Source organism: Squalius cephalus (genome assembly GCF_949319135.1).
Source record: "Squalius cephalus genome assembly, chromosome: 14".
Taxonomy (NCBI): Eukaryota; Metazoa; Chordata; class Actinopteri; order Cypriniformes; family Leuciscidae; genus Squalius; species Squalius cephalus.
In genome coordinates, this window is record NC_137135.1 from 5,175,694 (window position 1) to 5,247,782 (window position 72,089).

Below are 72,089 nucleotides of genomic sequence, written 5' to 3' on the forward strand. Positions count from 1 at the left end.
TGCTTCTCAGCCTCATAGAATGGAGACTGCTGAAAGTCTCTCCATGACATTTCTGCACTCATTCCCTGAGCCTGATAAAGGGAAAACACTTTAGCAGGACAGTAAATGTATTTGCCTGCCACTCCAGGGAAACCAGTGTGAATATGAGGACTGTTGGGTGCTTGTTTCAGTGGCAGGTGGCAGAATCTGCACAGACGACCAGTAGGACGCTCCACCACTGACTTCCTCTTGCTTCTCTCCTCAATCACCCTCTTAGTTTCTGCCCCTCTCTGCCTAGAGGCCTCCAGTTCCCGCTGACAAAAAGGAGTCTCTGCAAAGTCTTCTGGGGTTGGTCAGGCCCTCTGCTGAATATGTGTCAAATACTTTCTTGGTAGTAGCAGTAGAAGTATTTAACATCACCACCTTGATAAAAGAAGTGTATTGAGGTGCCATCACCCATGTATCGAGACTTAGGCTGACCACAGGCTAAACAGGATCTAGTGTGCTTTTTTTGCAGCATATGCTGTTGTTGCTGCTGCTGAACTGCTTGCTGCTTCTCTATGATGTCCTTCACCATCTTCTCAAGCGCTGCCTGGTCCAGAGAGACAGCCTCAGGAACACTCTTTGCGGGTGGATTGACTGGGGCAGGTGGCAGTACTGTCACTGGGACACTGATGGTTTCACTGCCTGAGTGCAGACGCTGCCATAACTGCTGTGTCTCCAGGAGCTTTTCTGGGCTGGTGTTAAGTGAAGCATTAGTGTTCTTGTTTTTAGCAAGGTGTTTTATGTACCTGCTTATGTGCTGCTTTGTGGTTGAGTGCAGAAGGCTGTTGGGGTCAGTGCAGGCACTCTGCACCATATTCAGCATCCACCTTTGTAAGAAGGTCCTTGCTCCCGTGGTGCTTGGCCAGCAAACCATCAATGACATTTCTCATTGGATCTGTCCATCTGTTATGGTCCAACACAAAGACTCGACCCCCTGTCTTAATGGGTCCAGTCCGAGCGGCACAGGGAGAAGCTGCTATGGGCAGTGGTTGTGCGCTTGGCAGTTCTAAAAGAGATTCACAAAATTATTAAATGAAGTATTTCTGTTTTGTGTGCATAGATTAGACAGACAGATTACACACATTGATGATGTATGAATAATACATTACCTGCATCTAAAAGAAAACTCCTCAGATGTGTGTTCCTTCACTGTCGCAGCACTCGGAGTAGAAAAACAGTGAAAAATCACAGTCTGGATCAGCAGCAAGAAGGGTCTCAGCAGAAGAGGAGTCCTCTAAGCATTTCTGAAATTGAGCAAAATGAGTGTAATATGCGAGCGAGAATTATAAAGTACTTCACAACAGAACGGGCATTCAACTTCTCTTTGAGGTGTTGACTTGTCCTGCAGTGAAGGGTTGTCTTTAATTCTTCTTGCCTCTTCTGATGGGTCCCGGCGTAAATGGCCTGATGTTCCTTTCCTGAAAGACACTTTGACTTTCCCGGGAAAAAACACTGTTTTCTTCATGATGCTTTTCTGAAATCATAATGTATTTATTAGCGTCTCAGCATAAGCATGAAAATACTTAACAAAGTGAAAAAGACTAAAGCATCAGTGATATATATAAAACATTTATTTTAAATTGCCATAATATTCCATAATATTACTGTTTCTTAAATGAATGAATGCAGCCTTAAAGCACAAGAGACTTAAAAAAAAGTAGTGTTTAATAAATTTGCGTTATTTAATATTCATTATTTAAATTGCTTAATATATGTATAATACATATTTAATATAAAAATATATATGTATAAATGTATATATAAAAAGTTTTAACAAGTTTAACAAATTAAAAATGTTAAATTATACCATTAAATTGCACACACACACACACACACACACACACACACACACACACACACACATATATATATATATATATATATATATATATATATATATATATATATATATATATATATATAGTAATTTAAATGTAATATATATGTGTGTGTGTGTGATATTAATTACATTATAGGAGGACCAAACCTGCAGAAATTAAAGATGAATGAATACATATGTAAATGAATAAAAAGATAAATAAATGTGATAATAATAGGAAAATAAATAAAGGAGGAATAAACGACTTGATAAAATAAAAATTATTTATTTTTAATAAAATTCATTTTTGTATTTTTATTTATTTATTTATTTTCTGCTTTTATACATTTGTACATAAAAAATATTTATTTGTTAATTCATTTTTATATTTGGTAAGCAAGACCAACCCACCTAATTATCATGCACGGCAAAGACATGTAAGAATAAATATAAAAAGTAAATCAAATTGAAATAAATAAAGGTTAAAATAAATAAATCTGGAAATAAATACATATTGGAATAAATAAATATAAATATGAATGAATACATAAATAAATATAAAAAGAAAAAGTTAAAAAGATAAAATTAAAAAGAATAAAAAAAACCCATTAAAATATAAAAGCAAAAAATAATAAATTAGGGGGGAAATAATGCGTTTATTCCTTTATTTATTTTCCTATTATCACATTTATTTATCTATGTATTCATTCATTTTTAATGTCTGCAGGTTTGATCCTCCATTACATCTTACTGCACTGTTAACATATTTTAAACATTGTATTCAAGTAACCTACATAGTAAGATATCAATGATGAAACATTCACCTTAACAAACAAAGATACTCTTATTAAATAACAGCTGTATTTATAACGAGAAGTTTGGTTTACTGTTTCTTAACATCACAAACCATTCAATACAATTAACAATAGGATTACATGATAATACATGCAATTTAAATGATAAAATATATGAATAATAATGTATATGCGGTCACCTGAGGTAAAATCTGTCTGCAGGTAGTTTAGACAGTAACAAAACAAAACAAGTTTGCTGACAAGTCCGGTAAACAAATCACTCGAATGCGAATGATTGATAGATGACAGACACTACGCTTTTTAAATTCCCCGCCACGGAAAAAGCGAAACAGCGCCAGGAAGTCTATGTGTGGCCAAAAGTATATTGCATCCGTAGTGTTAAGCACTACCATAGAGAATGAATGGGAAAAGTTAAGGGAAGTTAAGCTTACCCATATTCGGCTCCCAGACCGGGGTTCGTTCCCCGCTCTCGCGGCAGTTAAAGTTTATGCTGTTCGCTTCTCCGAGCTCGCGGCCAGTTTTTCTTACATACAGAAAACAAGCCCGCTCTCTCCCTCGTTGGGCCGCGCAGATTGCGCCGTTCAAGGGATGACAAAGCGGACGGTCACGAGCAGCGTTCAGCGTGCGCGCCTCACTCACCGGCGAAAAGAGAAGAGAGTGTGTTAGTCTCGCTACGGCCGGACAACCGCCAATCCTCAAACATTTCTCAGTCCCCTCTTAAGTTCAGGCGACTGGAAATATTACTATTGCAGTAAACGAGCCTGTTTTAAACACACGCACGCCTGCAAACAAACGCCGACGCGACACATGAGGTCGCTTTTTATATGCTCGCGCTAACTGAAAGCTTATGTGTTTTCCCCTGTGGCTCAGTGGCAGAATCATATGCTTTCATGCGACAGACCCGCGTTCGATCCCAGCTCTCGGGGAAGACAAAAATGTATGCTGCTTGCTTCTCCGAGCTCGCGGCCAGTCTTTCTTACTTACAGAAAGCGAACCCGCCTCTCGCACCACACCTTCTCATGGTGCTCGAGTATTTTTGAGCGTCTAAACACGAGAGAAGAAAAGACGGTTAAATCCCGCAGCCCTGCGGCCGGACCACCGTCGAAGCTTAACGCTCTGTCAGTCCCCGTTGCCACGGCTACTGCAGCTGTTTACCCCGCAGTCAACGAGCCGGTATCTAACCGCTCGCCTGCGCGCATCCGCCGTTCTCACGGCAACCCAGAAAAATTTCAAAAGAGCATAATGTCTGGTTGCACGGCTGACGCCGTATGTGTTTCTAGTACAGTGAATGTGCTCACCCCTGTACACAAGCACTATACATCCCGTGTCTCTCACAGAGCCCACTCTCATGAAGCAGGCAAAAGCCGCTTTAGTGTTAAAAGTAGGTCACGTGTCCACTTCTCCGTGCCCACACCTACTCACTGCCCGCTCTGTCACACGGCCTCGCACGACCGGTCATGTTTTAAATGTAAGTCCTGTGCCCGCCCTCGAGCGCTCACACATACTAACTAACATTTTCGCCCCGACGCCGACATCGCGCGTCGCGCCTCACACTATATGTTCCCCGTCCAAAGCCACCGGGACACTGTGTGTAAAACGGCCAGCTATCGCTACGTGCGATCCGCCGTATCTAACCACCAAGAGCGCCCGCCCCTGAATGTAAGTCCTGTGCCCGCCCTCGAGCGCTCACACATACTAACGAACATTTTCGCCCCCGACGCCGCCATCGCGCGTCGCGCCTCACACTTTATGTTCCCCGTCTAAGCCACCGAGACACTGTGTGTAAAACGGCCAGCTATCGTTGCGTGCGATCCGCCGTATCTAAGCACCAAGAGTGCGCGCGCCGCGCCCGCCCCTCCGTTTCGAGCTCTCGAGCCCGCGATGCGCGGCGATCGGAGCCTGGAGGCCATTCTGCCCCTGGCTGCACACGCAAAAGTGTGGGAAGCTATTCCAGGCGCATCAGAACGGGTGCTAAGCACAGTAAAACAGGGCTATACTCTGCAGTTCGCTCGCCGCCCTCCGCGCTTTCAAGCGCGTATCGAGACCAGAGTGAATGGGGAAGTAGCACATCTACTTCGAGCAGAAATAGCTACACTTCTGTGCAAAAGGGCTATAGAACCGGTTTCCCCTTCCATGAGCGAGTCGGGCTTTTACAGCCGTTATTTCCTCTTTCCCAAGAAGGACGGAGCTCTCAGACCAATTTTGGATCTGAGACGTTTGAACAAGGCTCTTATGAGAAGACCGTTCAAAATGCTCACAACCAGACAAATTCTCGCGCAAATTCGCCCGAGGGACTGGTTTATATCTCTCGATCTAAAAGACGCGTGCTTTTCAGATCCAGATAATACCCCGTCACAGGCCATTCTTGAGATTCGCCTTCGACGGTCAGGTATATCAGTACACGGCCCGCCTGTCGACACAGCGCGCGCGCTGCATTCGACGCCTGGCCGCGTCCCTCCGGCCGGGCAGCACCGTACCTCTCAAAACATTTCAGAGGTTACTGGGTTGTATGGCCTCAGCCGCAGCAGTGCTTCGGCTGGGTCTTTTACGAATGTGCCCGCTACAACGCTGGCTGAATGCCCGAGTGCCTCACAGAGCATGGGCTTCCGGCGGTATCCGCATCAGAGTGACTCAGAGCTGCGTTTCAGCTCTGAAGCCCTGGTTAGCGGCCGACTGGTACCAGCGGGGAGTGACAATGGGCTATCTCACACCGCAAAGTTATCCCGAAGGACGCTTCCACCTCAGGCTGGGGCGCTCTGTTCGAGGGCAAACCGTCTTTTGGCCTATGGTCAGACCGGGAAAAATGCCTCCACATAAACTGTTTGGAGATGATAGCGGTCGAGAACGCGCTCAGGCGCTTCCTCCCATTCATACGGGATCACCATGTGCTAGTCCGCTCGGACAACACGTCCGTGGTATCCTATGTGAACCGACAGGGCGGTGTCAGATCCAGGAATCTGTGCAGGCTGACAGAACGCCTTCTCGTGTGGGCTTACCGCTCGCTGAGAGCCGCGCACGTGCCGGGCCACCTGAATGTCGGTCCAGACAGACTGTCCAGGGACAACATTCCCCCGGGAGAATGGTCTCTGCACCCCCAGACAGTCCAGTTTCTCTGGCGCCTATTCGGCAGAGCGGAAATCGACCTCTTTGTGTCGAAAGACAATGCTCAATGCCCGAAGTTTTATTCGAAGAGCGAGGACGCGCTGTCCCAGACATGGCCCAGCCTCCCGCTGTATGCTTTTCCTCCGATCTCCCTGTTGCCACAGGTCATTTCGAGGATCAGAGAAACGCACCACTCAGTGCTGCTTATAGCCCCGCGATGGGAAAACCAAACTTGGTACCCAGAGCTAGTGAGGCTGTAGCACCCACCTCCATGGCCGATCCCGGTGAGAAAGGATCTCCTCTCCCAAGCCGGTGGATCGATCTGGCATCCCCATCCAGAGCGCTGGTCGCTGCATGCATGGGTGATCAACGGATACCCGTTGACCTGTCAGAAGGGGTCGTGAACACGATCACACAGTCGAGAGCCCCCTCCACGAGACGGCTCTACGCGTCTAAATGGTCGGTGTTTTCTAAATGGTGCGCTACTAAAAACTTGGATCCGCGCGCATGCGGGGTCCCGCGGGTGCTCTCCTTCTTACAAGAGCTGTTGGAAAAGGGCAGATCCCCTTCCACGCTCAAAGTATATGTGGCCGCTATTGCAGCGTTCGCTGAGACGACGCGCGGCCGGGCAATGGGAAGGAATGAGCTCATTATCCGCTTCCTCAGAGGAGCTAGACGGATGAATCCCCCGCGGCCCCCCTCGGTTCCCTCGTGGGATCTGTCCTTGGTCCTAGCGGCCCTAGAGGCTTTTCCCTTTGAACCGCTTGAATCCGCGGATCTAAAGTATCTGTCGCTTAAAACCGTTTTTCTGATAGCTCTGTCTTCAGTCAAACGAGTGGGTGATTTGCACGCGCTATCTGTTAGCCCTGCATGTCTTGAGTTCGGGCCGAATGACTCGAAAGTCATTCTCAGACCGAGACACGGTTACATCCCCAAAGCGATTGGAACCCCGTTTAGGGCACAAGTTATGTCCCTCTCGGCTCTGCCAGCATCCGACAGTGGGGACAGTGATAACCTCCTATGCCCTGTCCGGGCGCTGAGAGTTTACATCACGCGCTCCGCCGCTTTCAGGCGTTCAGAGCAGCTCTTTGTTTCCTTCGGCGGACGCACCAAGGGTCTTGCCGCCTCGAAACAGAGCTTGTCCAGGTGGATAGTGGACGCGATAGCAGCAGCTTATGCCTCCAGACACCTGCAGTGCCCTCTGGGCATCAGAGCCCACTCCACTAGAGGCATGGCCTCGTCGTGGGCCTGGTCCAGCGGAATTTCTAATCACGGTATTTGTATGGCGGCGGGCTGGGCCTCCCCATCAACATTCGTGAGGTTTTATATCCTGGAAGTTCCTGCCCTACAGGCAAAAATACTGTCAGCATAAGTGACATGTATGCTCTGCCCATTTCTCGTGTGCAGACTACGTTCATATGCTGGCGCTATTCTGGTACTATACTCAGGGTGAAGTGTTTGACTCAGACCGGCTGATCCGCTCTGTTTCCTATTTCCCGTTACGCGCTGTTGTCGGTGCTGGCCCGCGCTGCTGGCCGCCCGTATTATTCTCTGTCGCGCGGGAATTTTTCCCTTCATGTGAGACCGACTATGTCGTTTTTCTCCTACCCTTATGAGTGCTTATGTACTGTATGGGCTCGCTCTGCCGGCCCTACTGTTTGTACTGTTATATGTTTATAGACCGGCCGCGCCGCTCTATTTCATATGCTGCATGAAGTGCCTGTACTGCGCTGGCCCGTCTCTCCGACCGGCCACATTTCCCAGCAGAGTGTTTTCCCCGGTTTCCCTGGGATTCATGGGCTGGATGCTCGGCGCACACGGCGTTGACAAAGGGTTCCCGATGCGTAAGCTAACCTTACGCAATACGAGAGACCTCTCGTAAGAGAACGTACTCGGTTACTAATGTAACCTCGGTTCTCTCTAGAAGAGGGAACGAGTATTGCGTAACCTGCCGTGTCGCGCCACGAGCTTTTGCGCTTCAGACTGCGAAAACCAGAATTTTAGCCTATGAGCGCTGAATATATACACGCTGGCCACACCCATTCTGACGGTTAGAAGGGTGTGGAGGGCGCGAAGCGCCCTCATTGGTTGCCGCGTTCAGAGCGCTCACCGATAGGCTTAAGCAGTTGCCGCCGAGCAGCCAATGAGCACGCTTATACAGCCTGTCAAGGTCTGTCGGCTGCTGCACTGCGTTGACAATGTATACAAAATTAAGGATAATTTTTTGGCTTCAGATCTCGAAGAAAGAAGACTTTCCCGATGCGTAAGCTAACCTTACGCAATACTCGTTCCCTCTTCTAGAGAGAACCGAGGTTACATTAGTAACCGAGTACGTTTAGCAACATGATAAAAAACATTTTTTTTTTTTTTTTTTCTGTCCTTTTGCACCAAAGTTGTTGAAACCACCACAGTCTGCTATCTAGTTTTTGCAGCCGTGGCCCAAGAGGTCACAGTGCTCTTGTGGATAATAAGGAGGAACTTCCCCTTGCTTTCCTGATCAACCAAGTGAATAAACAGTGTGACATGTTTCCTGGTTAGTCAGACTCTGTTTCAGACTTAAACCTCTTTCTTTCTCACACTCTAGCTCACTGCAAGAGAGCTCTCCTACACGTTATTCTAGAATATTTCCTCAGAGATAATAGAAGTGATTATTAACTGTTATGTTCAATTTTCTTTATTATAATTTGAATTCTGATTATTTGCCCACCCAATCCGGTAAACATGATGGATCCATATGAGAGTTCAAATCCCCATTGATGGGCGGTAACTTGGAAATCACCAGGTTTTTGCTGGACAATAGCCATGTGACATGCAAGATGATTGAATGTAATAAATAACAGTTATATAATACAAAAAAAAAAAAAAAAAACTCCCCATGAAAACAGATCATTTTTTCCAACACAGCTCTTTAAGATTGTGTCAAACAGGAGAACTAATGCAATCTATCTCTCTTATGTATTGCAGTTTTTTCCCTACCATTTCCAGAAATCAAGCATGTTTTTCATTACATTCCAACAGATATTTCTCAAAAGAGTCTCAAAATGTCGAGATGTCAAAAAGCAAGAACACCACACCCTTCAGAGAGAGAGAGAGAGAGAGAGAGGGAGGGAGAGATAAATCATGTGTTAAGTGTCTTTTGCAACACCATAAACATCTTTCCTGAGTTCCAAAGAAACTTCTCACCTTTCTCAGCAATGAAAGATCAGAAATTTGTTTGAAAATACTGAGTGGACATTATAAAGATTAAGCAAAAGTAAAAGATTGTACTTTAAGCTAAGTCACAGTAAATCATATACATTCACTTTCTATTAATGTATCCAATAAGAAGAGTGTGTTTCGTCTCCAGTGTTGTCCGTCAAACCCACGATCGCAGTGATTTCCTCAGGGCCAAAGGAATTCCAGGCACTCCCATGAACCAGAGATGGGGGACTCGAGTCACATGTCTTGACTCGAGTCGCAAATTTAAGGACTTGAGACTTGCTTGACTAAATTAAGAAAATTACTTGACTTGACTTTAACTTGAGATCCAATGACTCGACACTTGACTTGACTTGAACTGTATGACTCGAGAAGGACTTTATATACATTTTTATAAAAATCATCGCAACATCAATTGATGAACAAAATGAAAGCAACCCAACCATTGACGCCAGTCATCAGATTCTGTGTGATTGCGTGAAGCTGCACAAGCCTGCAGGAAAAAAAGAAAAACATACAGTGCGGGGAGTGCACTAAATACAAAAAATCTCCCAGCATTGTTTCTATTTGGATATAAACACTTCGAAATTGACCATATTCATAAAAGAAGATTTGCTGTATGCATAATAACTGCCAAGGGATATCGGACATGACCATCACAACCTCGAACTTCATTCACCACCACCATCACCAAAGTAAGCTATGGCTTGTTTAACCTGTTAGTTATAGTTAATTTGACTAACGTTAAATCTAGAGAGAATAGTGGTCAAAACAGCATGCATCTTTGTACAAAATTATGTTTTCAAATGTAGCTTAAGGGCGGCTGTCAAAAGATTCAAATGACAATTAATGATGGCATATGCTTTATATAACGTGCATAAATTCAGACATTTGCCACAGTTTCTTTCAAATCATACACTGTAAAAACTAAAGGAGCCTCAAATATCCTGCCGGATACTCAAGGAACTTCAAAATGTAATTTAGGTGCCTCAAAGCTCTTTCTCCTATAGTAGGGTTACTGGAGGAGCATTGACAATCTTTGAGGTTCTTGCTGGAACTTATGGGATTCTTTAAGCACTTTGTATTTAGCTCAGAGGTTCTGGAGTCACCTTTTCATTACCATGAGACCTCGAAGTGCTTTGGGGGAAAATAGAGGAACTTAAATGTGATCTTTTAACATTTAAGTGGTTCCTGGAAGATCTCTTATGTTAAAGCCAGTATCTGGAGGAACCCAATGGTTCAGTGAGGCCAGAATAAGATTATTAGTATCCTATTATTATTATTATTATTACAGGCTATTAAGTTTGATTCAGTATACATACCCAGGTGAAAAAGACGTACTATTAAATGTATTAAAAATGTACTTGAGTGTGTGTTTAGTAGACCTACAATACAAATATACTTTAATGCATTTTTAATACATTTAACAGTAGCCTACGTCTTTTTCACTTGGGTAGCTTACATTTATTTAGTATAGGCCTATTTTATTAAGTAATTTAAACCTTAAACAACAACACTAAATAATAATAATATTAATAATATGAAGAAGAAGAACCAGGAGGAGAGTTTTATTCAGTCACGAAACTGCTGCTATTCCTCTGCTGTCGTCGCTTCAGTGATGCTCGCGCGCAACAAAGCTCAGCTGATCGACGTCATCGGTCGACTAGTTTATGACTAGTGAAAATTGTTATGACATTATGACTAGTGAAAATTATTGTGCATGACCTTGCTCTATTTTAGATATCCATAAATAAGTAATTTCCCCTCCCCGCCATGATCAAAGAAGAAGTGGGTTCATTTCCTTATTTCTATGAATGGAAGAAGAAAGAAGCAGTCATGGCGTTGGCTGTAATCGAAAAAAAAAAACACCAGAAAATGTTTTTTATATACAAAAAAATATATATATATTTTATATACAAAAAAATAGAAAATGTTGCAATGCTATGTTTATGATCATGATTAGGTTATTGTTGACGTAAGATTTATACGTGAAAGTGATTCACACTAATTCACTTTAATAAAGATGCTGACATGCATGCTATTCTTGCCATGAAAGTACAATAACATTAACTTCCTTAGATGAGAAAAAAAGTTCTTAGTTCAGATTAGTTCTTATTTTTATTTTTATTTTATTCAGTTTGAAACAGTATAACAGCATTAAAAAGATGATTACAAACTCTGGTTGCTCCGACATGGTGCTAATCAGTGCTAATTACAAGTTAACAGTTAACAGGTGCTATGTGATTTGATGATTTGAATAACATGCTCTGCTCCTGCCTAAAGTGTGATGCGGGCCTAATTTGCATACAGATATCTGCAACGTCATTTGGCCTAGTCAAAACTCTAATTCAAGATATCTGTAATTACATTTTGACTAGGCAGAATGAAAGTTACAGATATCTCAAATTTCAGATATCTCTAATCAAAATTAATTTCAAGATATCTATAACTTGATAATAGATATCTACAATTAAATTATGACTATCCCTAACTCCAGTTTGAGATATCTACAACGCCATTTTGACTAGTCATAACTCCAGTTACAGATACCTACAATGTCATTTCGCCTAGTCAAAACTTAATTTAAAATATCTGAAAAGGAACATGTAGATATCTTGAATTGAGGTGAATTAAAGATATCTTGAACTGGAGTTATGACTAGTCAGAATCAAATTGAAGATATCTCAAACTAGAATTACAGATATCTACAATTCAGTTTCAGATATCCGTAATTCACCTAGTGGATATCTGCAACTGAATAGATATCTGTAATGATAAATCCTATACAAATGAATGGCAAAAGTGTATGGCAAGCCATTTTAACATTTAAAAGCTAGACTGGATATGTGTTGCAGATATCTTTAATTCAGTTTTGCCTAGTCAAAAAGAACATTTCAGATATCCGCAACTACATTCTTCCTATCCATAATTGTCATTTCAGATATCCACAAAGACATTCTTCCTAGGACAAATGACATCACTTTTGCCATTCATTTGAATGGGGTTTATCATTACAGATATCTACAATTCAGTTGCAGATATCCACTATGTGAATTACGGATATCTGTAACTGAATTGTAGATATCTGTAATTCTAGTTTGAGATATCTTCAATTAGATTCTGACTAGTCATAACTCCAGTTCAAGATATCTTTAATTAACCTCAATTCAAGATATCTACATGTTCCTTTTCAGATATCTTAAATTAAGTTTTGACTAGGCGAAATTACGTTGTAGATATCTGTAACTGGAGTTATGACTAGTCAAAATGGCGTTGTAGATATCTCAAACTGGAGTTAGGGATAGTCATAATTTAATTGTAGATATCTATTATCAAGTTAAAGATATCTTGAAATTAAGTTTGATTAGAGATATCTGAAATTTGAGATATCTGTAACTTTTATTCTGCCTAGTCAAAATGTAATTACAGATATCTTGAATTAGAGTTTTGACTAGGCCAAATGACGTTGCAGATATCTGTATGCATGCATCACACTTTAGGCGGGAGCAGAGTGTGTTGTTCAAATCATCAAATCACATAGCACCTGTTAACTGTTAACTTTAATTAGCACTGATTAGCACCATGTCGGAGCAACCAGAGTTTTTAATCGTCTTTTTTCATGCTGTTTCAAACTGAAAAAAAATAAATAAATAAGAACTGATCTGAACTAAGAACTTTGTTTCTCATCTAAGGAAGTTAATGTTATTGTACTTTCAAGAATAGCATGCATAAGCATCTTTATTAAAGTGAATTAGTGTGAATCTTTTTCACGCATAAATCTTACGGCAACAACAACCTTTTAAGCATGAACATAAACATAGCATTGTAAAAAATATTATTTTTATTTTTTTGTATATAAAAAACATTTTCTGGTGTTTTTTTCGATTACAGCCAACGCCATGCCTGCTTCTTTCTTCTTCCATTCATAGAAATAAAGAAATTAACCCACTTTTTCTTTGTTTATGGTGGGGAGGGGAAATGGATATGTAAAATAGAGCAACGTCATGCACAATAATTTGCACTAGTCATAATGACGTTTGAGATATCTTTAACTTTCATTCTGCCTAGTCAAAACTGAATTACAGATATCTGCAATTGTCATTTAAGATATGTGACGAGTTGAATGTCATTTTCAATGATGTCATTGCAGATATCTGTAATTCACTTTTGCCTAGTCAAAACTGAATTACAGATATCTCTATCTGTCGTTTCGACTAGTCACAATTACGTTAAAGATATCTTGAATGACAATTCCAACTATCCAAAATGTAATTACGACTAGTCAGAAAGACATTGTTGATATCTACAATGTTAATTCCGGATAGTCAAAATTTGCTTTTAAATGTTAAAATGGCTTGCCATAAAAGTGATGTCATTTGTCCTAGGAAGAATGTCTTTGTGGATATCTGAAATGACAATTATGGATAGGAAGAATGTAGTTGCGGATATCTGAAATGTTCTTTTTGACTAGGCAAAACTGAATTACAGATATCTGCAACACATATCCAGTCTAGCTGTTAAATGTTAAAATGACTTGCCATAGCCGGTTGCTCGTCAATGAACTACACAGACTCAAAATACTAAATACACATTCCATTGACGGAAATCCTCAAAACAGATGTAGGTTACCAACCTCAAAGCCCGGGGCAGCCTGTGCACGGCCGCACAGAGCCGAGACGGCACTTCAGCTACTCTCCCATTCATAAATGGCGGCCTCCGTAAAGGGGCGGTACGGGTGTCAACGCATCCCAAGTGGCAAAAACCTCCCCATTTTATACCATGACACCAGACTGCTGATAGGTTCAATGTTTTCACATGACACTGGCCAATGATCAACACAGGTACACTTCACCCTGCTACAGTTAGAAAAAAAATGCCCCTGGAAATCAATTTAAGGGGTCAAATTTAATTGGGAAAGTTAATTTCTGCCGCTGATATTCCATAAAAAAATATATAAGCAAAGTTAAACATATGACATTTACCATAAAACCAATATAATTAATAGACTAGTCCTACCAGAATTTTGTATATTTCATTACAGAGAGTCTGGCCACCCTCCATTGACAAGCATTAACTTCCTTGAAGGCGGGTACTCTGTTGAAGATTAAAACTATTGGATCAGCCCAGAGCCACTCTGGATCTGCCATAACCAATCGCTAACGTTTAGTCGTGACGCACGACTAGTGCACAACCTTAAAGGACAAGTTTGGTATTTTACACTTAAAGCCCTGTTTTCAGATCGTTTCTGATGAAATAGAACAGTTAAGATTGAAATTTGGACACATGCTGCTGGCCTGAGAATTTTCGGTTTCTGTATAGCACCCCCACCTCCACAATGGCTGCATAGGTGCACTGGAACAGTCCTTCCTAAAACGCATTAAACTTTCGTTTACAAAGACGTGAAACTCACCGAGTGGTCAGGGGTGTTCACTGATATGCTCACACAAAAATCGCTGCAAAAGATGCTTTCCAACAGGTTTTATCGTAGTTTTTGTCCAACTCCATTGACTTGTATTGGATGTGCTGTGTGAGGTACGGTATTACTCCGCCGGAAGTGGGGTTGTTTGTATACTTTCTGTAGGAGTGTCTATTATTCAAGCTCTCAACGGAAGAATGTACGGGTGTGAGGCGTTTGGAAAAATAGGTCCACAGTTTTACAACGAATGGTAAAACACCTGTTGGAAAGCATCTTTTGCAGCGATTTTTGTGTGAGCATATCAGTGAACACCCCTGACCACTCGGTGAGTTTCACGTCTTTGTAAACGAAAGCTTAAAGCGTTTTTAGGAAGGATTGTTCCAGTGCACCTATGCAGCCATTGTGGAGGTGGGGGGGGGGTGCTACCACAGAAACCGAAAATTCTCGGGCCAGCAGCATGTGTCCAAATTTTAATCTTAACCGTTCTATTTCATCAGAAACGATCTGAAAACAGGGCTTTAAGTGTAAAATACCGAACTTGTCCTTTAACGTCATCGTTCTCAGCCATTGATTTGACCGGTTGCTGATTGGACCGGTAAAAAATTGGCCGGAGAAAACCCGCGAATATACTGCATATCCAGACGACGTACTGAAGGAAAATGAAAATTGAGCGGAAGTACGTAGGAGGGCGGAGCCAGGCTATATAATTAATGCATCATACTTGTGAATTTACCTTTAAATGTTTTATCTTCAACATTTAGATTCGTATAATTGTTATTATAATAATAATAATTCCAAATTTTGATAATCATAAATACATGCTATAATAAATAATATTATTACAGTTTTTCTCGATTGCTTAAACACTATAACCAGGCTTTTGAACTAAAATTTCAAAACCATAACGCCATTTATCAAAAAGCACACCCATTTCACTAAACTATAAACACTATTCCCTGTTTTGACACATGAGTCAGATTTGTTGAACTGTCACTGCAAAACTCTACACACAAATCCCTTCATTTCTCATTGCTTAGACCATGTTATCATTTAGAAAGCACTAGCATTCAAAATTGTTCACTCAAGTCAGCACAGCTTCAGCTCAGTTAGCACACAATTACCCAAGTGGAAACACTAAGAGTCAAAATTTAACACACATCAATCAGAACCTTCAATAGATAGATAAAAGGGCCCAATTCAGTTTATTGAGTTTTGGAACAATGGATCCAGAAAGACATGAAGGAAGAGGGATAAGAATGAGGAGGAGGAAGGGCAAGGACAAGAAGACAAGCAGTCTCCGATGAAATTCAAGCCACTCTAGTTGCCCATGTCTTTATCAATGGTATGACTATGAGGGAGGCTCGGCTACGAGTAAGGCCAAATTTGAGTCGCTTTACCGTCGCCTCGAGAACCTTCAGGGAGGTGTGGTGGCAAACAAAATTCTATCACTGAATAAGAGACAAACATTTCCAATAGTCTTTGATGAGGTGTATTTTCTTGCAAGAAAAGGCCAGCAGTCGTACAGTCAGACAGAGTGGCTGCAGAGTGTGACAGTGAAGGGAGGGCTTCCTTTCTCCTTTATAGTCTTGACTCCCAGAATGTTATCTTTATAGGCCAATGATGGTATTTTCAACCATATGTGGAACATTCTTAGACGTGTTCATCATATTGTCTCCTTGAGTGGAGGCCCTCCTGTCACGACCAACACTCTTTACCATTCCAATACAATTCGAATTCCATATTAGAATATGGTTTGTGTGTGCTCTTTTACTGTCATATGTTGGTCACACACATCTTACTGTAAGTAAATATAAAAAAAAATTTAGAGGAGAGTAAAAAAAAAAAGAGTAAAAAAAAAGAGTAAAACAGGAAAAAAAAATGTTTTTGTGTGTGTGTGTTTTCTGTGTATGAATAAAAATGTGCCAATGTATCCACTGATTGTGTCTTTTGTGTTCATCATGTGAAAAGGTTTGTGAGGGGGGAACCACAAGCAACATAACTTACCAGTTTTGGAAATGTTGTTTTGAATTTATTGCACCAGTGTTTTAGACTATGTTGTAGTGTGTGTGATTTTGAGGGCTTGTGTGTCCTGTCTGAGGGCAAAGTTTGGTTTTTCAGCAAGAGTGAACGGTTTTGAGTGTAGAGCTTCATTTTGACCTGAAAATAGGATGTTTGGAGAATTGGGTGAGACGTTATGGATTTGTGTTTATAGTTTTGAGAATACGAGGCATAGTTTCAAGAAATGTGTTTAAGCAATCGAGAAAAACTGTAATATTACAATATAAATTTATTAGAAAAGTAATCATTTCTGTGGGAAAAATTAATAAGGTTGAGGCCAATATAATCTCTACTTTTGTTCTGTTTGGTATTGTAACTTGAATTGACCCTTAGCACCACTTGACTTCACTTGCTTGAAGTGAACACTGACTTGGTTGGTTTGTGTGTACTGCGACTTCGACTTGCTTGAGACTTGATGGTAGGGACTTGAGAGACTTACTTGTGACTTGAACATGTGTGACTTGCTCCCACCTCTGCCGTTAACTCAGAAGTTTATCTGGAATCATCATCGTCGGAAACTACCACGAATCCTCACACTGACGACTCGCCAACCGAACACACAATCCATCTGAGCAAGATAGACACTGTTCAGTCTCTGTAAACAGTCCATCCGCTGTATTAGTAAATGGAGGCTGGAATAAACAACCAGGAATATTTAGTGGAGAAATAGTTATTAGCCGTCTCTGTAGTATAAGTTTACATTCTCGTTTTGACAACCCACTAACTACAGAAACTGTTGTAACACATTACAGCATTATTTACACTATATTTTTGTGAAACAATATGACACCAGATGATTGCACGCTCTTCTCACACGTGCTGTCCTCCTCCTTCTTAGTTCACCGTTGCTCTTTCTTCTTCCCGCCCCCTTCACTTTAATCAAGAGCACTGATTGGACACTCGACATGGACAAGTGAGCACGACTGGCAGAACATTAGAATAATAAATACCCCATCAATTTAAGAAACATAGTACTTATTCACAACCATATACATTATAATGTGCACATGAAATAAATATATATAAAATTAAACCTTTTCAATTATTACCCTGGGTTACACAAGCAAAGAGGAGAGCGCAGACGTGCAGCAGAGAAAATACCAGACACAGCAAGATCACTGTTCGTGATGCTCGAAATATAGGAAGAAATTTAAATTTTAAATTGAAAAAAAAAAAAAGATCTAAAAAAAAAAAGGCAGCTGGTATCGGAATTGCCATGAAAAATCTATAGGTAGATCTAGCCTTTCATCAAGGCCAGGGATCTTGGGCTTGAAAGGGTTGGTGACCGCAGTGAAGCAACACTTAGGCTACTGTATTTGCATTTTGCACTGAATAGAAAATGATTGAAAAATACAATGAATTACAAGGCTGTAGAGAACAGTGCACTATTGCAGACTTTTATACTGAGGTTTTAATTACATTATTTTAATATAGTCAGTCGTGAAACTCCAGGGCTGAAAATGAGTCCCACTCCGGCCCTGATCATGTGACACTAAAGACTGGAGTAATAATGCTAAATTGTCACTTATGAAATAGAAATAAATGACATTTTTATTGATTGCAATAATTCTTTTTACAGTATTACAGTTTTTACTGTATTTTTGACTGAATAAATGTAGCCTTCGTAACATAAACATTCAAATGTTCAAAAATCTTACAGTTTTTCTCGATTGCTTAAACAATATAACCAGGCTTTTGAACTAAAATTTCAAAACCATAACGCCATTTATCAAAAAGCACACCCATTTCACTAAACTATAAACACTATTCCCTGTTTTGACACATGAGTCAGATTTGTTGAACTGTCACTGCAAAACTCTACACACAAATCCCTTCATTTCTCATTGCTTAGACCATGTTGTCATTTAGAAAGCACTAGCATTCAATATTGTTCACTCAAGTCAGCACAGCTTCAGCTCAGTTAGCACACAATTACCCAGGTGGAAACACTAAGAGTCAAAATTTAACACACATCAACCAGATCCTTCAATAGATAGATAAAAGGGCCCGAATCAGTTTATTGCGTTTTGGAACAATGGATCCAGAAAGACATGAAGGAAGAGGGATAAGAATGAGGAGGAGGAAGGGCAAGGACAAGAAGACAAGCAGTCTCCGATGAAATTCAAGCCACTAGTTGCCCATGTCTTTATCAATGGTATGACTATGAGGGAGGCTGGGCTACGAGTAAGGCCAAATTTGAGTCGCTTTACCGTCACCTGGAGAACCTTCAGGGAGGTGTGGTGGCAAACAAAATTCTCTCACTGAATAAAAGACAAACATTTCCAATAGTCTTTGATGAGGTTTATTTTCTTGCAAGAAAAGGCCAGCAGTCGTACAGTTACACAGAGTGGCTGCAGAGTGTGACAGTGAAGGGAGGGCATCCTTTCTCCTTTATAGACTTGACTCCCAGAATGTTATCTTTATAAGCCAATGATGGTATTTCAACCATATGTGGAACATTCTTAGACGTATCCATCATATTGTCTCCTTGAGTGGAGGCCCTCTTGTCACGACCAACACTCTTTACCATTCCAATACAATTCGAATTCCATATTAGAATATGGTTTGTGTGTGCTCTTTTACTGTCATATGTTGGTCACACACATCTTACTGTAAGTAAATATAAAAAAAAAATTAGAGGAGAGAGTAAAAAAAAAGAGTAAAAAAAATATATTTTTGTGTGTGTGTGTTTTCTGTGTATGAATAAAAATGTCTTTTGTGTTCATCATGTGAAAAGGTTTGTGAGGGGAGAACCACAAGCAACATAACTTACCAGTTTTGGAAATGTTGTTTTGAATTTATTGCACCAGTGTGTTAGACTATGTTGTAGTGTGTGTGATTTTGAGGGCTTGTGTGTCCTGTCTGAGGGCAAAGTTTGGTTTTTCAGCAAGAGTGAATGGTTTTGAGTGTAGAGCTTCATTTTGACCTGAAAATAGGATGTTTGGGGAATTGGGTGAGACGTTATGGATTTGTGTTTATAGTTTTGAGAATACGAGGCATAGTTTCAAGAAATGTGTTTAAGCAATCGAGAAAAACTGTAAAAAAAATTGACCAACCCTAAACTTTTGAACGGTAGTGAAGGTCATTGAAATGCTTTCTAATGTTTTATCATCTAGCCAAACATATTCATTGATAATTATGCAAAGAAGTTTTGTGCCATTACATTTTTATTGTTAATATAATTTTTTTTCTTTTGCAAAAGTATATAGCCAGCTGCCTTCCTCACTACCATGACAGTTCTTCCTCCAACCCTCCACTGCTCTTATGTTTTATTTCTATTCATTTGTTACAAACTTATTTAAGTAGTCCTTTACAGCTGGAGTTGTATCTTGAACCCTCTATCTTGGACAGCATGTCACATCTACTTACCTTCATCATACTCAAAGATTATATGAACAAGCAAACTTCTAAAAACCTTTTAAGTGAATGCAACCCTTCAATGCCTCTGTTTGAAATCTGTCATAATTGAGCATCCATTATGATCCCAATGTAAAACGCTGAAGTTTTAAATCATATCACTAATGTCACGTTTTGTTTGATTTTGAGCACAGATAAAATGTTTTTGAGGCAATTGTTTGATTTTGCCAGAAGAGTCAGAAGTTCTCTGAATGTGGTTTGAAAATCTGGTTTTGTGTTAAAGGTTTTGAGAAAGTGAGTGATGGTTTCAAGAAATGTGTTTTAGAAATTCAGAAAAACTGTAATTGCTGTGAGATTGTGCAACACCTGGAGATATTCTAGGATAGGCTGAATCACTTATGTGGTGTGTGTGGGTGTGGGTGTGTTTGTGTGCAGGAGGGAGGGAGGGAGAGATAGATTTCAACTATCACCAGTCAGAGACTGCTCCAAACTAAGATAAAACAACCAATATTTACTTTATTCTTATCATATTTCCCATAAGCTCAGGGACCTGTTCCAGGCTAAACATTCAGGGCTTAATCATTCGGGGCCCTAGCACCGCCCCTGGTTGATATATTATAATAAATACAGGATGCTCAGCATGATTTGGTCAGACCTGAGAAGAGTGTTTGTGGTGACACAACCCTGCTGTAAGAATCATTTGCTCCTGCTGCAGGAAACATCATTTCTGTGAGTATTGCTTCTTATAGTCTAATGGAGAATTATCAACAAGGACAGAAACCATGGAAGTAACCCATATAGGTTATGGTGAACAACCATTTAAGTATAAATTAGATAATAGTAACTGTAATAATAACAATATAAAATGTTTGTTGACAATCTTTAAGTTGGCTTGAAAAAGCCTAGCCAGAAAGTTTGTAGTTTTAAAGTTTGAAGGTTTTCAGTTTGAAATAGTTTAAGTTTTAGTTTGTAGTTTTAAAATCTAGATAAATAGATTTTGTTTAGAGATAGTTTAGAGTTTGAGTTTATGAGTTTAGAGTTTGATTTTGAGTTTATGAATGTAAAGTTTATGAATTGTGTGTTTGAGTTTACTACTTTAGAGTTTGAGTTTATGAGTGTTTGAGTTTAGTTTATGAGTGTTTGAGTTTATGAGTGTTTGAGTTTAAGAGTGTTTGAGTTTAGAGTTTATGAGTGTTTGAGTTTAAGAGTGTTTGAGTTTATGAGTGTTTGAGTTTATGAGTGTTTGAGTTTATGAGTGTTTGAGTTTAAGAGTGTTTGAGTTTAGAGTTTATGAGTGTTTGAGTTTAAGAGTGTTTGAGTTTATGAGTGTTTGAGTTTATGAGTGTTTGAGTTTAGAGTTTATGAGTGTTTGAGTTTATGAGTGTTTGAGTTTAAGAGTGAGTTTAGAGTTTATGAGTGTTTGAGTTTAGAGTTTATGAGTGTTTGAGTTTAAGAGTGTTTGAGTTTATGAGTGTTTGAGTTTATGAGTGTTTGAGTTTAGAGTTTATGAGTGTTTGAGTTTAAGAGTGTTTGAGTTTATGAGTGTTTGAGTTTATGAGTGTTTGAGTTTAAGAGTGTTTGAGTTTAGAGTTTATGAGTGTTTACGTTTAAGAGTGTTTGAGTTTATGAGTGTTTGAGTTTATGAGTGTTTGAGTTTAGAGTTTATGAGTGTTTAAGTTTAAGAGTGTTTGAGTTTATGAGTGTTTGAGTTTAAGAGTGTTTGAGTTAAGAGTTTATGAGTGTTTGAGTTTATGAGTGTTTGAGTTTAAGAGTGTTTGAGTTTATGAGTGTTTGAGTTTATGAGTGTTTGAGTTTAGAGTTTATGAGTGTTTAAGTTTAAGAGTGTTTAAGTATATGAGTGTTTGAGTTTATGAGTGTTTGAGTTTAAGAGTGTTTGAGTTTAAGAGTGTTTGAGTTTATGAGTGTTTGAGTTTATGAGTGTTTGAGTTTAGAGTTTATGAGTGTTTAAGTTTAAGAGTGTTTGAGTTTATGAGTGTTTGAGTTTATGAGTGTTTGAGTTTAGAGTTTATGAGTGTTTAAGTTTAAGAGTGTTTGAGTTTAAGAGTGTTTATGAGTGTTTGAGTTTAAGAGTGTTTGAGTTTAAGAGTGTTTGAGTTTATGAGTGTTTGAGTTTAGAGTTTATGAGTGTTTAAGTTTAAGAGTGTTTGAGTTTAAGAGTGTTTATGAGTGTTTAAGTTTAAGAGTGTTTGAGTTTAAGAGTGTTTATGAGTGTTTGAGTTTAAGAGTGTTTGAGTTTAAGAGTGTTTGAGTTTATGAGTGTTTGAGTTTAGAGTTTATGAGTGTTTAAGTTTAAGAGTGTTTGAGTTTAAGAGTGTTTATGAGTGTTTAAGTTTAAGAGTGTTTGAGTTTAAGAGTGTTTATGAGTGTTTGAGTTTATGAGTGTTTGAGTTTAGAGTTTATGAGTGTTTAAGTTTAAGAGTGTTTGAGTTTATGAGTGTTTGAGTTTATGAGTGTTTGAGTTTAGAGTTTATGAGTGTTTAAGTTTAAGAGTGTTTGAGTTTAAGAGTGTTTGAGTTTGAGTGTTTGAGTTTATGAGTGTTTGAGTTTAAGAGTGTTTGAGTTAAGAGTTTATGAGTGTTTGAGTTTATGAGTGTTTGAGTTTAAGAGTGTTTGAGTTTATGAGTGTTTGAGTTTAAGAGTGTTTGAGTTAAGAGTTTATGAGTGTTTGAGTTTATGAGTGTTTGAGTTTATGAGTGTTTGAGTTTATGAGTGTTTGAGTTTATGAGTGTTTGAGTTTAGAGTTTATGAGTGTTTGAGTTTATGAGTGTTTGAGTTTATGAGTGTTTGAGTTTATGAGTGTTTGAGTTTATGAGTGTTTGAGTTTATGAGTGTTTGAGTTTATGAGTGTTTGAGTTTATGAGTGTTTGAGTTTATGAGTGTTTGAGTTTAGAGTTTATGAGTGTTTGAGTTTATGAGTGTTTGAGTTTATGAGTGTTTGAGTTTATGAGTGTTTGAGTTTATGAGTGTTTGAGTTTATGAGTGTTTGAGTTTAGAGTTTATGAGTGTTTGAGTTTATGAGTGTTTGAGTTTAAGAGTGTTTGAGTTTATGAGTGTTTGAGTTAAGAGTTTATGAGTGTTTGAGTTTATGAGTGTTTGAGTTTATGAGTGTTTGAGTTTAGAGTTTATGAGTGTTTGAGTTTATGAGTGTTTGAGTTTAGAGTTTATGAGTGTTTAAGTTTAAGAGTGTTTGAGTTTATGAGTGTTTGAGTTTAAGAGTGTTTGAGTTTAGAGTTTATGAGTGTTTAAGTTTAAGAGTGTTTGAGTTTATGAGTGTTTGAGTTTAGAGTTTATGAGTGTTTAAGTTTAAGAGTGTTTGAGTTTATGAGTGTTTGAGTTTAGAGTTTATGAGTGTTTAAGTTTAAGAGTGTTTGAGTTTATGAGTGTTTGAGTTTAGAGTTTATGAGTGTTTAAGTTTAAGAGTGTTTGAGTTTATGAGTGTTTGAGTTTAGAGTTTATGAGTGTTTAAGTTTAAGAGTGTTTGAGTTTATGAGTGTTTGAGTTTAAGAGTGTTTGAGTTTAGAGTTTATGAGTGTTTGAGTTTATGAGTGTTTGAGTTTATGAGTGTTTGAGTTTTGAGTTTATGAGTGTTTAAGTTTAAGAGTGTTTGAGTTTAGAGTTTATGAGTGTTTGAGTTTATGAGTGTTTGAGTTTAGAGTTTGAGTGTTTGAGTTTAGAGTTTGAGTGTTTGAGTTTATGAGTGTTTGAGTTTAGAGTTTATGAGTGTTTGGGTTTATGAGTGTTTGAGTTTAGAGTTTATGAGTGTTTGAGTTTATGAGTGTTTGAGTGTTTTAGTTTGAGTTTAGAATTTAGAGTTTATGAGTTTTTGAGTTTAGAGTTTGAGTTTGAGTTTAAACTAGATGTACCGCATGGCGGTACAAAATATGACCGCCGCTCAGGCCTGCACTGGCTTTCCACAAAAATAAATGACGTGGAGCAATTTGGCTGTATTGCGTGTTTATGTATATACCTAAAAAAAGTAGTAGTATGTGCATGTCTGTGTGTGTGTGTGTGTGTGTGTGTGTGTGTTTGTGTATGTGTGTGTCTGTGTGTGTCTGTGCGTGTATGTATGCATGCGTACATGTGTGTGCGCGTGTGTGTTTGTGTGTGTGTGTCTGTGCATGTGGATTTGTATGTGTGTGTATGGGTGTGTGTCAGTGTGTGTGCATGCTTGCGTTTGTTTGTATTCCTGCATGTGTGTGTGTGACTGTTAGGGTTGCCAACTTCAGAAAAGGAAAATGCGGGACAATCGTGGTTATTTATAGGAAAATGAGGGACACTCAAAATATTTGTACTGTATCACACAGTGTACGTCATTTCAGTGTCTGCAGTTAAGTTTGTGTTTAAAAGGTTATCAGACATAAACACATTTGTATTGCTTAACCTATTTATGTATTTAATTCTAAAAATAATTTTAATGTCATACATGAAAAAAGTCACATTACAAACAAACCATAGTTCAAAATAACAGCATTTATCTAAAATAGAAAGCTTTTTTAACATTATACACTAGGCTTACAGTTCAAAAGTTTGGGGTTAGTAAGATTATTTTTTGGGAAAAAAAATAAAGAAAGTAATTGCCTACTTTTATTCAGCAAGGATGCATTACATTAATCAAAAGTGACAGTTAAGATAATGTTACAAAAGCTTTCTATGTACTTTCTAAAAGCTTTAAAACATTAATAATAATCAGAAATGTTTTTTGAGCATATTATTCCCTCAGGTAGATTACATGTTTTCTTGCGTGGCTGGATGTTAGACTCATGAACAATAATCACGTTGTTTGCATTCGCCAAAATTGATTAGCCGAAATCAAAACGTGGACAGTGAAAGGAATTTACCATTAGCGCGAGACGAGTCCGGCTTGAAGCGGAAGCGACCAGACGGCAGAGGATGTTCGCAAATCAAACAATGATTTGTCTCAAAACAGTGATTAAAAAAAGCTGTGATTGGATGATGACAGGTGTCGGTGATCATTCTCAAGTGTCGTGGTCAGCACTGCTGCTGTTGCTGTTGTATCAGTCAGTGGTTTATCAGCTTGTCAAAAAACGGGACACGGGAGGTCACGCACGGGACAAATAAATTAGGCCCAAAATACGGGACGTCCCGCCTAATTCGGGACAGTTGGCAACCTTAGTGACAGTATCATCCTAAACCAGCAACCCTTCGCTCAACACCACCATCTACAGGCCGATGAGTGTACAGTCACTAAATGTGCACATAAATGAATTTATTTTATACCCCCCCATGGATGAAATTCTACGAAACTTAGCATACCCCCAGAGGATGTCAAGTTAATCATACACATGAAATATGGTGCAGTTCTGAACATCTCAACTGAAGATAGGGGCGATTAAAGCAGAATAATATTGCATTTTCATTTTTTATGGGAGGGGCGCAAATCACAAATGAGTGATTATGGGCTAGGTTGATGTGGGCCCTTAAGACCAACATACCATACAAATTTCTTCATCCTCGGTGCCACGGTTCAGGTAGTTATTTAGGAAAAACTGCATTTTTTGGGTTTGGGGGGACCCAGCGCGGGGGGGGGGGGGGGGGGAGTGGCCCCCGGGGACCAAACGAAATTTTTCCGTAAAACTCTAGTGGGGCTACATGCCCACCAAATTTCATGTTCCCCGGTGTTTCGGTGTCCCTGGTATCGTTGACGAAAAATTCAGTAGATGACGGGAAAAAAAAAAAAAAAAAACTTTGACAATCCCTATATGACCGCTTTCGCTAGCTACGCTAGCGGCGGTCATAATTAGTCTTAATGGCTTAGAAATAGTACATAGAATGGAAGTTTAATTGAGCCTATACTGTGCGTTGACACCGCCGGCGAGGTCGGCGAGGCGCTTCTTGGACGGTGAGAGCCGTACCGACCACATTAGTTCCCAAGCAAATTAGAGGAGAGGATGATCATGTGAATTTGATAAGAAGACGCGCAACACTATTTATAGGCAACATTTTTTGCGCTAGGAAGCTTGTTTTTCAGCGGGAATGCAAATTAGATTAACACTTATCCATGAACACAAAAGTCACACTAAGTCTGAACATTCCGTCAATGTGAGTCTGTGGGAGTTTTTTCGAGTTTTGATCATCGTTTTTTAGTAAAACTGTTAGTCAGAATGGTTAGAAAAGATATAGCCCCTTACGAAAAAGAAGTTTATTCAAGTGTGCTTTTACTTTACGGTCAAAAGCAAAAAAACAAACAAAAAAAACTTTTACTTTTACTCTACTTCTTTTAAACTAAAAACAAGAAAGTTCTTTCAGTCTACTTTTTATACTTTTCAAGAAATATACTTGATGTACTTCTCAGAAATATACTTAAAATTGCACTTATGTATACTTTACTTGTACTGACAGAAAGGTCTAAGTATATTTAGCCTACTTGTCCCTATCTTTTGATTGAGATATACTTTAAAGTATAAGTATTCTAAGTATACTTGGCATGCAGTTGTGTTTAATCTTTTGGTTGAGAGTAGCCTATTAAATATTTTTTTCACATAGTTTTACATACTGTCTTACATTGTTTGAAAATATTGATTTATAAAGAAAACACATATGTTCCTAATTCTGAGTATCTGAATTTTTGAGTAGGCTAGTTCACTGGTGGTGTACTTTGGAATTTACTTTGAAATTTCCGTCTATCAGTGTTTTCACAGTTATGCGGTAGGGGGCGCTATTACACATCTTCTGAAAGAGTACAGAATCTCTGGATCAAAACACAGGAGAAGAAGAAGCTGAAACAAGCGATATTAGATGTTCACACAAATGTAAAATAATGTTATCATCAACATTAAACAGCATAATCAAAACTGCCTAATGTTACCGAATGAAATGTCAACCCAGGACGAGCTAAAGGACTGTGAAGCTTCGAGGGTGTTGATGGACTCAATAATCTACTGCATCTATTTTAATCATCGTTCTGAATCCCATCCGGACAAAGTCTTTGACTAAAATGCAATTTTCTCAGCTTTTTGTTTAAAGTGTTGACTTTTTAAAAATAGATTAATAAATAAATAAACTTATCGACATTCAAGTGTTGATAAAAAGGTTGTTTTTAAAATTAGTTAAAATTATACCTAAATAGAAACATAGTAGTATACTTAAAGTGCAAACATAAAATATAAATTGTAAACTAAAGCCCCTTTCACACAGAGATTCCGGAAAATACACGGATAATGTGTCCCGTTCATTCTCACTGCCAGTGATTTTCCGGAATCTGTGAGTGCAGTGCGTTCACACACATTCCGTAAAAATCCCGTAAAGACATGTGACGTCAGGATGTCAGTGCGATGGCACGTGCGTAAGGGCTGTCAAAATGGCTGAAAAGCTAAATTCGAATTTCTTTCTTAAAATATTAGCAAAATTCGAATTATAATTCTAAAGACAATAGTTAACGTTAAAGGAAAAAAAGGAGTGTTGTATCGACTCCTATGCCCACAAGTGGGTGCAATAGAGCGCAATAAACAAATATAAACCAAATCAAGCATGCATCTTTTATTGAAATGAAATAACATTCACTTTTTAAAGTGCATTAAGTTTTCAAACAATTGTTCTTAAATAAAATATAATTTCCTTAATGACAATGTGCATGCAAGGACAATTAGGCTACAATAGTGCATAAAACTGTGTTCGAGCATCAGTAACCTGAGAAAACACACTTCAACAGACCTAATGAACTACATGAACACAAAATAGCAAACTGCCATTCGTACTCACTACATCTACATACTCTACTGTTCATCAAAAACACCAGAAGCTCAACTTGATCTGCAAAGAGTGCTGAGCGCTTTTTGTTGACAATGTTTCCAGCTGATGAAAACACGCTCAGCTCTGACCGGTGCCAGGTGTGGTCAAGTATGTCTTTGCCAGCCGCGCAATATGTGCATACATACCGCACGATTTTTGCCACCAACTGAGAGCGGTTTCGCAGGAACAAGTCAAGTCAAGTCAAGTCAACTTTATTTATATAGCGCTTTTCACAATACAGATTGTATCAAAGCAGCTTCACAGTATTAAATAAAATAGTACATCAGTGTTTGTTTCTAGTGTAAAACGTCCACGTTTGGTAATGCTGATCAATAGTATTGTTGATTGATTAATTAAATTAATAGTCAGGTTCATTATATTCAGATTTTAACCTTTGTGGGAATTTTTTGGGGATTTGCTAAACTATACATTTTTGGAAAGGTTATTGTATAAGGAGTCAGAAAATCAATGTTTGCATTTGCTCAGATGTCTGTATGGCGGCCATATTGAAGTTAAAAAAATGGCCGCCGTAAAATGTAAAATTGTAATATCTCGACTTCTGAATAAACTGGAATGTTGATTTTTACTGCTAAACTCACACTGTAAGGGTCAAGGAATCCAATGGTGCTAGTTACACTTTACCATATTGACCCTTCGATGCATGAGTAGGAAAAAAATGAGTAGGAATATGTGGTTGTTTTCTTGCAATATCTTTGTAATGAAAAGTTATCATTTCATATTCCAGCTGTTCTTCAAAAAAATATTTTTTATATCACTCATTAAAACATTTAATATTTATTTTGGGAATTACAAAGACATGCACATTGCAAACCTACTAGAAAGGATGCTGAGAGTGATCCACACACAAAGTAGTTCCTGTTGAAAGATTTTATTTGTAGTGATGTTTCGAGCCAAATTAGCGTAGATGCCATTCTTCTTATGATGTAACGAGTACATCAGGATTTATGGGAAGTGTTCCCGGTTCTGGCTGACCTAATCTATGCAGCCTAACATTGAATTATAGAAGTCTATAATGTGTTATGTGTATGCTAGGTCAAAGAGATGTGTTTTTAGTCTAGCTTTATACTGACAGAGTGTGTCTGCTTCCCGGACAATGTTAGGAAGACTGTTCCAAAGTTTTGGTGCTAAATAGGAGAAGGATCTACCGCCAGCAGTCGATTTTGATATTCTAGGTATTATCAACTGGCCGGAATTTTGAGATCGCAATAGACGTGAAGGACTATAATGCGTTAAGAGCTCGCTCAAGCACTGCGGAGCTAAACCATTTAGTGCTTTGTAAGTAATCAGCAATATTTTAAAATGTATGCAATGTTTAATAGGGAGCCAATGCAGTGTTGACAGAACTGGGCTAATATGGTCATACTTCCTGGTTCTAGTAAGAACTCAAACTGCGGCATTTTGGTCCAGCTATAGTTTGCTTATTAAGCGTGCAGGGCAACCACCCAATAGAGCTTTACAATAATCTAGCCTTGATGTCATGAACGCATTAACTAATTGTTCCGCATTTGTCAATGAGAGCATATGATGTAATTTAGATATATTTTTAAGATATATTTAAGAAGGGGTCAAGCTGAGGAGTCCATTAACTGGAAGCAGTGCATTTTCTGCCAGTCTGATGATAAAAAGAAAGGAGTCCTGGTCTAACACCCTAAATTAGAGTCCTATGGTCTCATTCTTCAGGTAGTTCAAGAGAGGGCCAGTTTGAATGATGGGAACTATGTCCAAGTACAAAGGCGACTGCAAAACTGCACACCAGAAACAATGTGCACAGAGAATGCAGTCTGGCATCGCTCCTGTCCCTCAGTGCAACTAATAAGGTTGAAATACAACGTGCAAGAGACCACAATGCACATGCTTTAGCTACAGGACACTACACTGCCAAAAAGCGTGGACAGAAAAGAAGAAGCACAGAAACGGCTGAGCCAGACCCCTCAACATCTGGTTCTTCATTGCCATTCACATGATCCCATACAAATCCACTGGATAAGTGATGGCATCTCTTCTGCAAACATAGGGCAGAAAGTGACTAGCTCCCTCCAACACTTGGAGCTCTGAAGCAACACATCTTGAGAGTCCATGCCCAAACAAGAGTATGGGCAAAGGCAGCCATTGCTCTGCAGGATCCACAGCTGGATCCTCTGCAAAACGGATACTTCAAACACTCGGATGGCATGCTCAAACCAGTGACCACAGAGGTCCTCCCAGCCCCAAAGGCCATCCTTGAGTTGGTTCAATGCAAGTGTAAATCTGACTGCTCTTCTGGGAGGTGCTCCTGCAGAACTAAGGACTTAGCCTGTACTGACATGTGTCAGTGCAGCAGCCAGTGCCAGAACGATGACACTTCCCAAGCCGTGATGTATGAAAGCGATGATGATTATGAGAAACTGTCTAATTATATAGGTTGCTTAATCATATGTCGATAGTTCCCGAACATCCATGTTTTACATTAGCTAATTTTAAACTCTTCAATAAAAGGAACTCTGAGTTATCTGACCAACTGCTTGTGATGTTTAGTCTTTTTACCCATATTGTGGATGTATTTCAATGGGATGATAAAAAACCATGGTTTTTGAGGAACATGGAATATTAAATGCGAACAATTTTTCATTACAATGATATTGCAAGAAAACAACCACACCGGGTCATTTCTGACCCACTTATGCATCTATGGGTTAATGTGGCAAAGTCTTGTAGCTTTGTAACTAGCACCATTGGATTCCCTGACCCTGAAAATGTGGGTTTAGCAGTTAAAATCAACATTCCAGTTTATTCAGAAGTCGAGATATTACAAATTAAAGTTTTACGGCGGCTATTTTTTAAAAATTCAATATGGCCGCCATATAGACATCTGGGCAAATGCAAACATTGATTTTCTGACTCCTTATACAATAACCTTTCCAAAAATGTATAGTTTAGCAAATCCCCCAAAAATTCCCACAAAAATATATAGTGAACCTGACTATAAGTATCCCCAACTGAGCAAGCCAAAGGCAACAGTGGCAAGGAACCGAAAAACTCCATCAGGTGACCTAATGGAGAAAAAAAAAAACCTTGGGAGAACCCAGGCTCAGTCGGGGGCCAGTTCTCCTCTGGCGTTTATGAACTAGAGACCGGATTTAACTAAGATTAAAAATATTATATAAATGCCTGGCGGAAGAGATGCGTCTTTAATTTAGTTTTAAACTGGGAGAGCGAGTCTGAGCAACGAACAGTATCAGGAAGGCTATTCCAGAGTTTTGGAGCTAAATGTGAAAATGATCTCCCTACTTTGGTGGATCTGGATATCCTAGGTATGACCAAAAGCCTCGAATTTAGTGATCTTAAAGAGCGCAATGGATTATAGGGCGATAAAAGATCCGTTAAATAAACTGGAGCTAAGCCGTTTAGGGCTTTATAAGTCAGTAGCAATACCTTGTAATTAATACGGAACTTTATAGGTAACCAATGTAGTGATGATACAATTGGTGTTATATGATCATATTTTATTGATCTAGTTAGAACTCTAGCGGCGGCATTTTGGACTAACTGTAGCTTGTTTATTGAGGATGCAGGACAACCAGCTAATAAAGCATTATAGTAATCTAGTCTCGAGGTCATGAACGCATGAACTAACTTTTCTGCGTCAGAAACTGATAGCAGAAAGTAGGTTAGCAATGTTTCTAAGGTGGAAAAAGGCTGTTTTTGTAACATATGAAATATGATTTTCAAAAGACAGGTTGCAGTCTTTTACTGTAGAGGATAAAGTAACAGGACATCCTACTATGTTAAAGTTGTATTGTGAGAGGTTTTGTGGGCAGTTTTTTGAACCGATAAGTATTACCTCTGTCTTGTCTGGATTTAATAAAAGAAAATTGCGCGTCATCCAATCCAAACAACACAACCACACTGCGCTGTGTACCACTGTATAAGCTAACCGAAGAAAAAACCCCCACGTCAGTTCATCATCATGTCTCGCGCACCTCTTGACACACCAAAAATTAAAATGCACGTTTTTTGAATTTGAATATGTTATTTTATTTTAATTTTTCGACGAAAATTCGAATGTCTAATTATTTTTTGACAGCCCTAACATGCGTCATCCCTACGACACACCCCAAATTACGGAATTGGTCCTGGCTTTTGTTCACACAGGGCGCGTTCCGGGACTGATCCCGGCAATGTTACTAGGTCCCTAACCCGGGATCGATTCCGGCATCAATCCCGGGACGTGTTTGCGTTCACACAGAAGGCACTCTGGCAATTTCCTGGCAATTTCCCAGGATCAACGCGCTGTGTGAAAGCGGCTTATATGTTCACTTAAAGAAAACGTAAAAGTATACTTGCAGTATAAAACGTACTCGGTTACTAATGTAATCTCGGTTCTCTCTAGAAGAGGGAACGAGTATTGCGTAAGGTTAGCTTACGCATCGGGAAAGTCTTCTTTCTTCGAGATCTGAAGCCAAAAAATTATCCTTAATTTTGTATACATTGTCAACGCAGTGCAGCAGCCGACAGACCTAGGCAGGCTGTATAAGCGTGCTCATTGGCTGCTCGGCGGCAACTGCTTAAGCCTATCGGTGAGCGCTCTGAACGCGGCAATCAATGAGGGCGCTTCGCGCCCTCCACACCCTTCTAACCGTCAGAATGGGTGTGGCCAGCGTGTATATATTCAGCGCTCATAGGCTAAAATTCTGATTTTCGCAGTCTGAAGCGCAAAAGCTCGTGGCGCGACACGGCAGGTTACGCAATACTCGTTCCCTCTTCTAGAGAGAACCGAGGTTACATTAGTAACCGAGTACGTTCTCTTACGAGAGGTCTCTCGTATTGAGTAAGGTTAGCTTACGCATCGGGAACCCTTTGTCAACGCCGTGTGCGCCGAGCATCCAGCCCATGAATCCCAGGGAAACCGGGGAAAACACTCTGCTGGGAAATGTGGCCGGTCGGAGAGACGGGCCAGCGCAGTACAGGCACTTCATGCAGCATATGAAATAGAGCGGCGCGGCCGGTCTATAAACATATAACAGTACAAACAGTAGGGCCGGCAGAGCGAGCCCATACAGTACATAAGCACTCATAAGGGTAGGAGAAAAACGACATAGTCGGTCTCACATGAAGGGAAAAATTCCCGCGCGACAGAGAATAATACGGGCGGCCAGCAGCGCGGGCCAGCACCGACAACAGCGCGTAACGGGAAATAGGAAACAGAGCGGATCAGCCGGTCTGAGTCAAACACTTCACCCTGAGTATAGTACCAGAATAGCGCCAGCATATGAACGTAGTCTGCACACGAGAAATGGGCAGAGCATACATGTCACTTATGCTGACAGTATTTTTGCCTGTAGGGCAGGAACTTCCAGGTTATAAAACCTCACGAATGTTGATGGGGAGGCCCAGCCCGCCGCCATACAAATACCGTGATTAGAAATTCCGCTGGACCAGGCCCACGACGAGGCCATGCCTCTAGTGGAGTGGGCTCTGATGCCCAGAGGGCACTGCAGGTGTCTGGAGGCATAAGCTGCTGCTATCCACCTGGACAAGCTCTGTTTCGAGGCGGCAAGACCCTTGGTGCGTCCGCCGAAGGAAACAAAGAGCTGCTCTGAACGCCTGAAAGCGGCGGAGCGCGTGATGTAAACTCTCAGCGCCCGGACAGGGCATAGGAGGTTATCACTGTCCCCACTGTCGGATGCTGGCAGAGCCGAGAGGGACATAACTTGTGCCCTAAACGGGGTTCCAATCGCTTTGGGGATGTAACCGTGTCTCGGTCTGAGAATGACTTTCGAGTCATTCGGCCCGAACTCAAGACATGCAGGGCTAACAGATAGCGCGTGCAAATCACCCACTCGTTTGACTGAAGACAGAGCTATCAGAAAAACGGTTTTAAGCGACAGATACTTTAGATCCGCGGATTCAAGCGGTTCAAAGGGAAAAGCCTCTAGGGCCGCTAGGACCAAGGACAGATCCCACGAGGGAACCGAGGGGGGCCACGGGGGATTCATCCGTCTAGCTCCTCTGAGGAAGCGGATAATGAGCTCATTCCTTCCCATTGCCCGGCCGCGCGTCGTCTCAGCGAACGCTGCAATAGCGGCCACATATACTTTGAGCGTGGAAGGGGATCTGCCCTTTTCCAACAGCTCTTGTAAGAAGGAGAGCACCCGCGGGACCCCGCATGCGCGCGGATCCAAGTTTTTAGTAGCGCACCATTTAGAAAACACCGACCATTTAGACGCGTAGAGCCGTCTCGTGGAGGGGGCTCTCGACTGTGTGATCGTGTTCACGACCCCTTCTGACAGGTCAACGGGTATCCGTTGATCACCCATGCATGCAGCGACCAGCGCTCTGGATGGGGATGCCAGATCGATCCACCGGCTTGGGAGAGGAGATCCTTTCTCACCGGGATCGGCCATGGGGGTGAGTGCGACAGCCTCACTAGCTCTGGGTACCAAGTTTGGTTTTCCCATCGTGGGGCTATAAGCAGCACTGAGTGGTGCGTTTCTCTGATCCTCAAAATGACCTGTGGCAACAGGGAGATCGGAGGAAAAGCATACAGCGGGAGGCTGGGCCATGTCTGGGACAGCGCATCCTCGCTCTTCGAATAAAACTTTGGGCATTGAGCATTGTCTTTCGACGCAAACAGGTCGATTTCCGCTCTGCCAAATAGGCGCCAGAGAAACTGGACTGTCTGGGGGTGCAGAGACCATTCTCCCGGGGGAATGTTGTCCCTGGACAGTCTGTCTGGACCGACATTCAGGTGGCCCGGCACGTGCGCGGCTCTCAGCGAGCGGTAAGCCCACACGAGAAGGCGTTCTGTCAGCCTGCACAGATTCCTGGATCTGACACCGCCCTGTCGGTTCACATAGGATACCACGGACGTGTTGTCCGAGCGGACTAGCACATGGTGATCCCGTATGAATGGGAGGAAGCGCCTGAGCGCGTTCTCGACCGCTATCATCTCCAAACAGTTTATGTGGAGGCATTTTTCCCGGTCTGACCATAGGCCAAAAGCCGGTTTGCCCTCGAACAGAGCGCCCCAGCCTGAGGTGGAAGCGTCCGTCGAGATAACTTTGCGGTGTGAGATAGCTCCCATTGTCACTCCCCGCTGGTACCAGTCGGCCGCTAACCAGGGCTTCAGAGCTGAAACGCAGCTCTGAGTCACTCTGATGCGAATACCGCCGGAAGCCCATGCTCTGTGAGGCACTCGGGCATTCAGCCAGCGTTGTAGCGGGCGCATTCGTAAAAGACCCAGCCGAAGCACTGCTGCGGCTGAGGCCATACAACCCAGTAACCTCTGAAATGTTTTGAGAGGTACGGTGCTGCCCGGCCGGAGGGACGCGGCCAGGCGTCGAATGCAGCGCGCGCGCTGTGTCGACAGGCGGGCCATGTACTGATATACCTGACCGTCGAAGGCGAATCTCAAGAATGGCCTGTGACGGGGTATTATCTGGATCTGAAAAGCACGCGTCTTTTAGATCGAGAGATATAAACCAGTCCCTCGGGCGAATTTGCGCGAGAATTTGTCTGGTTGTGAGCATTTTGAACGGTCTTCTCATAAGAGCCTTGTTCAAACGTCTCAGATCCAAAATTGGTCTGAGAGCTCCGTCCTTCTTGGGAACGAGGAAATAACGGCTGTAAAAGCCCGACTCGCTCATGGAAGGGGAAACCGGTTCTATAGCCCTTTTGCACAGAAGTGTAGCTATTTCTGCTCGAAGTAGATGTGCTACTTCCCCATTCACTCTGGTCTCGATACGCGCTTGAAAGCGCGGAGGGCGGCGAGCGAACTGCAGAGTATAGCCCTGTTTTACTGTGCTTAGCACCCGTTCTGATGCGCCTGGAATAGCTTCCTACGCTTTTGCGTGTGCAGCCAGGGGCAGAATGGCCTCCGGGCTCCGATCGCCACGCATCGCGGGCTCGAGAGCTCGAAACGGAGGGGCGGGCGCGGCGCGCGCGCTCTTGGTGCTTAGATACGGCGGATCACACGCAGCGATAGCTGGCCGTTTTACACACAGTGTCCCGGTGGCTTTAGACGGGGAACATAAAGTGTGAGGCACGACGCGCAATGGCGGCGTCGGGGGCGAAAATGTTCGTTAGTATGTGTGAGCGCTCGAGGGCGGGCACAGGACTTACATTCAGGGGCGGGCGCGGCGCGCGCGCTCTTGGTGGTTAGATACGGCGGATCGCACGTAGCGATAGCTGGCCGTTTTACACACAGTGTCCCGGTGGCTTTGGACGGGGAACATATAGTGTGAGGCGCGACGCGCGATGTCGGCGTCGGGTCGAAAATGTTAGTTAGTATGTGTGAGTGCTCGAGGGCGGGCACACACAGGACTTACATTTAAAACATGACCGGTCGTGCGAGGCCGTGTGACAGAGCGGGCAGTGAGTAGGTGTGGGCACGGAGAAGTGGACACGTGACCTACTTTTAACACTAAAGCGGCTTTTGCCTGCTTCATGAGAGTGGGCTCTGTGAGAGACACGGGATGTATAGTGCTTGTGTACAGGAGTGAGCACAGAACGTGGGCACATTCACTGTACTAGAAACACATACGGCGTCAGCCGTGCAACCAGACATTATGCTCTTTTGAATTTTTTCTGGGTTGCCGTGAGAACGGCGGATGCGCGCAGGCGAGCGGGTAGATATACCGGCTCGTTGACTGCGAGGTAAACAGCTGCAGTAGCCGTGGCAACGGGGACTGACAGAGCGTTAAGCTTCGACGGTGGTCCAGCCGCAGGGCTGCGGGATTTAACCGTCTTTTCTTCTCTCGTGTTTAGACGCTCAAAAATACTCGATAACCCTGAAGGTGTGGTGCGAGAGGCGGGTTCGCTTTCTGTAAGTAAGAAAGACTGGCCGCGAGCTCGGAGAAGCAAGCAGCATCCATTTTTTATCTTCCCCGAGAGCTGGGATCGAACGCGGATCTCCCGCATGAAAGCGTATGATTCTGCCACTGAGCCACAGGGGAAAACACATTAGCTTTCAGTTTGTTTGCAGGCGTGCGTGTGTTTAAAACAGGCTCGTTTACTGCAATAGTAATATTTCCAGTCGCCTGAACTTAAGAGGGGACTGAGAAATGTGTGAGGATTGGCGGTTGTCCAGCCGTAGCGAGACTAACACACTCTCTTCTCTTTTCGCCGGTGAGTGAGGCGCGCACGCTGAACGCTGCTCGTGACCGTCCGCTTTGTCATCCCTTGAACGGCGCAATCTGCGCGGCCCAACGAGGGAGAGAGCGGGCTTGTTTTCTGTATGTAAGAAAAACTGGCCGCGAGCTCGGAGAAGCGAACAGCATAAACTTTATCTGCCGCGAGAGCGGGGACCGAACCCCGGTCTCTAGCTTGACAGTCTAGGATTCCGCCACTGAGCCACAGGGGAGAATACATTAGAACTCGGTTAGCGTCATCATGTCTTGTGACGGCGTTTGCTTGCAGGCGAGCGTGTATTTATAACAGGCTCGTATACTGCAATAGTAACAATTCCAGTCGCCTGAACTTAAGAGGGGACTGAGAAATGTGTGAGAAATGGAGGTTATAGTCCAGGCCACGGCGGGTGTGGTGCGAGGACGGAGTAGCTTTCTTGTAACGTAAAGAGAGCTCCAAGACCGTCCGCTCCTGCCATCCCTCGTGAGCGGCTCAGTTTGCGCGGCTCGAACAGAGGGAGAGGAAACTCGCTCCGAGACCGTCCGCTTCTGCCATCCCTTGTGAGCGGCGTAGTTGCACGGCTCGAACAGAGGGAGAGTACGGGTATCTATCACATTCGCTTCATCTCCTGACGCGGCGGCGGCGCGGGCGAGAGCCGGCGGTTGAGCGGCCGGGAGGGAGAGGGCGAGAGAGAGCTCGAGGGAGAGGTTCCGGCGAGCTCCTCAGTCACAACAGTCTCCGGTGGTCGCTGCGAGCGGCGCTTCTTATTGCGCGGCCCGGCAGGGACAGGCGGAGCAACAGCTTGGTCGAAAGCTTCAAGTCGAGCCCGCAGGGTCGACATTGAAAGCTCTTCGCACTCGGAGAGTGCGGTGGCGGCGTGCCCGCGGCCCAGGCGGAGAGCGCAGAGAGGTGGCGGTCTCCGTTGCTGAGCGGGGTGCGGCACGAGCCGCAAAAACGAGGCGTTTTTACAAAAACGCCTCGTGCTCTTTTAGAATACACACAGAAACAGTAATAATGTAAAGGATATGTCGCCGGATAGCGTAGCAGGCACGGATGGCTGAAGGCGGCGAAGACGGCCGGCTTCCTCAGGCGCTGTCCTAAGCTTGCTAGTCGCTGGTTTCAACGGCGGCGGCTCTCAAGATCCAGCGATGCGAAGAGCGTCGCTGAAGACAAGAAAATCAGAATTTTAGCCTATGAGCGCTGAATATATACACGCTGGCCACACCCATTCTGACGGTTAGAAGGGTGTGAAGGTCTGAGCCGTATGGAAGCCCGTTTCCGCCACGTTGAGTAAAAAAAAAAAAGATTCTTTAAGTCATAATAATGAGAAACTTTCTCATAATAATGACTTAACATCTCATAATAATGAGAAACTTTCTCGTAATAATGACTTAACATCTCAAAATAATGTGAAACTTTCTCATAATAATGAGAAACTTTCTCATAATTATGACTTAAACATCTCGTAATAATGAGAAACTTTCTTGAAATAATGACTTAACATCTCGTAAAAATGAGAAACTTTCTCATAATTATGACTTCACATCTCATAATAATGAGAAACTTTCTTGAAATAATGAGAAACTTTCTCGTAATAATGACAACATCTCGTAATAATGAGAAACTTTCTCTTAATTATGACTTAACATCTCATAATAATGAGAAACTTTCTCGAAATAATGAGAAACTTTCTCGTAATAATGACTTAAATCTCGTAATAATGAGAAACTTTCTCAAAATAATGAGAAACTTTCTCAAAATAATGAGAAACTTTCTCGTAATAATGACTTAACATCTCGTAATAATGAGAAACTTTCTCGAAATAATGAAACTTTCTCGTAATAATGAGAAACTTTCTCATAATTATGACTTAACATCTCACAATAATGAGAAACTTTCTCGAAATAATGAAACTTTCTCGTAATAATGACTTAACATCTTGTAATAATGAGAAACTTTCTCATAATTATGACTTAACATCTCATAATAATGAGAAACTTTCTCGTAATAATGACTTAACATCTCATAATAATGAGAAACTTTCTCGTAATAATTATTTTCTCGCACTTCTACGCATGCGCAAAGCAGCGGAGCAGAAGGGCGTGCCACACTAGCGACATCCGCTGGTCAAAGCCGTGTAAATACATCCCAGCAAACATGGCACGCTCAGCAAAACAGTTGTTTTCATTAAAGTCAGTGTGATCTGCGAAGCGCAATCTGTAGTATCATTAAATAACATCAATTAAAAATCATCAGTAGGCCTATATCTTCCATACTTTTCCATGCGCACGAAAAGGTGTGAAATTGGAATGCAGAAGAAGCACGGTTACCATGGTAACAAAGGACGCCTGCTTGTGCACACCGATGGAAATTGTGTTATATGAATTTACAAAACTCTCAGATTAAAGTTGGAATATTACATTTATTCGTCAAGTTTAAGTGTAACATCTTCATAAAATATGTGGGTATGTGTGTTAATATAACACGTATTGCAGATGCTTCAGGATATTTGATGTGCAGGTTCATCTGGAAGATATACAGAAATCACCTTTAAGATGTTTATGACTTTGGGGACATTTACACATAAGTGGGCAGTGGAATGGGGGAAAACGCAAGGTCGAGACGTGCTTTTAAAAGCTGAACTTCTTTTCAATTGAGCGCCGCGTTTTTAGAACGCCGTGTCATGCGCGAGACGCTGCAAAAGAGTGAGCGCAACGTCCGTCTAGTGCGTCGTTAAGTCATTATTACGAGAAAGTTTCTCATTATTACGAGATGTTAAGTCATAATTATGAGAAAGTTTCTCATTATTACGAGATGTTAAGTCATTATTACGAGAAAGTTTCTCATTATTACGAGATGTTAAGTCATTATTACGAGAAAGTTTCTCATTATTATGACTTAAAGAATCTTTATTTTTTTACTCAATGTGGCGGAAACGGGCTTCCATAGAGCCGAGTTTGGTGGTTGTGGAGTAATAGTTCTAAAATAGAGATGCAGTCTAAATTTTGTCCCAGAAGAAGAAGAAAAAAAAAACAAGGGGTGTTTCTCAATATGCGTTCTTCAGCGATCTTGCGTCCTTGTGTTCTCGTTTTACGTCATCATTAACCGTCGAAGTTCAGACCCAATTCTCAAGAACGCAAGTACAGTGGTGTCCCAGAAGTCATTGCGTCCTTCCGAGTTCGTTCTTCCAAGGAAGCTTGGCAAGACCGGTCTCCACGAGAACACAAGTCCGTTCTCTGCGTTCTTGGAATTGAGAAACAGCTAAGTTTGAAGACAAACTTTAATTTGGCTTTTTTTTTTTTTTTTTAGCACATTGTTTTTTGTTGCTAGCTTTGATTAGCATTTTACTAGCATGTTTAACACATTGCTAACATGAAATAGCATGTCACTTGCATTTTTAACACATTGCTAGCATGATTTAGCATGTTGCTGACATGTTTTAACATGTTTCTAACTCTTAATAGATTGCCAGCATGAATTAGCATGTTGTTAGCATAAATTTGCATGTTGTTAGCATGAAATAACATGTTGCTAACGTGAATTAGCATGTTTTTAGCATACATTATAATGTCTTATCACATTGATAACATGTTGCTAACATGTAAAACATGCTATGTGATACTGAAAATAATGATGGTAACAATAATTTCACATGATATTTTTGATAAAATAGAATGTTGTTAGCATGAATTAGCATGTTGCTAACATGAATTAGCATGTTGCTAGCATAAATTAGCATGCTCACATTGATAACATGAATTAGCATAATGTTAGCATGTTTTGGCATGTAAAAAATTGTATGTGCTACTTAAAATAATTATGGTAACAATATTACACATGGTATTTTTGAGTAGTTAAGGCTTGATTTCTTTCATGGAATCTACCTGAATAAATCATGTAAAATCCCCTAAATTATTTAGTCTATGATTACATTTTTTTTATATTTTTAGTGAAATATGCTTTTTTATTTTAAGTTGACTCTCACAATTGTGTGAATTCAAGTGAATGGAAATGATCTGTTTATATTTGATTTTGAGTTATATTGTATAATTAAAAGACTGTATGCTGCTAGCACAGCACATAAACAAACTTGTTACTGCACTACTAGGGTTGTAACGGTATGAGATTTTCACGGTATGATAATCGTCTCAGAAAATATCACGGTTTAATGATATACGGTATTAAACAATCATTATTATTATTTGAATCATCTGCTACAATGGCTCTTAAATGAATGAAAACAGATAGGGTTTTTTTGGTTGAACATATGGTTTATTAAAACAAACTTTTTTAATGAAAAGAAAAAAACTTTTTTGTATGAGTCTACCTTTTGAAAAAATAAGAAAGAAAGAAAAAATAAATTCCCATTTGAACAAACATGTCTAAACAATTGAATTCATAAAACCTTAACTTATTTTTATTCTTAATTTATTAATTATTATTTAAGATAATTATAAGATAGTAGAGTCTTATGAAATGTATTTTATTTCCTCAGAAATTCTGGGTAACTTGTCTGATATAATTTGTCTGGATTCTATGATTTAATACAAATATATTATTGAAAATGCAATCAGATGAAATGTAACAACTTTTATTTGTGTGCATACTCTGCACAACACTGTTTACTAAATTAAAACAGATAAAACACTATATTTCTTAATGTTTAAATAAACTTTATTATTATTTTTTGTTGTTATAACTTTAAGTTAGTTATAGCTATTATATTGTACAATAGTAACATATTTCTTTAAGCTAAATCAAACTTTTATTTTGACAGGTTGTACTAAACACCTATGGGTTTTAGTCAGAGTGTATTTGATGATGATTCTTTTAAATAAAAGCAGAGCAGCTCTGGATATGTTCATGTGTTCACGTCCTCATATAGTGAGTGAGACGGCAGACGCTTTAAACACCATGAGCGTCACCCATACTTGAGTACTAGGCGAAATGGCACTGCTCATTCACACAGACACGCAGAACAAGCAGAATATAGTTTTACAGTATAGCAGTTTTTTCCGCTGTATATTAATAGACACACTCACTCGATTTGATTAATTGCGCAGCTATATTTTAGATTTATTCATCTATCTATAAAATCGAGCATTTTACGTGACATCTGTTATATTGTAAATTTCCTCAGCAACACGGAAATAATATGGCCTTAAGTTATAAATGGTAAATTTACCATTTATAAATTTATCTGCAGGGAGGGATGGTGTTCGCGAATATGGGAGAACATGTTCGACATATTTCCTCCTTTTGCAGCCACTCTTGGTCCATATTTCTGGACACAACTGGATATCCATCTTCAAGGAAAATCCCGCGTTCGTTTTTCAGATAACCAAAGTATTCCCACACTGCAGATTTTAACTTTGTTTTCGGCGGGGGATAGAGATTAGTATTCGCAGCCTCTGTCTCAGACATTTTCTCTGCTGCACATGTATGGGTGGAGTCTAAGCAGTCAAGTGAAAAGAAGTTGCATATGCGCAGGTGAGATCTGGTTTAATTTTTTTTCCAAAACCGTGGATTAGCAAATGTTTACGATATAATAATCGTACATGCCAATATCGTGATAAATCGCCATACCGGTATACCGTTACAACCCTATGCACTACCATTATAGCAAAGTTATTGCTCAATGAACAAAACAACATGTTTAAGAGCTTTAATATATGCAGTTATTCACAACCTAACCATAATCCCTACTCTTCTGCACAATAGTAACGATCAAAACTTGAACATAATACAAACTCTTTCAAATGTCAAACATAACTGAACATTAAACATTAACAGATGTTTCCCTTTACTCAAAAACACAAAATAACAATAATTTCAATATTTACTCTCCATTTCCAGCCATGTGCAAAGCATGGGAACTAACAATGGTGTCTATAAATAAAACTGCATAATTTAACTAATTCTCCTAAAATAAATATGTAGCCTTTTTTCCTTAATTTTATCAGCTTAATTGGTTCCTCAATTCAAGCCTCAAAACTGTATGTTTCCTTAAAAAAATAAGAAAATTTATCTCTTGGTTTTATTAGTGAAATGTTTTCAATATTTTCTATACAACACTAAACCACAATTTTCTTATCAAAATATACACAATATTTTAATGAAAAGGACAAGACCCATGATTATTTTTTTTACAGTGTAAGTCAGGTGTAGACTTTGCTAGTGAGAGATATTTGAGGAATAAAGCTACTAATTTTCCCAGTTCAACAGGCTTAAGTTTAAGGCTTAAGCTAGTCCCAGACTAAAATGCATGTTTGAGCTGTTTAAACTGAAAGCAACTTGCACTGACATATCTTTATGTTTATAAAATGTCTACTTAATGTCATAAATGTCACATTGTCCCAAGATGTGTTTGATCAATTTTGACAAATTCACATGTTTCTCTATGGCGCTGAAAATCTAAAGATGTCCGAGTTCTGGTCCATGTACAACTGATACTCAACTGCCATTGGCTCATCTGCGTTCGAGAGGAGGGGCTTACCAATAGGTCAATTGAACCAGAGAATGTCTAATAGGAAGAGAATTGGCACTCTCTGCTTACTTCCGGTTTCTGGACTGGCTGCAGTAACACGTCTCTGTCCATGCGGGGGCGCTCGCAGGCGAGTGCAGAATGAATGGAGGTCTATGGCGAAAAACCACCAGATCCACTTTTCTCAGGATATAATTTTTTGTCTAGTAATTTGAATGTTGTATTCGAAAGGAGATGCAAAGAAATTACACATTGCTGGGTGTTATATTTTTTAGAGTCACTTATTTGGTTTAAAAAGTCTTTTAAAATGTCAATGACGTCAGAATGCTGACGTCATTAGCAGAATGCTAGCGTGTTATGGGCAACAACAACTCAACCTGTAAGAAACCGAAAAGAAATAAGTACTCGTTCATTCAACTTTCGACCTATAACCCATGTTGAACTTGCAAAACCTACAATAAAATCTGAGATTTCTCAACGGCAATCGGGTGAAAGAGACACATTTAGCCGTCTAGCCCCATAGACTCCCATTCAGTCTGCACTCGCCCGCGATCACCTCCAGTGGAATTCTAATGGAACTGCAACCAAGATCGATACAATGGGGCTAATAGGAAGTGCCAAGGCTCTCCGTAGACGGGCTCTGATTGAACTAAGGCCTAATACTGACTTAATCTAAGCCCTGTCTTACCGTATTTTCCAGACTATAAGTCGCCCCGGAGTATAAGTCGCATCAGTCAAAAAATGTGTCATGAAGAGGAAAAAAACATATATAAGTCGCACTGGACTTTAAGCCGCATGTATTTAGAAATTTATTTCACAAAATCCAAGACCAAGAACAGACATTTACTCTGGAAAGGCACGTTATTCAACTACACAATAGCACACAGAACAACAGGCTGAATGTCAAACGTGAGGGGGACCTCGTCGTCCATGTTGATAATATGATCCGGTGACACGTTGTGTTCAGTTACCTGCTTTTCAACAAACTCACGGAAACTGTCGACCTTGGCTTAGAAGTCTGCTGGCAGTTTCTGACATAGCGTTGTCCGTGCTCAGATAGAGAGGCGGTTGAAGGCCAAGAAGGCCCGTCTGCAAAGTCATTTATATTCATCTCCTTGGCACATACCACAGGGGCCGGTTTCACAAAGATAGACTTTGACTATGGCTTAGATATAGTAGATAGTCAGACTTCAGATAGACAAATCAGACCGTTGCACAAAGCACTTAAGACTCTGACTATCTTAAGTAGGACTACACTGCAATGCATTCTGGGTAAAATAAGACACTTTTCAAAACAAAAAACATGGCGGATCGAGTAAGTGCATTCAACCACTCAGTGCAGTTTACCCCAGTGGGAAATATGTTTGTTGGAGGAGTATAAATGACGCAGTATGTTTTTATGTTTCCACTGTTCGATCGCGCCCATGCCTCTCTCTCTCTGATACACACACACACACACACACACACACACATTCAAGCATTACAATCTTGACATCGCAGACTGTTATTATGCAGCATTCACACCAAACGCGAATAGAGCGTCAAATTCTTGCCTATCGCGTCTAGCTCGACGCTTGAACATTTTGAATCCATTCGCGCGTCCAAGGCGAATAGGACGCGCGTATAAAGCGAGCGTTTGAAGCGAAATAGACGGCCGTTCGGAGCTATGACTCCACTATGACTCTACTACCCCCTGTTGCGTCCACTGTTTAGACTATGAAAGGGAGCGCGTCGATCGTTGCTCGCGTTGACTATGTAACGGCCCTAACAGTTACAAGGACATTTTACTTGGGAATGTAGAGGTAGAAACAAGAAGAAATGTTTAAATTATGAGCCATTTTCCCTTTTCTTTTGGCAGTTTGTAATGTAACTGATTGTTACTGCTGCATGGTTGCCAAGGTAACAGAGTCTTAGACCTAAGTTAGCCTGGGGGTAAGGTGTCTAATTTTTTTGGTCTAAATTAAGTTAGTCTTTATTTTTGTGAAACAGTCTAACTTGCAATAGACTAGTCTATGAGCTAATTTTAGACTTGTCTAACACTATAGACCGGTCTAAAATAGCTTTGTGAAACCGGCCCCAGGGCGTGGAGACGTAACTGCACCGTTGACAAGCCTCTCCCGGCAGGCGTTGTTCAAGCACCCATCTGTGGACTCATTCCTCCAGCTCTGGCCATCTTGCTTTCAGCCGTGATTAGCTTTCTTTGTTTTCTTCATTACAGTTAGAGAAACCTCTGCTTTTCGCCAGTCCCTCACAAGTTTCTCACTCACTGCAAACTTTCTTTCTGCTGCTCGATTATCGTTTTCGGCTGCATATTTTACTACCTGCAGTTTGTAATCTGCAGAATAGGATTTTCTTTTGGGGGGCATTTTGTTTGTGTTCAGTCTTTCTCAGTTGTCTTTAAGTTTTGACCCCCTCAATGAAAGTCTTTTTTATCAAGCCAACATAATTCTGAGAAAAGGTCTAAAATCATTTTGATTTGATTTGAGTTGGCATCTCAAGCAATGTAATTCATACATTCATACCAGGGCTCGCAAAATTTCAAAATCGCTGGTAGCCCTTCGGGCAGGCACTCTTCAGATTTTGGTAGCCCGAAATGAATTTTACTAGCCCATATAAAAAGACTACAATTTTTAATGTAGAATATTTATGAGTCAAAACAATGAATCAAAAACTTTTTCAAAACACAAATATCAACAAATATGCATCTGGTAATAACTGAACTGAAATTTGTGTGACCAGTATGGAACATGAATCAGTCTGTGTCTGTGGCTCAGCCCCCAATGAGGGTATGATAAAATAAAATAAAAGTAACTCTTTAGTTTAGGGTCTAATACTCACTATTAACTAGTTTCATTAACATGGAGATGGCAGGGCTTTTTCATCACTGAGGTCCTGAATGTGAGATATGCTAGTTAGGGGGGTTCGGGGGCTCCCCCGAGAAAATTTTGATTCCTCTGATCTACATATGTGCATTTTAAGATGTTTTGAAGGGCAAAAAAAATTGGATAACAATAGCTTTAAAACCATGTAAGTGGGCAGCTGATTATTTTTCTCTCCTTATTTTTCGCATCACACTCCTATTCTCTTTGTTTTTCTCTTGCTCTGTCTCTTCCCCTCCTAAAGCTGAGCTTTGACTGATATAGGCTTTTCATTTTTGTCTGTCAGTGAAGAAAGTTAACAAAGGGTCAACTGACAGGTTGATTTATGAATCATTTTCTCAGACACGTTAATTTACTGAAAGCTACTAGGAAAGCTAGGTAGCCTAACTAAGTTTATTAAATTCATTCACAATATGTACACATTCATTATTGATCTTATTCTTAATACAGGGCCGTAGACAGGGCTTTATAATCAAAGAGGTCCTACATTTAAAGTTATTAGGGGGTTCAAATTTTTTATTTCTCTGATATGTCCATTTCAAGATGTTTGAAGGCCCAAAAAGGATAAGAAATAGCTTTAAAACCATGTCAGCGGGCAGTAGATGATACCTGCTCTCACTTCTTATCCATCACTCTTTCTTTTTCTCTCAGTCTCCTCATCTTGCCCTGGTTCTTCCCCACCTAAAGCTGAACTTTTTTAATTTACTGAAGGCTACAAATTGTATATTAATTCTCAACATGTACACATTCATTATTATTCTTGTGCCTATGATGAAAATGGCTTTGTTAATGCTAATGTCCCCTCACAATGACAGTAAACTAATTATTAGTCACATTACAGGCCTATTTTCAGTTCAAAATGGCGAAATTAGACAAAAGTATATTCATTTGCCTGATTATTTTTGTCATTTGTTTCACATTTATGACCTAAAAAAGCTGTTAAATATGAAATGTTTAGTTTAGCTACTTACATCTTATCTCGCACTTGACCGTAAACTGAAGCGAGTCGCTCTGCTCAAATTCGCGCTCAGCAGCTTCTTGTGAACATAAAGCCCGCCTACTTTGATTTGATTGGTCATCTCAAATATTCTGACATTGACGAGCACCACCGACCAATGAGTGACAGACCAATGAGACTCAGATGAACACACGCACACCCTGTTCTCTCTCTTTCTGACGTGCGCGCCGCTGCGGATTGAAGATAAATAACGCGCTGAATCTGATTATAACAAGACTGAAGCGAACACTATTTCAGATAGCCCGTCGGGCAGGCCGGTTATGCATTTTGGTAGCCCGACTGGAAAACACAACGCCCCGGGACGTCGGGCAGGCGATTTTGCGAGCGCTGCATACACGTGGCTGAAGTGCACGGTGATACTGTTACTGATACTTCTACTATTTATTCTTTCTGTTTATAGGGCTAGAATTTTACAATGGGTAACAATACATCTTCAAACAGCAATTCAGTTCCTCTCGACGACACACCACCAGAAACATTATTCAAACAGGTGGCGTACAGAATTCCAGCTCTCATCTATATCAGTGCCGAACAAACCTACCTTGCCTTCGCTGAAAAGCGGAAAACTCCTGACGACACTGATGCAGAAGTGCTTGTGATGAAAAGAGGATTGTGGAAGAATGGCGAGGAAGTTGAGGTACTAGACACGTTTAACCAAAATCGTAAAAAAAAATTCATAACAGACAATTTTCTTCACAACTGAACTATTTCATAGATTGTTTTCACATGATGTCATGTTTTTATTTCAGTGGGAAAGTGAATGTGTGCTCGGTTCAGCTCGTCTAGATAAAATCCACCGCAGCATGAATCCATGTCCGGTCTATGAGAAAGTTTCTAAAACGCTCTTCCTGTTTTTTATTTGTATTCCCATTGGTGTCTCTGAAGAGTATCAAATAAAAACAAAAAAGAACCAGGCAAAACTTTGTTACATAACCAGTAAGGACACTGGCAGAAGCTGGAGTGATGTTACGAATTTGAAAGATGTGATCAGTGAAAAGGAGAAAAACTGGGCCACTTTTGCTGTTGGACCAGGACATGGTGTTCAAATGGAGAACGGGAGACTGATTATCCCAGCATATGCGTATTATTTTGATTCCTTATGTTTATTCTGTTGTTCATCATGTTGTTCATCATGTTGTTGCCTCGTATCACGTGCATTTGCATTCTACAGTAAAGATGAAGGAAGCACTTGGCATGTAGGAGAACAAATGAAATGTGAGTCTGGTGAGTGTCAGATGGCTGAGATCAAAGACGACACCCTGTACTGCAATGCTCGAAGTACATCCGGCTACAGAGTCGAGGCTCTAAGCGAAAAAGGTGGAAAATGTTTTAACAAGCTTACATCTGCACAGCTGATAGAGACTGGTGATAAGGGTTGCCAAGGCAGTGTGCTGAAAATTCGTCCCTCTGATCAGAGTACATGGCTGCTCTATTCTCATCCATCTGATAAAACCACGAGAAAGGATCTCACAATCTATGTGAATAAATCATCACCGTTGGATCCCACACAATGGGAAACCATAAAGTGCATCAACAAAGGTCCAAGTGGATACTCAGATCTGGCAGAGTGTGGGGATCAGAAGTACTTTGCCTGTCTCTTTGAATGTGGACAGAATAGAGAAATTGAAAAGATAGCCTTCAAGATTTTCAATATCAACAACACTACGGATTAACCAAGTTCAATTTGCAAAAATGAAAAAAGTTCATGTCTATTAATATGATTTTCTTTTTTTCGGGTAGAGTTAATTTGTTTATTAATGAAAATGTCTGAATGTTAAAAAATCAAGTTGGAAATTCTTAATTCAAATAGCAAATTATCATAACCAACCTAATATGCTTTTGTTATTTTAAGTGTATGCCGATAATTCTGAAATATTCCATTCTAAACCCTATATATTCCATTCACCTGAATTATTCAATATGTAAACAGTAAACATATTTTCAGTAGTTTAGTTATATTCTTTGGTAATTTCATAACATTACATAAACATAAAATAATTACATTCTCTGAATGATGTTGAAAACTGTCTTTGTAAAATACTTATATGGAAAATGGAATCTAATTAAACAGATTAGACTCTTTCACTGCGTCAAAATCCATTAGGGCCGGTTCACACAGAACATGTTTTTGCATTTAAAGACATGGGCCCTATTTTAACGATCTAAGCACATGTTCTAAAGCACAGGGCACAAGTGCACTTAAGGTCCAAAAGGGTTGTCCCTGTTCTCCTAATGAGTAATGGGTGTGTTTTGAGTGTAAAATGCAATAAACCAATCAGAGTCTCATCTCCCATTCCCTTTAAAAGCCAGTTGCCCTCGCGCCATGGCGGATTCGCTATTTACATGACAGAATTTGCAAGTGGAAAGACTGAACGCTTCTCCAGAGAGGAAACGGATCTGCTCGTGTGTGAGGTTATAAACCCGCAGAACATCTACAGCACAAGCCGGATTCCACCATATTTTTATGTACACAATATTAATCTTTTACATTGCAATCCTTTTTATTTTTAATATTTGGCATGTTTGTGTGCTGCTGCTGTGTGTCTAATAAGCAGAGTCTATATAGGGGCACATTATTAACACGCTCTGTAAATAAAATTGACTTTAGACCAGGTTTCAGTTGGTCAATGGCTCAGTCTATTTTTAGTTTCCTCAAAATAGCAACGGTCCAACAATGCGCCAGAACACACCTCGTTTTCAGACCAGCCCATGGCGCACAAATGGATGCAAATGCATTTGCTATTTATACAGTGTGGCGCAGGACATGAAAATGATAACTGCATTGGGCTGAAACTAGCATAACACAGTTGCGTCGTGCTTGGTGCTGCATTGCGCCGGGTGTATGATAGGGCCCATGGTGTACAGAAAAAGGAAAAAAAATATATTCCTCTTGTTTTATTTTATCATAAAATCAACCATATTTTATCATATAATCAGACATATTTGTATTAATGTTTCATTTGATGATTTTGCTTCTCAAATACATACATATCAATGATGTATCTATATTTTTGACTTATGTTAACCTTTTGTTCTGAATATGTTCTGCAGACGTGGGCAAGTTTCCACTGATTCATGGAACAAGTTGTTTTTCTTTAACCCTTGAATGGTGTTCGGGTCTGTAGGACCCGTTTTCATTTTTTATCAAAAGAAAAATGATACGATTAATTATTTTTTCAACCTCAGACTCATTGGCTGTGAAGAACATATATCAAAACACATTTTCAATGACCACACACACTCACTTGGATATGTGGTTTACGGGGACTCTCCACAGGCATAATGGTTTTTCTAATGTACAAACTGTATCTGTCCCCCTACACTAACCCTACCCCTAAACCTACCAATCACAGAAAACTTTTGGCCTTTTTCAATTTCAAAAAAACTTTTTTCAAAAAATGTTTTAAGCCATTTGGTTTATGAGGACACAGATGTCCTCATAACCATGTTCACGTTGTAATACCCTTGTCATTATACACATTTGTTTACTCATAAACCATATACAAGAACACAGACACACACACACACACACACACACACACACACACACACACACACACACACACACACACACACACACACACACAATAACAGCAAGCCCTGACAGGAGGAGGACAGAATAAAGGTAAACAGGACCTACAGTTTCCACACTTTTATTAGTGTATTGGGGGGGGTGTACAGTGTGTGTGTGTTTGTTGCGTGTGTGTGCGTGCATGTGAGAGAAAGATTGCGTGTAAGTGTGAGAGAGTGTGAGTGCATGAGTTTTGTTTCTACCCCTGCCATTCCCGCACAAGGTTGCAATTCTTAAATGTGATCTAACAAAGCTAAAGAGAAAGTATTAACCATATATGCTGTTTATATTGCTTGTAATTGGGATGAAGAAAACATCTATTGAGTAACATAAATTGTTTGATTATGTTGAATTAAAAACCCAAAATACAGCGGGTCCACCAGACCCACGGACACTGGCTGAATAACAAAAATATGAACACCACACAAGGGTTAAAGGGTCATGAAACCCTAAACCAATTTTTCTGAGCTTTTAACAGAGGTATGTGTGTTGAACACAATTGAAGACAATGTTAGCATCTGTTAGATTTAATAGTAGGGGGAAAATAGTTAAATTTTAGATTTTTTCCCGCTATTTTCGTCTTCCGGGTTTAAAATCTTCATTGTGTCCATGTCACAGGCTGTGAGTTTTTTTTTTTAACAGATATAACCGCAAATACATAGTTACATCTCAAAACAGAATTAACCAACAATGATATATTTATAAACAGTAGACAAAAAGCCAGTGAAAGCAAGTTAAATAAAATGCAAGTAAAATAAACAGACAACAAAATAAAATAAATAATAAATTGAGCCAGGGGTAACATATAATTTAAAATAAATTCAAGAGAGAGAGAAATGCCTTGAGTCCCTTTTTGTTTTCACTATAAAAAAGCATAAATATTATACTTTGTGCACAATGTAACAGACTTTAAAGCTTTGGGATTGTTGGAAGAAGAGATAGTACCCAAATAACATTTCAGGTCTTTGCAAAAAATAACAAAAAGAGGTTTGACAGACAAAAACTTACACTTGTGTACAAAAAACTTGGCTAGAAAAATAAACAGATTTATAAGAAAGTACTTGTCTTTTAGATTCTTGTCAGAGTTATAAAATCCAAATAAGACATCCTTGAACACCAAAGAAAAATGTATTAATAAAGAAGCATGTACAAACAGACAAAATTTCTTCTGAAAAGAACACAATCCTAAAAAAGGTGAGGTACAGACTCGTCTTCCACTCCACAGACGGAGCAAAGGGGATCCAACTCAGGAAACATTTGTTTTTGATATAAAGATTGACTAGGTAAAATCGATGTAACGTCGATGTAACACTTGAATGATACCTCTTTAACCTTATTAGTGATTAAATATTTGTTGGATAGAGACCACACTTTCTTCTAAGTAATATTAAAACAATTACTCCAATATGATATTACAGAAGGGACAGTAATAATATCATTCTCAAAAAGTTGTCTAATCTTTCTATTCCTAAGAGAGGGACTAGATAAAAAAACAAACAGATCTTCCCTATTGCTGTCTCGCAAGGATGTATCCAAGAGGTAGAAGAGAGTAAAGAATCAGCTGAGTTTTTTAAAAGTGCAATAGCTCTACTGGATGGCATCCATCACTATGGCAAAGTCTCGTGGAGTGACAGGAATACAATATTTAGCTAAGAATTCAGAATAAGAAAACAAATGACCATTTGAATTTACAAGTTGAGAAACCAAAATAATATTATCATTAAACCAATCTGAAAAGAAAAGTGTTTTATTTTATATCGGATATCATGGTTATTCCTAATAAAATACCTGTGGGGACTAAAATTATGTTTGTAAATCAAGTGCCAGGCCAAAAGCACCTGCTTATGGAAATTTGACGGGCAATTTAGAGATATTATAATTACATACTAACAGAAAGGGGAGAAAGACCAACTTTATGTGGCGGGCTAGTGGAAGGGCAAAAGTCAAACAGACAAAAGAGCAAAATAAAGAGCAGACTACGCCACCCTGTTACGTGAACGGGGAAATTTCATAAGACACACAGGTTCGCTACCACAGAGGACAAGAGAAGTGGATCTGAATACAAAAAAACTTTATTTTCACAACAATAATTATTTTAAATATATAAAAACTGTTGACTCAGGGGGCAAGAGTTTACATCACTTCGGTGTGCACCAGACCAAAAATAAAGAACAAACAAAGACTTTCAGGCTGAGGCGTACCAGTAGGGCAGCTAGCTGGGCAGTGAGTATCCTACGACCACACCACTCATCAAATTCTACTCCACACAAACACTCACAATCTCACACTCGCTAAGTGAAGGAAACGCAGGTGCCAATGGCAAAACACTTGAAGGAAACACCACCACCAAAAGGGCAAGGACAGCTAGCCTCCCTACACCGGGGGCCTTCAGCTCCTAAAAAAAAAATGAAATAAAATAATAATTATATATATACTTCACAATTAGCAGACACATGCATCAACAAATTATTGTAGAACAAGTTCAAACTACAAAGGAGGTCAACACTTGGCAAATTACTGGCCACAGAAGTTAAACAGGCTGGTGTGACCCAAGGAGTTTACATCAAATTGCCATTGAAGCCCAAACATTGGAGCAGCCAACTGCTATAAACAATAATAGAATAAAACACAACAAAATAAAGTCAAACAATTCAAAATGAAAACAACAATTAATTGGACAAACAGATTAAATCACAGAAAAACAAATCCAAAAGGGAACGAATCAAATAAATAACGAAACGGTAAAAATTCCAAAAGCATTCTATCATCCTCTACACAAATTGTCTTGTCCACATGCAGAGAAAGAGCAGGGTGGGTCAATCTAGAAACATCCTCCGCTTTGGCGAGGAGAGCCCTTCCTCGGAAAGACAAGTCTCTTTGGAGCCAGGAATTTAATAGCTTTAGTAATTACTGGATCAAAGTTTAAATTCCTTCTCGCATTGACATCTTTACAAACTGTAACACCCAAATAATTCACTTGAGACTTAACAGGAATATTGTGCGGAGCAGAACAAGACTTTCAGGGAAGAAGTTCACATTTATCTAAATTCAGAGAAAGACCAGAAGCTTTTGAAAACACTTTGATAAGATCAAGAGCAATAGGGATCTGCAAGTTGTTTTTTAAAAAGAGTCTGGTATCATCAGCTAACTGAGTTATAATAATGTGTTTATCTGCTATATTAACCCCTTGTAATTGACTATTCAACAGGGAAGTAGTAAGGAGTTGAGCGGCCATCAAGAACAAATAAGGCGATACGGGGCAACCTTGGCGAACCCTTTAAATACATTAAACCTTGGAGAAGTGCCACATTTCAGATTAATTGAGCAGTTTTCATTTTTGTATAACGTTCTGACAGTTTTGCAAAAGAAATCACCAAAACCAAATTCATACAGGGACTGCAAAATAAATGCATGTTCAAGGGAATCAAAGGCTTTATAAAAATCTAAAAAAAGAATAAAACTTTCATCCCTAATCAGTTCATCATAGTCCAACAAATCTAAAACAAGGCGTATATTGTTAGCAATATGCCTCTTTGGGATGAAACCTGGCTGAGTTTCGTCTATTATCGTACCCAGAACCCGTTTAAGTCTTTTGGCAAGTACCAAAGCTAATATCTTATAATCACAGTTTAACAAGCAGATTGGACGCCAGTTATCAATCAAAAGAATGTCTTTCTTAGGTTTAGGTATTAAAGTAAGTAATGCCTGTGATAAAGTAGGTGGAAGTGTCTCAGACGCAATACTCTTCAAATAAGTTTCAAGCAGGAAAGGTGCTAACTCTAAAGCAAAACTTTTGTACAATTCGGCTGTCAGCCCATCTGTGCCCGGAGACTTATTGTTCTTAAGAGCTTCAATAGACTCAATTATTTCATCAATGGATAAATCACGATCGCAGGTGCTCTTATCTTCATTAGATAATGTCCTAACATCTTTCAAAGACTGGAAAAAAGACAAAGCTGAGTCTTTGCAATATTTAGAGCTGTAAAGATTTGAGTAGAAGTTTGCACAAAATGTGCCGATGTCCTTAGGATCAGAAATTACCTTACCATTTAAATTTAAAGAATTAAAAGTTACATTTCTAAAATTATTCTTTTCCATTCTGAAGAAATATGCAGTACTTTGTTCTCCTTGTTCTAGCCACCTTCTTCTAGAGTGAATAAAAGCACCCTCCGCCTTATTCTTATACACTGAGTCTGAGTTTGCAGATCAATAAATTCTGCCAATTCAGCTTCTGACAAACCATCCTGCATTTTTCCATCATTATTTTGGAAATGACATTCTCTTATTCAAGTCTTTTACGTTTAGCTAGAAGGCTGCCAAAACTCCTAGCACACTTGCTAATTTCATGTTTAAAGGGGTCATATAATGGTACATGCACTTTTACAAATTGATTGTACTGAAATGTGTGTTGGCAGTGCCTGTACACAACCATCATAAAATGATAAAAATCCATCCAGTGTTTTTTTAATCTTCTTATAACGTCCTGTTCGAGCCTTAATTGTCAAACTTTTCCGGGGCCGTCATCTTGTTCCGGGTCCGACTCCGGTTCAAATTGATACGGTTGCACAGATGTGTCCTCAGAGACTCCCACTGCCATTCTTTCTCCAAAATATACCCTCAACTGTTGTCAAGGCAACACTCCACATGTGTTGTCTGAAAACGCCCCACAGAACAGAGGGGCGGGGTGAGCAAAGCTCATTATCATTTAAAGACACATGCACTTAAACGGCGTGCTGAAAACAGAGCTGTTTTTGACCAGGTAAAATTAGTGTTTTCTTACAATTCTAATGAGAATTTTTAATTAAAGTATATTACAAACTTTTAATTTAGACCCTAAAGAATCATATTAACTTGTACAAAAATGGCATTATATGACCCATTTAAGAAGTTCCCAATTGAGACCGTATTTATTTTCCTTTTGTGCTTTGATCCAATAATATTCAATCAAAAATAAAATGTTTTTCCTTGATTGATCATGCTTAAGCAAAGAAGAGTTAAGCTTCCAGTAAGAGGCTCTAGGTCTTGAAGAAGAGATAACTGAAGATAGAGTTGAGTTGAGGAGAACTTTATTGTCCAGTCTGTTTGTCACAGAGCGGAAATGTATCTTTGACACTGGTGAGATAGATACATTCACATTACTGCTTAGTAGTGAAGATAGAGGGGATTGGATAAGAGTTGCTTTATGATCAGTCATGGGTGAAGGAAGAATGCTAACAGAAACATTGAAATCCCTAACAGATTGTGAAACAAGCCAGTAGTCTATTCGGGACTGTCTAGAACAATTTTTGTTACTCCAAGAATAGGATTTAGTGTTTGGAAATGTTTCCCTCCAAATATCAATAATATCAAATGTATCCATTAATATCTTTAATTTAGGATTACCAGAGGCAGACTGTTTAGCTGGCAGTCTATCAAGATTATTACCAGGTACAATATTAAAGTCCCCACCAATGAAATCTAAGGCATTTGGGTATGCATTAAGCCACAGCAGAATTGTCCCTTCTATCGCATCAGTCAATAGATCATTCTCATGATAACTATTATACACATAGATATTAATTAGTATTACAACAGTATTGTTTAAACAAATGACCATAAGTAGAAAATGTTAATTCGGGTCGCTAAAGTAGTGCAAAACATCCCCAGCAAAAAGGTTTTTCAAAGTCGCTCCGAACCGTGAGCCATTCAAACAATGCTTAGAGTTTTGCTCTCCTCTGGAAAGATGGCCGCACAAATGCGGATAGATTCGGTTCTGGCATTTTCCTTTTCCTTTTCAGGTACTCCATGCAAACGCAAGTTCCAGCGGCGAGAGTACCTCTCCAAGTCTTCAATTCTTATTTCGCAGAGCTCCATCTTCTTTTCTTCAGTATTTAGTCAAGCTTCGACGTGGCGGACTTTCCCTTTAATATCATTCAACTCGGCACATACAAAGTCCACAGTCTTTTTTAGCCCTTCAATTTTAAGAGCGTTGTCACCCACCATTTTCTCCAGGGCATCCGAGTGATTATTTATCAGCTGTGAGAGAGTGGAAATCACAGCGTTGTCTTCTGCTTTGACTTTCTTTGAAGGGGGCTTACCGGGGCTCTCCGGAAGCGGAGTAGATAAGAGGATCTCACCGGGAGATGAATAGCTGTGGAAGCTCCAATCGGACACATGTGAAGCATGCGACATCTCTTTTTCTTTCCTTTTGTCTGCAGCAGATTTCATCTTTAAGTTATCGAGGGGCAGTATGAAGTATTTATGTAAACAAATACACGTAACAGGATTGTCAAACTTAGCAGGATGCCATCTTGGAACCCCCTCCACAGGCTGTGAGGTGGCAGAGCACTGTAGTACTTTGATGACACATCAGTGTCTCATAATTATTCATGAGACTGAGTATTCTTATCCTATGAGAAGACACTGTATCTTAATTATTCATGACACCACGTGGATCACGTGGATCATGACACACGTCAAACTGTGATATCGCGTAGTACTAGTAGATGAGAGAGGCAATCATGGGGCGCAAAAGTGTTTGTTTTCGTGGTGCAAAAGTTCCAGTGCGTTGCATATCTTTCCCGGTGATGCTGCAGGGCTAGACTCTGTCTGCGGGCGGTTGGCTGGCCATCAACCACGGACACATCTAAACTATGTGTGTGTACGTGTAGCAAGTGCAGCTTCGATAACTGGAGAATGGTGGACTTCGGCCTTGTTCACCAATGCAGGTTGTGTCTTGTGAGTGATGCGGTACCAAGTCCCGAGGACTTTTCTATCCCTTCAGAGGTGTGTGTGTGTGTGTGTGTGTGTCTGGGCATTCAGGAGAGAAGTCCTCCACCTCCAGAGGCCTGCGTACTGCTGCCACTGCAAATTTCTATGTCACTGTCCATCTTTATGTCTCCATATATTGTGAAATTTACATAGTAATATATCATATGATATATTTTATAATAATATATTATATATGTAAGTTATATATTGCAATATATGGGACAATACTGCAATTATTGCCGTTTTCATATATTGAATAAATACATATTATTATACTATTTAATATATTGTTATGTATATTGAAATATATCCCACATTATATGAAATTATATACTGGAAGAGGCATTGTATATATATGTAAATATATATGTAAAATTATATGCGATAATATACCTCAATGTACAAGATAATATAATCAGATTTATATGGGAATATATGTCTTAAATATGTTGAAAAATATATTGATTTATATTACATATATATATATATATATATATATATATATATATATATATAATATATTGTATACATGGTAAATATGAAATAATCTAATGTACAATGTCTGTCATATATTTTAAAATATAATAGATTGAATAAGACATCAATATAGTTCACATTAACTGAATGAGGTTTATTTCAAAAGCAGCAGCTGAAGGACAACTGTTCTTCATTGTAAAAAAATAAAACAGTCTTCAGTGCAACAAAAACAGAACAATCCCTCAGTGGAAAAAACAGGACAACAATCCTTTAGTGCAGTATTATGGATCCCCCATGCTAACTTATCAAGACCCATTCTGATTGGCCAGCCTTGGCCAGTCCTTCAGTTGTCCATGGACTTTTTCTTCTCCTGGTGTCTTAACTCACAGATCCTTTTGTTTATGGCCGTTCGTATGTCTGGAATCTTCGCCCCTGGGTGTTGCTGAACAACTGCATCTGTAAAATAAAATAAAACAAGAAAGACATCCATAATGTTAGCCTCTGATTGTTGCAAAAGATGAGGTGGATCCTAATACTGGTAATATTTTTCTTATATGCCTAGTCCTCGCTCTTCAGTGGGTTACCTGTAAATAGTTCAGTCTGAAATCAGAATTGGCTTCTCAGGGAACCAAGGAAGGAGTTAGGAAGGTTCTCCTATAGGGCCTTTAGAGTGAGGAGGTTATACTACTGTATCCACTTTGTTTTCCAGGAAGTATTGTGGTCAGTGAAAGCAACTGTACTTTGCCGTAGCCTGTATGCCTATGGGAGGTGAATTGGTGCTGGTGCTGGGATTTTAAAGCTGCTAGAGGGGATCTATTTTAATGCTAAAAAATGTTTGATGTATTCTGACTAGATAGAGAAATCGCTTTATATCTAAAAGAATATCAAAGCTGTTAAAGCTTTTTATTCGTCCATATGTTTTGCTATTAGTTGTGTACATTTCTGTCCTAAAGTGTTTGTTACCCTTTACCATTTACAAAAACTTTGCAAAATATATTAATCCATTAAAAATAAATTATTATTGTCTTACTGAGTAAAGCTGTAAGCTTCTTGGGGTCCAGAGGCTGGCGTCTCTCTGCAGATGGATCGACCTTGTTGACCCCTCCCGTTAGGTTGGACTTCAGTAGGACATCAATGCTGAACAGGCCCAGCAGGAGGGTGCGGGCCATTCCTTTCGCTGTAGGTTGTGCTTTTGCAGTCTCCCAACAGTGGGCAGACACTCTGGTGGAGTCATCATTCCCTAGTGGCACCTAATTAAGTGTAAGAAGGAAAGACAAACCAGAATAAAAACAAACAAAATCACCAGTGAGAGGATGTTTTATGTTTTTAATTGACCATTACAAAAATGTACTTACTGATGTTGGTTTGGGAGATGTGGGTTGAGGAGGTGATGGTAGAGCAACACTGGCCTCATATTCGCTTTCACCTCCATTGCTTGAGCTCTCTGTGATCTTGTCCGAAATGAGGGTCCTCCTTATGTAAAGCCTTGACTTGGGTCTCAAGATCTTTACTGGCTGCAGAAGATCCTACACTCTGCTGGTCGTGCAGTCTTTCATTCTCTTCCCTGAGGGCCCTGATCTCCTCCTCAAGTGCCTCTAAAGCAGTCCCCACTGGGCTGAGGATAGGTTCTTCTTGGGGAAGAACCTCTAATTCAGACTGTCTTGCAGCTATGAGTCTGTAGTTTTTCTGTTGGGTAAAAATGATCAAATCAATTATGTATGAAACAATACACACAAAAGTTAGGAAAATGAAACCAAAAACTGATTAAAATGAATCATTAAGTTGAATAGGTTCCATGGCTAGACTCTGTTTAAATTCATTGCTATAGTACTATAGTTCCTTTTTTTTTTTTTTTTTAAGTTGCCAGGAACGTTCTTGTACCCAGCAGCGCTAACATATACAGACACACAAACACCTATGGGCAATTTAGAGTCACCAATTAACCTAACATGCATGCAACCTTTGGCCTGTGGGATGAAGCTAGAGTACCCAGAGAGAATAGCAAACTCCACACAGAAAGGCCCCAGCCAGCCAGCGGGTTTGAACCCAGAACCCTCCCAGCAAGCAATAGCCATCATTTCACCATCTAGGTTAACTATAGACCCAATATAGTCCGGCAATGATTAACACTTCTAGGCAAAATAACCTTGAATTTGGTTACATGTCGCTTCTGCCAAAATAGCTTGTGAGATGTATGATATTCCATCATGTACGCAAAGTCAACAGTGATTACAAGGTGTTTGGTTTCATTTGGTCTATTAAATTTTCACTGACAGCCCAAATTTTACCTTGTTTTAGCCTAGACGGGTGTGGGCTGTGTTTGGACGGCTATTAGACGTCTTTTAAACGCAAAATTGCTTGTTGGGCTCTTGCTGTGAGGCGACAGTGCTAACCACTGTCAGAAATGTACAAATATATACAGACAGAAATGTAAAAATATATTATCAAAATAGCTGTCATGAAAAGAACCCTATTACCTTTTTTGCAACTTGTTCTACAGTTTCCTCCTGTGTGTCAAGGTCAAGTTTGTTGGGTACCCTCTTTCTCTTCTTGCTTTTTGGTAGGTCCTCTTGCAAGAGTTTCTTCTCAGCAGTCTTAAGTGTAGACTCCTTATCTGTTAGTAAGAAATAGTATTAAGACTTTAATGCCTAGAAACAAAACTATGTGGCTTACATTACATCAAATACTGTATTTTACTGTCAAATTTTGTGCTGTTTTTACAGTTTTTTGTATTGTTTTCCCCATACTTTTTTATAAGTTTAGTCTGTTCATTTTAACATGTTAAATTTTGCTGCCATGTAATGTTACAGCCGCTAAACTGATTTTCACTGTACAATGTTATTGGCTGACAATGTTTACCGTTAAGTATTCTTATTAACCCAAATCTTAGCTGACAATCTTCAATTTAGGAATTTTAAAGTAAGTGTTTAATTAATGTTTCACTTCTAAATAAAAATTCATACTCATGTGACCAATGGCCCTTAGCTAGCTAAAAATTCTAATGAAGCGGACTCACGTGACGACCGTTAGCTAGCTCGTCACTGTCCCGAAGCTAGCTAATAGCCTACAGCGAACGTTACTTGGCCAATAATGCAAAAACCTCAACAGGATAATTGCTATCAATAATGTTGCATGAATAACCAAGTAAAAAAATATATATAAAAAAAGCACTGTACTTGCCTGCCAACTGCAAAATGTGTGCTGTTTCAACCGGCCACCCATTAGTAGGCCTCTTGCCACTGATGCTGCGGCACTCGATAAGAAACTCCTTTTTAGAGTTTTCAGGATCGAAGTCTACGATCCAATTTACGGGGACTATACTAAGAGCATCTTTATCCTTCCCCTTTGACCAGCTCACTAGCGCAAACTTCATCTTTTTTTTCTCCTCTCACCGCTGAGGCACGTACGCACAGACTACGTGTAGTAGAGTAACGTTAGCGGTGGCTTGTGTCCTGTGCTGCCGGTGGTGCCGAAAAGTGATGGTCCGCCGAAAATTGATTGCCGTCCGCGGGAGCGCACGCGGCGTGTTAAAGCCCTTAAAACTGTATCGCCCAGTCTCTTTACGACTACAGCTGCTTTTATGTGGATCAAACAGACATAACGCGCAAATAAACATCCGCTTATGTCCGTGGTAATAGTGATCGATGCCTAAAAGTGATTGAAGCCTCTAAAGGTTATTTCTGCCCTGAAATTAGTTGATTTCATTCAGAAGAATTATGTTTGACCATTATAATGCAGTATTTTACCTGCCAAAAAGTGATTGTTGCCTCTACTTATTGACTGAAAGGTTATTTCTGCCCAGAGAAATGAAAACGAACTGACTTGAAAAAAGATTCATTAATTTTGCTGAACGAGATTCAAAGATCCGAGTCAGTAAAATGATCCAAACCAATCACTGACTGTGCTGTAGTGACTGACACCCCTAAGAGCCAATAGGAGTGGCGCATTCAGATCCCGCTGGCGCTGTTGCCAGTGTGAGCAGGGGAGAGAGAGTCAGACGAGAGCAGATCTGTTGAAACAGCAGGCAGCAGCACGGAGCATTTCTCCAAAGCATTTCTTCTCTTAACAAAAACTGTGATTGAGTGCGCTTGGAAAGTTGGACTTTGGACTTTGTCATGTTGATGATGAAATGTCATGTGGAGGAATAAAATGTTGAGGATGAAATGTCATGTGGGGGAATTCAAAGTGGACTCAAAAAAAAAAAAAAAAAATGTTGTAATTGCTGCTGTTAATGATAATTTAATTGATAAAACTCTCATCTACATTTTACAACATATGAATCAATACATAGCCATATATGGCCCATCCATCTGGCTATATAATTAAAATATAATGAATGTCATGCAAAAATTTGATTTGGGCTATTGTTAATCAACCTTCTCTATAAACCTATGCATGAGCTTGCTTAACTCATAAAAAAAAATTGTTTCAATAAACATACATGCAATACAGTTTTGTTTGTATATCAATGTATTTTAATATATGAATCAATATATAGCAATAGGTTGTCCATCCATATATTGCTATTAGGGGTGTAACGGTACGTGTATTCGTACCGAACCGTTTCGGTACAGGGCTTTCGGTTCGGTGCACGTGTGTACCGAATGACTGCATGCAATATTTTGTGTGCGGAACATAGGTACATTTTCGTGTTTCTACACGAACATATTAAGTGGCGGAAGTCTCCGCGTTCAGCGCAAATCCCGCCCTGCAGCTGATTCTAATGTTTTACCAGTGTTTTATCCGTCGTCACTGTAACCTAAACCAATAAAATAGACTGCAGGGCGAAAAAAAGCTTTTCCGCTCCGTGTGCGCCGCCGCACTCTCCGTTTCGTGTGTGTGTGTGTGTGTGTGTGTGTGTGTGTGTGTCGGCCCGCTGCGCTCTCTGCTCAATGTTCGAGTCCGTGTTTGCGCTGCGCGTTCTGCTCTGTCGTTAACGGCCCAAACACTCAAAACACCCAAAACAGGTGAAATTTCTCAGTAGTACACTTCTGTTTGCTGAGCTGGTTTAGTTATGCTGGCAAAAATGGTAAAATGACCTGCTCTGATCACAAGCTCTGGTAATAATAGCTTTGGACTATATTTTATTTTGATAATTATTAAAAAAGTGAAAAAAAAAAAAATTCTTAAATTGATTATGTTGATTGATTATTGAAAAATAATAATACATTGATATATTTATGTTTAATATTATTTTAATATAGGGCTATTTTCTGTTCCTTTTTTCCCCGTGTTTCATTTAATTAGGTGATTATAAGTTTAATTATTGATGATTACAAGCTTGGAGGAATTGCAATTAATTACAGCAAATTGTGCAATTAATTAGTTCTTTTTTTTTTTTATCGATTCCCAGCCTTAATTTTTAAATATGAGCAGGCCTACAAGCTGGGATTGGTAATGCTGCACTGTAATCATAGTTATTTATTTATATTTTTCATTATATCTTATTATGTGATATTGGTTTGAGACTGAGAGTATTTTATTTAGTGGAGAACTTTGCAGCAGTATTTTATTTCTTATTCTTTTTTTTTATTTTATATCTATTTTATTATATTTTATTAAAAAGTGTTTAAAAAAGTGTAAACAAATTGTTAAAAAAAAGTTTATAGTAATAAACAACCTGCAGTTTAATGTTTGCATTTCTTTCCCTTACTGTACCGAAAATAAACCGAACCGTGACTTTAAAACCGAGGTACGTACCGAACCGTGATTTTTGTGTACCGTTACACCCCTAATTGCTATATATTTTCAAATATATGAGGAAGTTTCTGATACATTGAAATATATTTTCTAATGTATTGCAATATAAATTCTAGTATATTGCAATATATTTTTGTTTCGTAAGGGTATAACCAAATATATATTTTATAATGACATTATAATTATACATGTACATTAATATGTTTTAAATACAATCACAATTACTGTAGGCTAATATAGCAGGGCATTCAGTTACTTTTGAAAAAACAAAAATAAGGTGTCAGTGTATTTCATCAGACTTTAACTTTGCCAGCTATAAAAAATCTAGCATTTCCTCACGTTTTACCTCTGATTTTTAATGATAGTCGATATGCATGGACCACTGGCTGATGACAGTGGCTCAAACCTCTTTCTTTCTCACACTGTAGCTCACTGCTAGAGAGCTCTCACTCAAAAAAATAAAATGTTGGATTTACTTAAGAAAACTTCGTCAAGTGGGTTCCACATAGCTTTGTTAAGTAATCTCAACAAACAAAATGTAAGTTGTATTTACTAAAAAATGTGTGTAAAGTTGACAATTTAAATGTTGTATGAACTAAAGAAATCCTAGTAAAGTTACTATTACATATACATAATGTTTTGTTGTATGAACTAAAGAAATCCTAGTAAACTCAATATGACATACATAATGTATGTTGTATGAACTAAAGAAATCTTAGTAAAGTCACCATTACATATACATAACGTTATGTTGTATAAACTAAAGAAATCCTAGTAAAGTCAATATTACATATACAAAATGTTATGATGTATGAGCTAAAGAAATCCTATTAAAGTCACTATTATATTATCATATATTATTATATTATTACTATTATTATATAATTAATGTTATGCTAAATTTACGAACATTTAGTGTGCAATAAACATTGAATGATTTCAGTTGCTTTGTAATTACGAGCCATACAAGTGTTCCAAGAAAACTATTAAATAATCAGACAACTATTTTTCAGAAACAAATAGCTTTTTATTTTTTTTATAATACAAACAAGTCTTGAACTTTTTTGTTTTTCTCAAATTAATTCTACAAGTGAGCATGACAACGTGTTTCTAACATAGGGTCACACCCCAAAGCGCTACAGAACTTCACATTTATAGAATACATCAACATATTATGGAATATTTATGACTGGCATGTTTTTTTAATACAAAAAAAAAAAAAAAAGAATATTGTTTTTCAAACAGCAGCATTGTACTGGAAGTAATTAAACTAAACATCAATAAATTATTCCATAAGTTTGTTTTTAAGTACCTGAATTTTGTGTGAAAGTTTCCTGGCATCAAGTTCCATTATCACCTTTTGAAGAAACTCGAAGGTGTACTTGAGATCACATGGATAGCTCAGATTCAAACTATAAATTACTCCCAAGAGGAGAGCACAAGCCTTGGTGACATCTCCAAGCTTCTGAAGCACTTTCACTCCTTCAACAAGGATCCCAACATCCAATGGTGGTTGTTCAGGTCCTGCACCTTCAGCTCGGACAATGAAAATTCCAATGACTGTATTAGCCATGTCTCTCTCAGCTTTCTCCAAGTCAGTGTCCTAAAACAAACAACAAAAGTTAATCAGTTTTAAAACATGGAACTTACTTTGACAACAACACTTCCTATATTTAATCCCACCGGTCAAAATAGTGACAGTAAAAAAATGTTTCATTTCTAAGGCTATAAAAATGTTACTGAATGATCTATCAATGCATTTCCAGCAGATATTGAAATAATAAAGGGTCTCAATGAAATACGTGCAGTGTCGCATGTTTACTGTAAATTGTCACATGACCAGAGCTGTTTACTTCCTGTATATAAAGATAGGACATAGATTTTTGGTACACATGTTTAAGGTGTCTAGTATTGATATATGCATTTGCAATTACTCAACTTTGTTTAATGTGTTCATAGAACTCACAAACATGTCAACGGCAACAATAGTGACCGGTGGGATAACCCATTGTATCTACATGCTAATACACATAGGCTAACTGTTCTACCTTACTTTCTAATTTTACACACACACACACACACACACACACACACACACACGGTCACGTCTCTTCTGATGTCTGATCTCCACACACACACACACACACACACACACACACACACAGACAGACAGAAACTCACACACACACACACACACAGACAGAAACTCACACACACACACACACACACACACACACACTCACACACACATGGTCACGTCTCCTCTGATGTCTGATCTCCACACACACACCCACACACAGACACACAAAAACACACACACAAAAAAAACATACACACACACACAAACACACTGCACAGGTCAAACAGACCTATATTAAATCAATACAATGGTTGATACAACACAGTATCCCACCGGTCACAATTGTGACCGATCATAAAACACACTTTTTCACACACTTTTCCATGAAAATTTAAAAAAATTATGATTGATTGTTTCAAAGGGATACTAATGACACATGATTTGGATATTTTTGTGTCTGGGAAAAATTTGGGATTAAATGGGTTAATATCATAATGAATAGAATAGCTTTAAAAAAAAATACAGCCACTTAAATGGCATCTTACACTGTTTATGTGGCAAGCATAATTTTTTTTTTATGTTTTAGATCACATATATGTTCCCTCTATTCTGTTTATTCTAACTACAGCATACTGAATATATTGTAATAGAAAAGAAGAGCCAGTCATTAGCTGCGTTTACATGGATAATAAACCTTCATGTAAACACCTCTATGGATCCGATTGAGCTCGATCCGAGTTAAATTTCATTAGGATTGTAAGTGGTAGTGTAAACATTTTGTGTAAACCGATCGTTTTAAGAAAATGTTAGCTATGAAAAATCATGTGATCGCTTGCTTTCTGAAACTGTAATGTTCTGCAAATTGCTTGCTTCTGAGAGTAACGTTAATGGTTTGTGCGGCCTACGCACGTGAAAAGATAAATTTCAATGTGATACATGGAATATTGCGCACATCAATCTGATTAACTTAACGTTAATTTATTACTTTTGCGTTCATGCGAACACAAATTCATCACTTTTGCGTTCATGCAAACACAAATTCATCAATCACAATGAATTAATTTCGTGTAACCGCAGCTTATGACATAAACTGACATATTAAACATTGATTGATAAAGTGTACATTGATATAGTGTACTACATATTACTTTTATTGGGCATTATTTTTCAGGATGGCAATATTCATACCTTTCAAAGTCGCCAATGTGTCGTCCGTCGTCTCCTCAACGTTCGTCTGTGACTGTATATGGTCTTTGGCGCTGCTGCATTTGCATACGGTGTGTACAAAAGGACAAAATGTTTTTTTTATTTTTTGCGTTTGTGCGTTTCACTGAACAATGATTTGTTGACTGAACAAAAACACCTAAAGTTAAAATGACAAGACACGGACAATTATTTTTTAAATATAAACAAGTTAAACATATTTTATCCACTGAAAGAAATGACAAAAACGTTTTTTTTTTTTTTGTTTGTTTTTTATAATTAAATTAATTGTATGCACTGAAAGAAAAAAGAAAACTCAACCTGCTTTTCCCCTCCGACAAAAACCCATACCATAAAGTGCAAATACTATTTGGTCTTCAGCTCATCTACAATGAAAAACACGTATATTCTCTGATATAACCTGAGATCTCGAAGTAACAATACTTTTATTGGCAGTATTATTCAGGATGGAAATGATTTAAGCCAAATATTCATACCTCACACAAATTAAGTCGCCATGCCATCATCTCCTCTCGTCTGTCTTTGGCGCTGCTGCATTTGCATACGGTGTGTGCAAAGGGACATTCCGTTTTGGTTCTCTTACGAGAGGTCTCTCGTATTGCGTAAGGTTAGCTTACGCATCGGGAAAGTCTTCTTTCTTCGAGATCTGAAGCCAAAAAATTATCCTTAATTTTGTATACATTGTCAACGCAGTGCAGCAGCCGACAGACCTAGGCAGGCTGTATAAGCGTGCTCATTGGCTGCTCGGCGGCAACTGCTTAAGCCTATCGGTGAGCGCTCTGAACGCGGCAACCAATGAGGGCGCTTCGCGCCCTCCGCACCCTTCTAACCGTCAGAATGGGTGTGGCCAGCATGTATATATTCAGCGCTCATAGGCTAAAATTCTGATTTTCTTGTCTTCAGCGACGCTCTTCGCATCGCTGGATCTTGAGAGCCGCCGCCGTTGAAACCAGCGACCAGCAAGCTTAGGACAGCGCCTGAGGAAGCCGGCCGTCTTCGCCGCCTTCAGCCATCCGTGCCTGCTACGCTATCCGGCGACATATCCTTTACATTATTACTGTTTCTGTGTGTACTCTAAAAGAGCACGAGGCGTTTTTGTAAAAACGCCTCGTTTTTGCGGCTCGTGCCGCGCCCCGCTCAGCAACGGAGACCGCCACCTCTCTGCGCTCTCCGCCTGGGCCGCGGGCACGCCGCCACCGCACTCTCCGAGTGCGAAGAGCTTTCAATGTCGACCCTGCGGGCTCGACTTGAAGCTTTCGACCAAGCTGTCGCTCCGCCTGTCCCTGCCGGGCCGCGCAATAAGAAGCGCCGCTCGCAGCGACCACCGGAGACTGTTGTGACTGAGGAGCTCGCCGGAACCTCTCCCTCGAGCTCTCTCTCGCCCTCTCCCTCCCGGCCGCTCAACCGCCGGCTCTCGCCCGCGCCGCCGCCGCGTCAGGAGATGAGGCGAATGTGATAGATACCCGTACTCTCCCTCTGTTCGAGCCGTGCAACTACGCCGCTCACAAGGGATGGCAGAAGCGGACGGTCTCGGAGCGAGTTTCCTCTCCCTCTGTTCGAGCCGCGCAAACTGAGCCGCTCACAAGGGATGGCAGGAGCGGACGGTCTCGGAGCGAGTTTCCTCTCCCTCTGTTCGAGCCGCGCAAACTGCGCCGCTCACAAGGGATGGCAGGAGCGGACGGTCTTGGAGCTCTCTTTACGTTACAAGAAAGCTACTCCGTCCTCGCGCGTCACTCACCGGTGAAAGGGGAACAGAGTGTTTTCGTCCCGCCGTGGCCTGGACTATAACCTCCATTCTCACACATTTCTCAGTCCCCTCTTAAGTTCAGGCGACTGGAATTGTTACTATTGCAGTATACGAGCCTGTTATAAATACACGCTCGCCTGCAAGCAAACGCCGTCACAAGACATGATGACGCTAACCGAGTACTAATGTATTCTCCCCTGTGGCTCAGTGGCGGAATCCTAGACTGTCAAGCTAGAGACCGGGGTTCGGTCCCCGCTCTCGCTGCAGTTAAAGTTTATGCTGTTCGCTTCTCCGAGCTCGCGGCCAGTTTTTCTTACATACAGAAAACAAGCCCGCTCTCTCCCTCGTTGGGCCGCGCAGATTGCGCCGTTCAAGGGATGACAAAGCAAACGGTCACGAGCAGCGTTCAGCGTGCGCGCCTCACTCGCCGGCGAAAAGAGAAGAGAGTGTGTTAGTCTCGCTACGGCTGGACAACCGCCAATCCTCACACATTTCTCAGTCCCCTCTTAAGTTCAGGCGACTGGAAATATTACTATTGCAGTAAACGAGCCTGTTTTAAACACACGCACGCCTGCAAACAAACGCCGACGCGACACATGAGGTCGCTTTTTATATGCTCGCGCTAACTGAAAGCTTATGTATTTTCCCCTGTGGCTCAGTGGCAGAATCATACGCTTTCACGTGAGAGATCCGCGTTCGATCCCAGCTCTCGGGGAAGTTAAAAATTTATGCTGCTTGCTTCTCCGAGCTCGCGGCCAGTCTTTCTTACTTACAGAAAGCGAACCCGCCTCTCGCACCACACCTTCTCAGGGTGCTCGAGTATTTTTGAGCGTCTAAACACGAGAGAAGAAAAGACGGTTAAATCCCGCAGCCCTGCGGCTGGACCACCGTCGAAGCTTAACGCTCTGTCAGTCCCCGTTGCCACGGCTACTGCAGCTGTTTACCCCGCAGTCAACGAGCCGGTATCTACCCGCTCGCCTGCGCGCATCCGCCGTTCTCACGGCAACCCAGAAAAATTTCAAAAGAGCATATGTCTGGTTGCACGGCTGACGCCGTATGTGTTTCTAGTACAGTGAATGTGCCCACGTTCTGTGCTCACCCCTGTACACAAGCACTATACATCCCGTGTCTCTCACAGAGCCCACTCTCATGAAGCAGGCAAAAGCCGCTTTAGTGTTAAAAGTAGGTCACGTGTCCACTTCTCCGTGCCCACACCTACTCACTGCCCGCTCTGTCACACGGCCTCGCACGACCGGTCATGTTTTAAATGTAAGTCCTGTGCCCGCCCTCGAGCGCTCACACATACTAACTACATTTTCGCCCCGACGCCGATATCGCGCGTCGCGCCTCACACTATATGTTCCCCGTCCAAAGCCACCGGGACACTGTGTGTAAAACGGCCAGCTATTGCTACGTGCGATCCGCCGTATCTAACCACCAAGAGCGCGCGCGCCGCGCCCGCCCCTGAATGTATGTCCTGTGCCCGCCCTCGAGCGCTCACACATACTAACGAACATTTTCGCCCCCGACGCCGCCATCGCGCGTCGCGCCTCACACTTTATGTTCCCCGTCTAAAGCCACCGGGACACTGTGTGTAAAACGGCCAGCTATCGCTGCATGCGATCCGCCGTATCTAAGCACCAAGAGCGCGCGCGCCGCGCCCGCCCCTCCGTTTCGAGCTCTCGAGCCCGCGATGCGCGGCGATCGGAGCCCGGAGGCCATTCTGCCCCTGGCTGCACACGCAAAAGCGTGGGAAACTATTCCAGGCGCATCAGAACGGGTGCTAAGCACAGTAAAACAGGGCTATACTCTGCAGTTCGCTCGCCGCCCTCCGCGCTTTCAAGCGCGTATCGAGACCAGAGTGAATGGGGAAGTAGCACATCTACTTCGAGCAGAAATAGCTACACTTCTGTGCAAAAGGGCTATAGAACCGGTTTCCCCTTCCATGAGCGAGTCGGGCTTTTACAGCCGTTATTTCCTCGTTCCCAAGAAGGACGGAGCTCTCAGACCAATTTTGGATCTGAGACGTTTGAACAAGGCTCTTATGAGAAGACCGTTCAAAATGCTCACAACCAGACAAATTCTTGCGCAAATTCGCCCGAGGGACTGGTTTATATCTCTCGATCTAAAAGACGCGTGCTTTTCAGATCCTGATAATACCCCGTCACAGGCCATTCTTGAGATTCGCCTTCGACGGTCAGGTATATCAGTACACGGCCCGCCTGTCGACACAGCGCGCGCGCTGCATTCGACGCCTGGCCGCGTCCCTCCGGCAGGGCAGCACCGTACCTCTCAAAACATTTCAGAGGTTACTAGGTTGTATGGCCTCAGCCGCAGCAGTGCTTCGGCTGGGTCTTTTACGAATGCGCCCGCTACAACGCTGGCTGAATGCCCGAGTGCCTCACAGAGCATGGGCTTCCTGCGGTATCCGCATCAGAGTGACTCAGAGCTGCGTTTCAGCTCTGAAGCCCTGGTTAGCGGCCGACTGGTACCAGCGGGGAGTGACAATGGGAGCTATCTCACACCGCAAAGTTATCTCGACGGACGCTTCCACCTCAGGCTGGGGCGCTCTGTTCGAGGGCAAACCGGCTTTTGGCCTGTGGTCAGACCGGGAAAAATGCCTCCACATAAACTGTTTGGAGATGATAGCGGTCGAGAACGCGCTCAGGCGCTTCCTCCCATTCATACGGGATCACCATGTGCTAGTCCGCTCGGACAACACGTCCGTGGTATCCTATGTGAACCGACAGGGCGGTGTCAGATCCAGGAATCTGTGCAGGCTGACAGAACGCCTTCTCGTGTGGGCTTACCGCTCGCTGCGCTCGCTGAGAGCCGCGCACGTGCCGGGCCACCTGAATGTCGGTCCAGACAGACTGTCCAGGGACAACATTCCCCCGGGAGAATGGTCTCTGCACCCCCAGACAGTCCAGTTTCTCTGGCGCCTATTCGGCAGAGCGGAAATCGACCTCTTTGCGTCGAAAGACAATGCTCAATGCCCGAAGTTTTATTCGAAGAGCGAGGACGCGCTGTCCCAGACATGGCCCAGCCTCCCGCTGTATGCTTTTCCTCCGATCTCCCTGTTGCCACAGGTCATTTCGAGGATCAGAGAAACGCACCACTCAGTGCTGCTTATAGCCCCGCGATGGGAAAACCAAACTTGGTACCCAGAGCTAGTGAGGCTGTCGCACTCACCCCCATGGCCGATCCCGGTGAGAAAGGATCTCCTCTCCCAAGCCGGTGGATCGATCTGGCATCCCCATCCAGAGCGCTGGTCGCTGCATGCATGGGTGATCAACGGATACCCGTTGACCTGTCAGAAGGGGTCGTGAACACGATCATACAGTCGAGAGCCCCCTCCACGAGACGGCTCTACGCGTCTAAATGGTCGGTGTTTTCTAAATGGTGCGCTACTAAAAACTTGGATCCGCGCGCATGCGGGGTCCCGCGGGTGCTCTCCTTCTTACAAGAGCTGTT

General features: G+C 40.6%; 1 protein-coding gene across 1 annotated transcript; it reads left to right on the forward strand.

Annotated features, from left to right (window-relative positions):
- Nucleotides 1–20,260: 20,260 nt before the first annotated feature.
- On the forward strand, nucleotides 20,261–49,680 carry LOC307170695 (sialidase-3-like). Its single transcript, XM_079891915.1, has 3 exons — nucleotides 20,261–20,518; nucleotides 47,467–47,703; nucleotides 47,816–49,680. The coding sequence occupies exons 2-3, from the start codon at nucleotides 47,482–47,484 to the stop codon at nucleotides 48,737–48,739; spliced, it is 1,146 nt and encodes a 381-aa protein (XP_079748041.1). The 5' UTR covers nucleotides 20,261–20,518; nucleotides 47,467–47,481; the 3' UTR covers nucleotides 48,740–49,680.
- Nucleotides 49,681–72,089: the final 22,409 nt, after the last annotated feature.

Bases quoted from the DNA above. Each gene is read 5' to 3' on its own strand.
- LOC307170695 (XM_079891915.1), top strand. From the start codon at position 47,482: ATGGGTAACAATACATCTTCAAACAGCAATTCAGTTCCTCTCGACGAC. The intron at 47,704-47,815 runs GTACTAGACACG...TTTTTATTTCAG, and splicing joins AGAATGGCGAGGAAGTTGAG to TGGGAAAGTGAATGTGTGCT.